The following is a 72,089-nucleotide window of genomic DNA, read 5'->3' on the forward strand; positions in this document are numbered from 1 at the left end:
AACACAGCGTATTGCAGCCGTTGAAGCCAGCAGACAAACTGGGTCAGAGATCGCAGATTCTATACCTGACCTAAAAAGCCTCTATGAACATAGAGCATATTAAAACGCGGATAAATCAACTCATCAGCTTACAGTTTGTATGTCTCCTCATTGTCCATTGTGCTTGGGCCTGTTGCGTGTCCTCAATCTGGCAACCCGCGTAAGCTTGGAGTCTAAGGAGGAGGGGGATGGAGAAACAACCCTCTCAAATATTTAGAATTTGGACTTTCAAACGCTAGCTGTCAATATTACATACTGCACCTTTAAGGCTCACATATCAGTCACTTTGAGTGTTGAAATTTACATCAGTGGCTTAGTTTTCTAGTGAAATGGCTAACATCATGACATCTTTTGTGGTCTGATAGATTGTGTTGCCATTGACAATAGTGAATATTAGTAAATATAGTGCAGAATGACCAATCAGAAGGTGAAGGTGAACTAATCCAGCCAAATGGTATAAATGGAAAAATCTCGTAATCACTTGTGTGAATTTATGTGAGAAAACTTTTTTTTTTCCTGCTGTTGGTTGGGACTGTCTCTTGACCAGATGTCTTGCACCTCGTCAGCGTTGTGTTGTGTAGTAGGTGCACTGCTATGACAAGACAACTGATGACAAGAAACTTTGTTGAGTAGTGTGAGCACTTACAGTCATGTAGCTTCGTCCTGTCAACCAACAGAAAGAGGCATGGTTTGAAAGTATGAGCCGTGCTTCATTGCTAAAGTACTGACAATCCAAATTTGTCTGAAAAATCGAGGAGAAATTTCTCTAATGTGACTACATTCTAAGAGATTAAAGAATGCAACAATGTGGAAAATCTAACCAGCGTAGCTTGTGTTCATGTATCTGTGTAGAATATTACTCTTTCTCCCACTTGTCTGTGTCTTTTAGATTCCCATCTTAGATTGTGAAGCCAGCAAACTAGGGAAGATTATCATGGTGACACCCACTGAGTTGGAATTGTAAGGGATGTGCCTATCCCACTTCATTGAAGTCCCTTCCTCAGCTGAGGAGAGAGATTAATCGCTTGTGTTGGATTTTGTGCATTAAATCACTCTCTTAGCCAGCAAAATCTCCACAATTCCCTATCTTATTATATCATTCCTCTAGTTCAAGTTCACTTCCAGATCTAAATCCTGCATGTGAGCCCTATAAAGTTGGAGGCCATATTCCAGAGTGGTTTCCACATCTTAAGAACGAAAAAAGAAAAAGAAAATTGGGACTCGACTCACGCATTCAAGCAGGAAGTATTAGTCAAAGTACCGTGTGTTGCCAACCCAGAGGGAGTGAGCCCCAGCACTCTTTCTTTGGACAGGCTCCCGTAGCCCCGAGCCAAACGCTTTTCCCTCCCTCCTCTCTTCCTCACATGCGGTGACATTGGGAGCCCACATTGTTGGCGGTGTCCCAGGTGTGAGGAGGAGACGCATTCCTGGGATGGCCATCGGCTCTGCCGGGGCAGGAACGCCCAACCGCCCCCCTCTCCCGCACTTTCCCGCCCCACTCAGACAAACAGTCTAAAAACTGTGACTTATGTAACGAAACACCAGCCAGCTGAGAGAGAGGAAGGAGGGTTCGTTGAAATTAAAAATGTCATAGAACTAGCCAATGATAAGGGAAACTTGAGGACACATCAGGAAGGAAGAGAAAAGAATGAAAAAAACAACAACAATGCTAAACACTTGCTACAAGACTCAAATTTCTCATATCCCAGCTCAATATGCAGAGATAACTAAGTAATAAATTGTAGGTTGATTTCCCTGATAAGTGTAAACACTGCATCTATGTGGTGTTTTAAGAACATTAATCTGTTCGGGAATCCTGACCAGCCTGATATTGCAGCATTGGCTCAAACCAATGGCTTGAGTTTGCGTTGTGTTTTTTTGTTTGTCTGACCAGTGGCAGACAGGGGGAAACTATCTGGAAACCTCTTTAGAAAAAGTCAATATTTTTGCAATTCCAATTGGTGATAGTGGTGCAGAAAACAGGCACTTCAGCTTTAAATAGTTATGTTACGCATGTTACATTTTATGTTAATGTTTATGGCATTATTAACAAGTAAAACCCACAAAGACACCCTGATGGTTTTATAGTACCAAAAGATTGTAATAGCTTAAAGCTACAATATGTACATTTTTTTCCCGCTAGGGGTTGCTAACCTCTCACAATAACAAAGGCGTATGTTGATGACGCATAAGTGAAATTATGGAACTTGCCGTCATGCCGAAGGATCTAATAATGTTTATGGATGAGTGAACACATTGATGTTTTTAACATGACTGTGGTATGAAGCAGGTCGCGACTGCTAATGAGAGACATAAATATCAGAGTCCCTCGGATATAAAGGAATAAGGACATTTCATTCTACCGAACTAACTTACCCACAAGTGCTGGATAATACTAACACAGTTTATAAGAGGAATGAAACTTGTGAGGTAACGCAGTGCTGTTTCACTTGGTCTACACTATCACACTAAACTGCATTTGAGTGTGTTGAAAGTTATAATGTTATTCTGTGTGTTAGTTTATCTGAATGAGACTAGCAGTAAGCAAGATCAACATTAGAATAACATACGGATCATATTCTAACATTTCATCATGTTGAGCTGTATAACATTGATTAGTTTTAAGTACATTTGCTCACCTCTACATTTGCACGTCTCTGTCAAGTCGAAGTTTGTCACGGACGTGGAGCTCTCGGCATCTCTGAAATGCAACGCTGATATTGATCTTGGTTTTAGTTCTCCCTTTGTCCCAAAGTCTGCTTGCCATGGTCCATAATATTTGAACGAAACAACAACAGCGTGAGTGTGCTGCTAGACATAATCGCCATGGTTACTATGACAGTATGAGCTGAAACCAGGGATAACGCGGATATTACGTCATTGACAGGCAACAAGTGGGACAGGGCGACAGGGACGAGCCATTATTTCAAATTGGAATTTCTCTGAAATTAAAAAACTTTGGGAACTTTTGGGATATTGTAAGTACACAACTGCAGGAAATATATCACACTGTGCAAGTGATTTGTGGATATTTTATTACAAAAATCTTACATATTGTAGCTTTAAATAGGCTGCTATAACAACATTATATAATTTAATGGCATATATCGTTAGGAATTATAAAACTTACAGGCACCAAGGGTTAGTTCACCCAAAAATGTTAATCTGTCTTTAATTACTCACCCTCATGTCGTTCCAAACCCAAAGACATTGTTCATTATTGTTTATCTTCGGACCACAAACAATCTTTTTAATGAAATCTGAGAGCTTTCTGTCCCTCCATTGACATTCTATGCAACTACCACTTTCGAGACACAGAAAGGTAGTAAAGACATCAGGTGACATTGCAGTTCTTCTTCATCATAAAAGTTTATTATCTGCATGTTTTTTAAAGCCATGTCAGTCTAAACTTCTGATCACACTCATCCGAAGCACGCGCACAGAAAGCTGGATGTCAGACAGCGCGTCTCATGAGTATTAAACTAAGTTCTCTTTCACGTCTTAGAGCGCTTAAACTGTCAAAAACACACCAAGTTCATATAAATACAGTCTGTTATGTCAATAAATGTAAATAGCAAGTAAATGAATCGCATATGTATATTAGATCTGTGTATTAAAGTGAAAGCAGCATAATATACAGTACCTACTGCTATATATGCTGTTAATATGAATCAAACAACAAAAGAAAAACAGAAAATCACTCATTGCTCTTGATTGAATAACTTTAGTAGCTTGAATAAGAATACATTTCTTACTTGAATGCTGCTGTTAAATGCTCTGGCGAGGCGATAAACATGGCAGACTGTACAGTTCACTCAGGGCGGGGTCTATGGTAATAGGGTAGAGTCCGTCAGCAGTCGTGGGCGGGGCCTGTGCAATGTGACATCATATATGCTAAAATCTGCAAATGGCTTATTCTGAGACACTGCTTATGACATGGGGATTAAAAAAAAGGACTGAGTGTACCATTATGGGGTGGTTGTGTACACACACTGCTGACACACATTTATGTTCAAACTTTTAATGTAAAAAAAACCTTTAATGGAACCATCAATGCCAATAAAGACCCTTCATTTGTAAGTGTATACGTGACTCAGGTACAAAAAGGTTCATTGTAAATCTGTGGGATTTGAGATATCTGTAGCACAAAATACACACCAAAGGGACTAGAGGTTTGTTCAAATGACTAATCCAAAGAATGAGCAATAGAAGTACTGATGCTTGCCCCAGCAAACACCAATTAGAAAAGTACAAAAGGGAATGTGACAGAGACACAAATAGAGATAGAGAACAGAAAGTGGGGTTAGGGACAATGCAGTCATACATCTAGCTGTAAATCATTTTAAGCACATTTATTTGATGCCCTAGTTTTGCTTCCCTATGACAGACCCCTTAGTGCAAAGCACGCTGGTTTCAGCACAGTGTAATCTCACTGACAGAGCTCTGATGTGAATGCTTGAGGCCCGGTTCAAACCCAACAGCAATTGCATGTTTACTTCCTTTAATTTGCTGTCAAAGATATTCTCTATCACTTCAGCGAGTGTGTGCGTAAGCGTCAGTATAGTGAGATAGAAACTAAACAGTTGAGAAGAGCCATTAAAGATGGAAGATCTGGTATGCAGATATACAGTAGTGTGATAGAAAGCTCCTAGCTGAGATCACAGGTTGTGTACAGTATATGTGTGGTCTACAGGTTTCAACTTTAGTCTTTAAACAAGCCATATTTTAACATAAGAATCTTTTTTTTTCAAGAATCTTAGTTGGAATCTTATACATATATATAATGCCGTATCAAAATTTAGCATGACATCACAATCAACACAAGTTTTCAGTCCTGGGTTATAGCCTGAAAGGTTTGTTCGTTGAAGAATTCGGCTTCAGGGCAAACCGTTCCAATTCCATATATCTTTCGACAGTGATGAGATAAAGAAGCTTTGAAATGGTCCCTTGCATAATTATTCAAATATTTCACCAGCCATATATCTTCATGTTGACAGAAACAGGGTCATGTCAAGAAGAAAGGTATTAAGCCTGATTTGAACTTCACTAACATCATGAAAGTAAGAACATCTCTTACATTATCAGCGATTTTAAAAATGTTTTTTCATATGCATATTTAAAATGTATACTGTCTTGTACACATTGCACTTTGACAAGTATTCTACATAAAAAAAATAAACAACCAAACGCTAAATTATTTAACACTCAGGCCTAGATGAAATTCACCCCAGATTTGGGGTGGCAATATGCAAATGGATTTAAAGTGTATACTACTAATCCACTAATCCAAGATGAATTTGAAAAATAATAATTCTTTTCAATCAGGTTTTCACAGTGCTTTAAATAGTAATAGTTACTTATAGTTGTCTCTCCATGTCAGAAAGGATGGAAGTATCTATCATTTCACCTGTAGACAGTGTGTAAAACTGAGCTGAGAGTCCTATACGCTCTAATTGGAAGCATTGTGAAACTTTTAACTAAAAGATTTACGTGAGGAGGAGGGGTATTGTAGGACTTTGTGAATGATGTTCCTTCTCTGTGAAATATTGCGGAGCTTTACTGTGGAGTTCTGCAGGTGCAGATTCCGTGTGGGCCTGCTAATAAGCTTAGATCAATTGTAGTGAGGGAGGATCAAGTCTAAGCTTCTTTACCACACGAAAAAAAGGAGTTTAACATTTAAGTAACTAAATCACAATTACAAATGAAGCTGCGAAGGTGGGTCACATTAGATTAGCCACCTTAGCCAATTAGCAGTATGCGTCAGCTACAAAGAAATGTCTGACGTGCTCCAGAGAAGCCAGATTGAAGGTGCATCAGTCAAAAGCTACAAAATTAGTCTTCAAAAAAATGATTCCACCTCTCTAACAAGATTCCAGAAAAGCCTTCTGAAGAATACTCCACACTAGGACATTGAATTCTTTAGGACATTTGCTTTTTCTTTACAGAGACAGTGGAGAGAATCAGAAAGAGAATGAGATTGAAACCTGCATCTCCCACATGAGCATGGCCTTAATGTGTCAGAGTCTATGCACTATAACCACTAGGCCACAGCTCTATCAGAACTTTAACTAGGGAAGATTCAGTCAGTTTTTCTCAGGGGAGGTAAAAAAATTCACACCAAAATAAAAATTCTTTTATTAATTTCTCACCCTCATGTCGTTCCAAACGTAAGACTTTCATTTATCTTTGGAGCACAAATGAAGATCTTTTTTTATCTGAATGAGCTTTCTATACCTCCATAGATAGCTATGACGCCACTTTGACGCTTCAAAAAGATCATAAAGAGATCGTAAAACTAATCCATATGAATTGAGCTGTTTAGTCCAAAATTTTCTGAGGAGACACGATCGCTTTATATGATGAACATATTTAATTAAAGGATAATTCCTGTATTTAGCACTTTGAGTCTCTTTTCTGGTTTGTTTTGGATGAACTAGAGTGGTGGACACAGAAATTTTGCCGATGGGTCCTGTCTCGACTTTTTGACTCGTTTAGAATCGCCTTTGACCGCTTCAGAGTGGCTGGCTACGGGCATGCACGAACATGTCCTTAAAACAACCCTTAACGTTCGTTTCAAAACTGTGCAACTCACCGAGTGGTTAGTGGTGTTCGTTGATGATTAAAAACAAGTAGCGTAGCGAAATACAGTTTCTGTCGTGTTTTATTTGGCATTTTGTAAAATCCCATTGATTTCTGTTGGAGGACTCATTGCTCGTTGATATTACTGTGCTAACGCTTCAGACTCAAATATCGAGCGGAAGTTTACACGCGGTTGTGAGGTATCTGAAGAAATAGTTCACTATAGCAAATAACACGGATTGAAATCATACATTGCGCCGATATATTTGTTTTTAATCATCAACGAACACCACTAACCACTCGGTGAATTGCACAGTTTTGAAAACGAACGTTAAGGGTTGTTTTAAGGACATGTACGTGCATGCCCGTAGCCAGCCACTCTGAAGCGGTCAAAGGCGATTCTAAACGAGTCAAAAAGTCGAGACAGGACCCATCGGCAGAATTTCTGTGTCCACCACTCTAGTTCATCCAAAACAAACCAGAAAAGAGACTCAAAGTGCTAAATACCGGAATTATCCTTTTATTCACATAAACATTCATCAACTCACACATCAGTTATGATAAACGGAAGCTCAAGCATGTTCGCTTGACGCGCGAGAACCAATGAGGTTCATTCTTGTGTTACGCAGCACGTTTGAGCTTCAGCAAGAACCAATGAGGTTCATTCTCGTGTGTTACACAGCACGTTTGAGCTTTTATCTCTCCATCATATAAAGCAATCAAGTCAAAGCGATCTCTTGATGAACATTTTGAAGCGTCAGTTGTGTAGTATGAAGGGACAGAAAGCTCTCAGATTTCATTAAAAAGATATTCATTTGTGTTCCAAAGATGAATGAAAGTCTTAAGTGTTTGGAATGACATGAGGGTGAGAAAATAATGAAAAAATAAAAAAAGAAATTGAGTGAGCTAACCACATTTCCGCCATTATTGGCCTGAAAAAAAGAAGAAAAAGATACAATTAATTTATCACCAATCTTTTTTAAATTTTGTGAAAACTTGCCCAAATAACTGTCAGTAAAACAATTTTGCAACACACACACACACACACACACACACACACACAAATATATAAAAATAAATAAATAAAAAAAAATTAGAAATGGGAGAAAAAAAAAATGTTGGAGATATTGACATTTATGAAATTAGCCCTTATCCTGAGAAAGCAGGTTTTTATTTTTTGTTTATTATTTTTTTTACATTGACTGTAAAGTTGGCTTTTTCTGAAAAAATAAATAAAAAATGTATATACAACTGCAATGAAAAATAAATAAAATAAAATTATATTGAAATGTTGGCTTAATGGACAGAATTTACACATAATTGTAATTTAAGTTTTTTTTCTAACTAGGTGTTTTAAATATACACACAAAACCACAGCGAGATAAAACTGACATTTGTGTAACGTTAATTAAAAGGTTAACAGTAAATCTTATATAGTCTAGCGTTTGTGACAACTAGCCCCGGTCACAGCATAGGGTCTTATGTTTTTGCCCCGCAGGCTCTTTCACAACAAAGACAAATTCACCATTAAATCTGTTAAACTGGCTCAAGCTCAGTGTTTTCATTCCATACTGTTGGAGTCACACCACATTCCTGTTACAACTTCATTGTGGTGCATAAAAATCTCCTTTCCAAAACCACAGACCCATGTGTTATGAATTAAACCTCTGTTTGTTCTCATTTACAACATTTCTCTCTCTTATCCCTACCTTCCTTTGCGTGTACCTCTCGCTCACGCTCTCTTTTCCACATTTTGTGTTGTAAAAGCAGCATTTAATCACGATGAAAGCATTCCACTACAAAGCATTGGAGGATTAGGTTGCCATTGACGACCAGCTGTCAATGGTCCACCGTTACGTCACCGTTGGGGGATTTTCCACCCGAAAAGGGGGTTACGGCTTTTATACGTGCAGATTGTTACCGCCCACCTGTGTCGCAGGACAGCCAATGATCGCAAAGCAGCGTCTGTAGGCGGGCGGTGATTGGCAGAGCGCGTCTGTGAGCCCCTCCCGCCTGTCAGATTCAATAGAATCTGATACGCGCGCTCTGGCTCGCGGCGTGGGCGGAATCCCCTCGGTCAATTTATCAGCGATTCACACACGAACTGTACACTGAATGTCACACTCACTCGTGTCCCGCCCACCGCACTTGCTCATAGACAAGAGAAACGCCTGCCAAGACCCATCATATTCAAAAGAAATACACCCCTCCTTAATTTTTTTTTTTTTTTTTGGCGCTTCAGTGTCTCTCATGGATAATGTGATGTTGGGGTGGAGATTATCTACTGACATGCATCCATGAATAGCTGCTCCCGACTGTTTTTCATGGGAACTCATCATGTGGGCAGTAAAGCCGTGTTAAATGCACTCACGGTCAGTGCAGGTCTCGCGCATGGCAGTGTGAGCGCGGGTAATTTTACGCACTCTGGTCACATCCCTCCGCCTGTCAAAGCAACAGGTTGCATTGCATTTCCGAAAATGAACACTGACAAAATACAGACAAATAAATGCAATTGTAAATAAATTCAAGTCCAAATGCATTGCAATTTCGTTTTTTCTTCTTCTTAAAAAACCTTTCAATCTTTTGAGATAGGGTATAAACAGCTTGAACATTATTCATTCAGGCTATTGTATAGTGAGGATTTTATCAAGTAATTTGCAATTTCAGTAGCCCAACGATTGACTAGATAGCACTTGATATCTCTAGTATATATTCAGTATTTCACTTAGTACTTATAAGAATTGCTTAGATATACCATTTTTCCTATCCCACGACGAATGACTATTGCATTGTTACTTCTGACAAATTATTATGTTTTTGCCACTGATATCTTTCACACAGATCTCCATAGAATTCAACTATTTACTTTCAACTTGTATTTGTTATTTGTTACAGATTTAATGCTATTGATTTATCCTTATTTATAGTTAATAGTTATTATCTATTCCAATGTCCCCATTTGTATTGTAAAAAAAAGTTCCCTGAAATTCTTAAGTACAATCAACTTGGTTGTTTAAGTCATTTCAACTTACATTACATTAAACTGACTTAAAACATTAGTTGAATATCGTATGACTTATAAAAAAGTTGAACATTGGTTAACTTATTTTGATGAGTTAAAGCAATGTAAAAATATATGTTGCATAAATAATTGATCATATTCATATCATATCATATTTTCACAGTGTATAGTGATAACTTAACCTGTTTATTTAATGTGTATTCCATTTGGGTCTAGCAACATTTTTGTGTGTAATTATATAGCCTATTGAATTAAAAATGCACGTAGTGTATATTTATAATATAGCCTAATTATAGTTGAAATAGATTAGCTACTTAGCTATAAAAAATAAAATTAAAAAAAGTAGTTCGTTTTAAAGAACAGGCTAAATGTTTTGCCATAAGAGATGGACGTGCAAGGAAATTCTGGAAATGTAAATATTTCTAAAGAGGCATGCATGTTGTTGTATGGTTGAAGATGCGCGTCCCCCGGATAAACCTGTTCTGGAGGGAGTGACTTGATTCAAGCGCCGTCCAATTATCTGATAGCAGCATTTATCCGCCGCTACAGCCCCGTCTAGTCATCCGAAAACAGGCGTGAACCGATGTGGAAGGAATGTTCGTCTGAATGTTTTATCTAACGAAAAGGAAAGAAAAAAGAAAACGTGTGGAGAAATTTATTATCGGGAAAAGACGCGGCTGAATTGTGCCGCTCCATTCACGCGACCCTATTTTTAGGGCGCTCTCGCCGTGTCTACTATCAGTAATAGTGACTGCGCTCGCGTGAGAGACCGCTTACAAATCTGCAGAGAGAGAGAAAAAGGGGACGGGAGAGCTCCAGACAAACGGAAACTGTGGCCAGACTCCAGAGGAAGTCAATTGATTTCGCCCTTCTTGATGAGATAGATTTACAAGCTTTGCCCAGCGTGTCTGTCAGACCGTCTGTCAAAGCAATCAACAGTTGGTGCGAGCGCGCGATTAAAGGGACTTTGCATGCACGAGACGCTTCAGTGATGGGTGTGTGATTTCAGCACCTCAGTCATATGGACACCCGCTTGCGTGTGACTGAATTGTTCAGTAATATGGAAGACAGACTGTTGCATATCGTGATGCATTGGATGCTTTTGCGTGTTTAGTACAATACAGCAGACTAGAGACACAAGAATGAGCAGTCTATTCACGGCTCCCGGTGCTTTTGCTTTTATTCACGTATTGCATTTGGTGTAAAAAGACTACAGACAGAGAGATCACACACAGTCCATCTTTACTGGATTTAAGGGTATATTGTTGTTTTCCCCTTGACCTTGCCTTTTGAGGCGCAAAAGAAGCATGTTAATGATGGAGAGCAGCGGGATAGACGCGCATCAGGTTGAACTGGACGCCGACTATGAGCCGCACTGCCGCCCGAGGTCGTGCACCTGGCCGCTGCCGTGTCCGGAGGAGGAGAGCCGAGCGCTGCCTGTGAAAGTGGAGCCGCGCAACGTGCCGGCGTGCCGGAGCGGAGGGGCGCCGACGGAGTTCAAGCATCCAGCCGGCGCCCCTGCCCCTATCGCGGCCGCCCCTGCGTGCATGTCCGGCGCCGCGCTGGATGTGGCCGGCCAGCTGCGCAAATCCAAGTCGTCGCGACGGAACGCGTGGGGCAACCAGTCATACGCGGATCTGATCACGCGTGCCATTGAGAGCACCCCCGAGAAAAGGCTCACCTTATCGCAAATCTATGACTGGATGGTGCGATTTGTGCCCTATTTCAAGGATAAAGGAGACAGCAATAGCTCAGCCGGCTGGAAGGTACAGTTCCCACCTGATCATATAAGTCATATGTAAGAATTGCATGTTCTGCGCTCGTTATGTAGTTATATCTCGCATTATACAAAAGGCTGCTCGCTTATGTCAGATATAGGTATGCATTTGACACGTTGTGGTGAAGGGGAAATCTCTGCTTCTTTTGTAATAATCATGCATTTTAAACGTTTTCAGAGCATCGAGTAGAATGGGGAGGGAGCAGACGGAGTAGAGTTCAATGAGTTCATTGCTCTTACAATATTTAAATACAAAATTCTTTCTGTTTATGACGAAACAATGGCGTTTATGACGCATTAAGTTTGATTGTGACGCCGTCATCGGGATGAGCTGGAGTGCGCGGGCCGAGCTCGTAAGGCAGGTCACCTGGGGGACACGCACGGGTCCGGTCAGCTTCCCCGCGCGTCGGCCACGCATGCACGCTAGCACGCCTGTCTGTCTGCTCTGAGATCTCCAGCACGCACCCTCCTCCTCCTCCTCTTCACCCCCTCCCTCTGCTGTCTCCTCTTCAGCCCTGACATCCATCCAAAAGACTATGGGAAATAAAATAGACGGTGTAAAATTGTAATTAAAACATTACATAATCGAAAAGGGTTATTTAGTGAAGCAAATGCAACCGCATAATTGCACCACATTGGTTGGCAAAAGAATAAACCACGCTGAATGTTTCAGCTGTTCATTTTTATTTATTTTTTATCATATGGTTGTGTCAAAGGTTTTAATTAGATCAGATTGGATATTTTGAACTATGCGCAGGCTCTCACTATGTACATGCTTCATGCAGGGATCTCTGTCTGTCTGTCTCTCTTTTCCCCTCAGCACCAACATCTAACTTTGAAAATGATAGTCAGACACAGCTGAATTTGAATTCTGTTTCTCCCTGTGGTTTGTGGCTTTCTGGCAAACATTTTAGATCACCGAGATCATATCACAAAACATCCAAAGGAAGACAATTCTTTCAAGCAATCATTGACTATTTATTGTAGATTTTGTCCTTTGAGAACAAAACCTTATAGATCACAGAATACAAAGCCAGAAGGACCTCATACTTTTTGTTCTAGGGAACAGGAATATTTTAGAATTAATATTACATATAAATATATATTAAATATTTAAAATAATACATCAAAATATTGACAAAAAAATCATTATTAATGGTTTAAGAGGATGGCGTGCTTTTGTTTGAGTTCATCTCATCTTAGAATGTTTTTGTTTTTCAAAGTGTGTGCAATAGTTGATACACACAGGCCTTTTATTACATCATCAAAACAACTACAGTCTTTAATATCTCTAAATGGGATATTTACCTCATGCTAGATCCTTGTTTTCTCATTGGATACAGTGGACAAAGAGATGGGCTAAACTAATCTTAAGCCTATAGTTTTTAAACTGAAATTAAATCTGGTTTAATTCCTTTACGTCTTGTTTGTGCTGCCCAGGGATGCACAGCTGAATGACGCTCATATGTTCCCATAAGGCGAGAGATTTGATTGGCCGGCAGGAGATCAAAATGGAGAAAAACAACTTGATTCAATCAAAATAAGGTTGTGGAAAACAGACCATGCTCACACATGTTGGCCCCATAACAGTTGGCGTCGGATTTTAATGCGCATTTAATTCTGACACATGCGGACCGTACGCTCACACAAACAATAAACACAAATAGGTATAAAACATGAAAACAGATATTCAGAATGTAAAGCACTCTCATATATATATATATATATGAAGAGTTCAGATGCAAAAGCCTCTAAGTGCCATCTGAAATTTTCTTCTAGAATGATCTTTTTTATCAAGCTTGTATATTTAAATTCAGTAATTTCACTTAAATAGCAATGAAAATGACCTATTCATTGTCATTTAAGTGAAATTACTGAACTTAAACATACGAGCTTGATAAAAATGATCATTCTATAAGAAGATTTCAGATGGCACTTAGAGGCTTTTGCATCTGAACTCTTCATATATAGATATAGATATAGATGATAGATGATAGATAGATAGATAGATAGATAGATAGATAGATAGATAGAAATAAAGATAGATAGATAGATAGATAGATAGATAGATAGATAGATAGATAGATAGATTATCAACCAGTGGCCAGTTGATGATGGAAAATAGAAAGGTCACATACAGTCAGTGCCATTGAAAGCATTAATAGCTATTGTGTAATCCTGCGTGTCTACACTGTGGCAGCCAGTTTCACGTCTCTGGCTCGGACATTGAGCCTCGCCGGTTTTGGCATCAATTAGCTGCTATTATTAGTTCTGGGTTTCCTGTGACGGGTTGGATTATGGCTGTTGTACGGCGGACAAGAGGGCAGAGAAGAACACGCATTGCTCATTCCAATGACCATTGCTTGTGGTTCATGGAGGGATGCCTTGTTGGAGTGTTTTGCTTTTATGTTCACATTCTTTTAAAGTGTGTCTATGTGTCTGTGGTACAACATGAGGTTTTCAGATGAGCCCGGTGATGCAAAGCATCTTGTGTAATAGTACGGTAAGAGTGTGTCACATCCTGTTACAGACTGTTGAGATGCAGAAAATCACTAATCAGATTTTCTCATCCTTCCAAGTATTTATTGCGTTTATCTGAGATTTAATGCGATGGGAGCTCGCCGTTAATGCATGTGTGTCTACAGCAGTTTATAGGTTTTTCCAGACACGGTTAATATTTTGAAGATGTTGTCTGTATCTCTGTCAATACCCAGAGTAAAATTGTATACCTCAGTAGTTGCTTTTTCAAAGGTCAGGAGACTTAACAGAGATATCAGTCATATTTCATTGAAGTATCACTTTGTCTGAGTTTTCCTATAAAATTCCCAGGGAACAATAAAACTAGACAAAAACACACAATTGTTGACATACAGTAAGAGTTAAAATGAATGTGGATAGTGGCTCAGATCATTCAGTATGGGGAGATATTGATGAGAAACTTAATAGATCAGTTTGAGCCATTATTTGAGTCTTTATTGAAAAGCAGGAGAAGCAGAAGAGTAAAAGTCAGTAAACATCTCAATTTGATCAATCTCAATCCTTTCTTGGAGAATCAATTGAAGATATTAAGGAAGTCTCATTTGTGATTTTTGTGTCATACAGGTATCTATCTTTCTATCTATCCATCCATCCCTCCATCCATCCATCTATGTGTGTGTGCGTGCGTGCGTGAAGGGACAGAAAAAAGGGAACAGAAGTTATATTTCTAAGTTAAAAGTAAAAAAAAAAAAACTTTGCTTTTATTTTAACTTTTTACTATAGCTCTATATCTTGTATTGAGCATTAAAGTGAGAGGAATAGGAATGTAAACTGTAGAAGAGGAAATGAGCACACACAGAAAAGAAAGGGCGAGAAAGAGACAGAGAGATGTGAGCAACAGTGACAGTAATTTTGTAATAGTTGAGTGGGCTCTGTGAGCACCCCAGCTGTGGCAGCTCTGGCCAGCCTGGCATTGATGCAGGGCAGATCTCAGTGCCAGGCTATTTGGCCAGAGCTGTGGTTTAGTTGGATGCCCTCAGTTCTGGAGAAACACTGTCATTGTTACTCCCACAAAAACTGTGTAGAAGAAGTGACTGTAACACAGTTTGCTAGACTAGCATCCAGAGAATGATTTGAGGAGTGTGGAATAGTAAAAACTCCACTTTTACTGTGTGAAAGCTGGATTTTCTTTAGAACTAGACTAATAATGACAAAAATGCATACAGTATAGTTGAAACATGACGTATTGAAATTAATTATAATAGCTATTAATAGAGGCTATTATTGGAGACAAGATCAGTGTTGTCAGGTCTGGAAAAAAAATCACAATGACTAGTCTTATCCTTAGAAGGCACACCTGATGCATATCACACACACACACACACACACACAATATAAAAGTATTGACTATAGCCATGATATGTAAAAGATAAATACTTCACATTTCCGTAATACTTCACAAAAGACATTATCGTAAATGATTAAGTTTGCACATTATTTTGCACCATTATTTGAACAGGCTGCCACTCAGGCTGCCACATATCTTTTTCCACTGCTTTGTTGTGGTTGTATGATTTCCATCAAATTCACACACTTCTGCACATTACAACCACGACTGTGGCTGGTTGTTGTCCATGTTTGTCAGTTGGTTCTTAAGTCAGTCAGTATAAGCTTAAAGTAGATCAGACTCTAGGCCAATAGTCAGAATAATCAAAAATCATTTTAGTCAGTGAAAAGATCCTGTTATCTGCAAGGACTTGACTGTACCTGGCAATATCATGTGTTGGCACGTGCATTGTGGTGGAAATTAAATTTGAAATATGACTTAGGATGTTCTAATAAGTATTGGTTGGGTGAGCCAAGAAAATAAAAACTTTTAGTTGCTCTGTTGGTTTATGTCATGTATTTGCTAGTGTACTCTTAAAAATGGCTAAATGAACTTTTAGCACGTCATACATCTTTCTCTTCAAAGAAAATGGACCTAACCGTCTATGGTGTATGCAAATCTTTGTCCAGTAACATGCTCTATAGGACAAGGATGTCTATTTCTTTAACTTTTGAATGCATGAATGTTTTGCCAATAATTATTACATATTCAGGTCTTTAGCGACCCAGATCTAACATGGATGAATCTCTACCTGTTGTGATAATATAAAACTCTCCTGATATTAGAGTAACAATTACAGGAGAATAAAATAAAGCATATTTCGTTACCTTTTGGAGCTTGGAAGGATCAGCTTGAGCAGATGTTTTATATCATCACTGTTCTCATCAGAGCTCATTTCCCAGTACATTCAGCATGTAGCTCATATTCGCAATCTCAAACATATTCTCAAAACTATCATTTTTAACATCTTCAAAATCAATATTTTGATCGCTGACAGCTTCTTCACCAGATCCACCATCAAGAGACATTTGCACTAATATTTGATTGCATCCAGTACTAGCTCTGCAGTAAATCTCTGATCCATTTCAAGTTTTGTTGATGATACTTCCTATTCTTTTGTTTTCTGCCTGCGGTAACTATGAGTGAAACGTCACTTCATCGTTGTGTATCAGACATTGCCACCTTGGGGAATAAAGGTAAATTGCACTTACTCAGTTATCAAATATTCAATTATTGTTGTGGAGAAAAAAAAAAAACCTTACACCTCGGGTCATTTTGTACCCCTACACAATTTTTAAAACAGGCTTTTCACTGTATCTATTTTGTAAATGCATGTTAGGGATCTTATTGTGAATTATTCATGAACTATAGGTTTCGTTTCGTTTTTTTGACCTCATAATGTTTAAACAAATTGAATCTGCCGACTTCTCTCTGATGTATGCAGGACTTCTCTAATAATTTAGTCTGCCTATACCAAGCTCACGTTTTTCTGCCTCGCCTTTTGAAAGCCATGCCCACATCTTTAAATCCAACCAATAACTGATGGAAGTCCCCGTCCTACATTTTTGTTGTTGTTGTTGTTTTCATTGTTGCAACTTTAATACCACCTCCCACTGACTTGCAATAGGGACAAGACCTCTGATATGTCATGTCGAAATCTCCTGTTTCAAAAGAGAATAAGTAACACAGATTGATGTATACTTCTGACTATATTATGTTTTGGAAAATTGGTGGTGAATTCGTATGAATTCATACAATCTCATTCGTACATTTTCGTATGATCTGCTTACGGGCCACTGACGGTTAGATTTAGGGGTGGACCTTTTGTCCTGCACCCCTCATTTTGTGAATAAAATTGTACGAATTGATATGAATTCACCACCAATTTATCAAAACTTAAAATAATTACGTTTTTGTTCCAATACGTCCACTCCACACAGAAAAACAACTTGCACTCATCAAGGCAATTCATGGGGCCTTTAAAGTGCTGTATTGGAATGTAACAATATTGGCAATTAACTTACCTAAACACAAAACATAACAATTAATATATGCGTAACACTTTTTTTTGTGTCCTTGTTACATGTACTTACCATAGTAATAACAGTAAATTATGCATAATTACATGCAACTAACCCTCAATCAAACCCCAATCCTACCCTAACCCTATGGTTCAGAACTTAAAAATCTGTAACAATGACACATTAAAATAAAGTGTAACTAAAAAACAACAACATATATATATACATATATTATTACATCTGTCATAATTGCATAAGAAGGAAATAATCGAACTGTTTGATGGTCCATAAATATTATATATGTGATGTCTTGTACTAAGAGATTATTCGTGCATTATTATATGCATGTTCTGGAATTGTTTATTTGCGTGTGTGAGAGACAGTCTGACGGGATTTCACGTCCAGGGGGGTGCAGCTCTCGTTAATAATTCAGATGAGGCTCGTTATCACGGCAGCACAGATCCTGCTCTGATTCCACCTTAATTAAAGCCATGAAGCTCTGCTCACACACACACACACACACATGCCCAGCCTCCACACGCTCACACACATCCTCGAGTGTCACGTGGCTGCTTGCGCCTTTTCCGTTGTAGTTTCTGTGCTTTCAGAAAAATGATACAGTAATGTTGCTGCAGACCTTATATTGTAATCAGATTCCCTTGCATGATTTTTCGCCTGGTGTTGCTGCCCATAGTGGTTTAGCATCAGAATCAAGTGAGACAGGCGCCTTCGTGACCTCTGACCCTGACCACAGTCTATTAGATAACTTCATAGAGCCTGTACACATTAAAGACAATTGACTCTGAAGCCTGGCATGTGCTGCTATTAGCAGGTGCTTACATATTTAATCAGATCTTCATAAGATTCCCCACCCCCCCACAGGAGCGCTGGGCAAACTGAGATTGATGAGCTGTAATGGGCGAGAGGAGAGCAGCCATGATTAATGCATGCGCAGAGGAAAGCCTGCCAGTGCGGCTCACTGGTGCACTCGAGATCCAGTCAGGCACTTTCAAGTGAATGAGTGACCATAGTCTCACAGAGCAAACTTTGACTATCGAGATAAAATATGGTCCACACCACAGCTTTTGTCTCTACATGTCATTTAGAGATGGATACATTTGAACCAATTATACCTCAGTTATGAACTTTAGATGAGGTAGACATTATTGACACAAAATGAGGCCATGGGATATCTGATCAAATTAAGAAATTTGCAGAAATTTGCAGAAATGTGGGTAGACCAACCTAACCTCACAGAAAAACTGAACTATTTTACAAGGTGGCAATTTCGCATGAATTTGAACGATGTGAATTGTACGAAAACGTAAAGCAGATTGTACGAAAACGCACAAATGAGAATAAATTTCTATGAATTAGCCACCAATTCGGCCATAACTTTTTTACAACAAAAATGAACCATCACTGAACTTTCTTAAGCTGGACTGTGACACTATTTTCTTCTAGATCTGCTGTACAGCCGAAACACACTTTGTTGCATTATTTTCCTGTTATCACGGTAAAGCTGCTTTGAAACCATCTGTATTGTAAAAAGCGCTATATAAATAAAGGTGACTTGACCAATTCGGCCAAATAAAATAGTTACGAATAGTTTGTAAAATAGTTACGAATTGCTATCCGAGTGTTTTGTGTAGACTTACTGGCCTTTTCCAAGTATAATATTTCTAGAAACCGTTTGGGTCCTCAATGTAAAGCCATGTTCACACCAAGACCAATGTTCTGTGCGAAAATTTTGCGCGATAAACAATTTAATTGAAATAACGTCTGTTAATGTGTCTGTTCAAGACTGACTCTGACGTTCACAAGCCGTCAATGCAATATAATCTCTTTTTTTACGGAGAGGTGTTCTAATATATTTCCATCCCACTGCAAAGAAAATTGGCCAACCAAAAATATTTGCACTTTGGGTCACATGTCCAGAGCCTCTGCTGTTACATAACACTACAACTTGGTGGCGGTAACAAACAAAGTATTTTGCTAAGGCAGTGAATAACAGAAGAAGAATTTGGAACCATAATGTCTTTGTACTTGTCTCTGTGACAAGTGGGTGTCAGAAAGGGTTGTTTTTTAGGCATATTTCTGCTTTTCTAAAAATGAGGGTGAATATGCATATTCTTTTACTTTGTCTGCCTTTTTTTTTTTACACATTGATCTGAACAGACAAATGCATTGCGAAAATTGGTGTGAACAGGCCTAAGGTCTATATACATTTTCTTCATCTGTGTTATCGCTTGCCAGGTGAAAACATAATTGCTTATAAAAATCTTTTTCTGAGCTAAATTACATGAAGTATCATTCATGTCTGGAACACAAACAGTGTGAGGAAAGTTTGTTAACCCTAAAGCTTAGCATCAGGGGTTTGTTCAAATGAACAATCATGCAATAGTTTGCTTAATCAAATGTTAGATCCTGCCAGACAAACCAAGAAGTTGGATCCGCTCTCTTTACCAGATCCTGTCAGAAGATATCCGTTTTGTCTGGTGTCCAAAAGCAGTTAACATAGAGAAGGGAAGAGCAGGAAGCAGGAGACAAAGTAAAAAAAAAAAAAAGAGCAGCGTTTATTGAATAATCTTAGTTATGTAGCCTATTTATCGATGTTCAGCTGGACTTCATTCTACAGAATTTCGCTGGTCTCATTCAGAATTGGAAAGTTTGTTTAGAGCAATTTGGTTTGAAATCAAGGCGTCTTTTCTCTTTATGTTTCTCGAAGGTATTTCTAGTCATGGAAAGAAAATGCAAACAGTTTCTCTCTCCGCAATATTCACTTTCTGGCTCGTATATTTTATGTGCATAACTAAATGGTAGATAAGCGTGTGCGTCTGTGTGCGGAGGAATATTTTTATGAAGCAGACAGTGTGTTTAGTTTGTCAGTTTGATGAAAATGGGTCAGGATGCAGGCCCAAGCATTTAATATGCTGCCCGTGTCACTGCTAACTCTCAGACACGGCACATAGCCTGGAATGAACCCTTGTAGCACCTCTCCCCGTGTCTCGCTCGCTGCTCGACAGTCTCATCTCTATCAGTGTCTCTCTGGATTTTTTGGTTTCTCTGTCTTTTACACGCTTTTAATGATCTTTTATAATTTCTCTTTCTTTCTGAAAAATGTATGTCTGAATTTTTAGTATTATTTGGAACCAGTCCTAAAGGATTCTAAAAGAATCGAACAATTGAAAATTCCAGTTGTCTTATTTTCAGAATATCAGTTTATCCACACTGGCTTTTGATGCTTTAGACACATTTCTCTGTGCGTGGGATACATAGATGACCTACAATTTTTTTTTTTTCAAACTGTGTAATATACAACAGAGCACAGTGTGTGGAATACTGTATCCCACAATGGTAAAATCCACTGTTCTTTCTCTTGTCTTTGTTGACTGTCAGACATCTTCAATGAAGATGTTTTTTTAATAAAATGATGACTAAATGTGGTAAATCGTGACGAACGTCTTTTGTAAACCATACAGATCGGTATACACAATAGTCACACAGTTCACCTTGGCTTTTACCCAAGATTATATCCTTCTGATAAGAAACAATTGTAAATGACTAAAAAAATTGAACAGTTCACCCAGTTTTAGAGGATGCTTTAGGATTAGTTTCAAATTAGGATAGAAGGAAGCTTGAGCATTTCACTTAAAGGGATAGTTTACCCAAAAATGAAAATTCTGACATCATTTCATACAGTCATTCAAACCCTGAATGACCTTCTTTCTTCTGCTGAACACAGATATTTTGAAGAATGAAACGGTTTTGGTGACCACAGACTTCCATTATATGAAAAAACAACATCAACTGACATTTCTAAAAATATCTTCTTTTATGTTTCATAGAAGAAAGAAAGTCATACAGTGTTCAAATGAAAGGAGCGTGAGTAAATGACAGAATTTTCATTTTTGGGTGAATTAAACCTTTAAGGATTTTTTTTTTTTTACTTCGGAATCGAGTGTTCATTTGAGGTTGTAATTTTCTCATTCTCTATGCTATAAGTGTGCAATAAGTTTGAATGAAATCTTTCTAGCACTGTAACATACACATTCACACACTTTTTTAATTGGTTAAGTTATCATCCCTATTGATTTATAGCTTCACCCCAAATTTTGACTGCATCAAATCCTGGATTCCATTAGGCATCTTTATTGTTTTTGATGGCTTGCCATCGGACTCCATCAGTGTGTTAATAGTGACATTAATCTGCGTATTAACTAGTGCCAAGGAAAGAAGGATGGAAGAGAAAACCATGAGGGAATTAAAACGAGGGAAAAGGCTGTTGGAAGAGGGGTGGTAGAATTGAAATGAGACAGACATATACTTGAAACAGTCCTTTTTACTGTTTGAAATGATTTAAATCTATGTCAAAACCAGACAGATTTAGGAGGCTCTTTTCTTGAGTGACGCCATTTGAGCTGTGAATACCATTTGAGAACCTCACAATATGACATTTTTTTTTGTACAAAAAGAAAGTATACTTATCAAATATTGCCATGAAACATAAACAATAGCATTTTTAGCTATAGATTCACACTCAGCTAAACGGCAATACAAATAATACTGTAGGCCTACAGTGTAGTCCAATTCACAAAAATATATATATTTTTTAATAAATGGTAGTGGTTTTGTTCTTATAAAAATTGTATTTTATAAAAAAAAAAAGAGAAGTCTCGTATGCTTACCAAGGCTGCATTTGTTTATCAAAAATACAGTAAACACAGTAATATTGTGAAACATTATTACAATTTAAAATAACAGTCTTCTATTCGAATATATTTTAAAATGTAATTTATTCCTGTGATGGTAAAGCTGAATTTTCAGCATCATTACACCAGTCTTCAGTGTCACATGATCCTTCAGAAATCATTCTAATCTGCTGATTTGGTGCTTTAGAAACATTTCTTATTATCAGTGTTGAAAACAGTTTTGCTGCTTGCAAATGCTAATAATAATTTTTTTTTTTTTTTAATTAAAGCATTTATTGAAATATATATTTTTTGTAGCAATGTTTTGTGATTCTTTACTGTTGCTTTTAATCAATTCAATGCGTCCCTGCTAAATAAAAGTATTAATATCTTATATAGAAATAAATATAGAAAATTCACATACTGTGCACAGTATACATATTGCATATTGCAGCAATACTAAGATGTTAGTATGCTATTCGAAATGTAGCCAGTGAGAGTTTAATGTTAACATTAAACAGAGTTAAACAGAGTTTAACACAGAGAAACATTAAACCCTTAAAAACTGTGATTGAGAGACACTCAAAGACATAAACTGGAATGGGTTTGAGAATTGGATGGATATGTGGAGAGACATCTGTGTGTTTGCAGCTGTAATTGCGTGACTGTGAACAGTGAGTTGGCCAGTCTGCGTTCTTCTCCTCTCAAGACAGATAATGAGAAGCCCAAAGCCTATGTTCAGAATGACACACTATTTCCACTCCTACTACAGTATATACCCGGATGACCTACTTCATTTACCGAAATGTGCAGTATATAAATATGCAGTACAATGTTTAGATTACTGTACGTGTGACCAATGTGTGTTCAGTGAGCCAGAAGTAATACAACAGCTGTGATTTAACTTAACTGATTTATTTTTTGATCATACAACAAAAGTGAATAATTTTTACACAAAGCTAATGCTTTATGACCCTATTGATTTTTAAATGTTTATGGCTGTATAGTGTGTACCGTTTCATAGAATATACATTTTAAATATTAAGTGTATACTATGTAGTAAGCAGTATGCTAGCGTTCCATTCCGAACACAGCCAGTCTCTCTCCTCCCGTCTCTGTTAATGATCTGCTCGGCCTGCAGAGCCGAATCTGAGCGATGCCCACCGACAGCGCCACTCAGGCGGAAAGACACACACACTCACACAAAGACATATAGAAGAGAGGAATAACGCAGTCAACATTTATCCAGAATATATGAATAAACCCACACTGACACGAAATCTCTCCATCACATGTGCAAGAGCAGACCTCACCACTTCAGCACATGTAGAGTTTAGACTCTCAGTGCATGCTAATGCTGCTAACACACTTGCATAATTGTGTCAGAAAACACACACAAAAATCCACAAATAGAGTACATAAATCAGTATAAGCAGTATAACACACTGATAACCGACATATGCTCATGCATAGTGTTGTTCCTGAGTGTTCTCACTGAAATAAGTGGAGGAGGTCAAAAGCGAGGTCATATTTTGTGTATTATTTCATATGGTCCACACCGCTTAGTATAACCTCACAGACTGTTTAAGAAGATGAGCGGTTTGTCATTATTATCATAAGGTTTTAGAACAGCTTTAGATTTAGAAAAGAACCGTCATGTACTCACCATCCTCATCATTTCAAACGCATATGATTGTTTTCTTCTGTAAAAGACAAGAGACGTTTATGTTCTTGCAATGAATTGAATGAGTACAAATCTCATTCGCGTTTTTGCACACCTTATTTTACAATGTCCTCGTTACACATATTGCATGTAGTTACTATAATAATAACTATAAATTATGCATAGTTACATGCAAGTAACCCTAAACCAAACCCTAATCCTGTCATTAACCCTATAATAAGTACATGTAGTTAATTAATATTACTCAGTACTTAAATGTATAATTACTCAAACAAGGACATCTTAAAATAAATGTAACCCAAAATTGTAATGCTCCACAAGGTTAGAATGTTTTTATTGAATAATGATAATGCAGTAGTGTGTTGAATATGAATTTGATGAAGCTTTGGAGCAATTGTGTTTTTACATAAAAAAATAAAGATACATTTGGATGAGTTCTTGAGTGTATATAGGTGTCATGTGTAATGTCATAGATTTTGAATTAAATATTTAAAATTTCATCATTATACTGTATGTATGGCAATTCTGAGAGAATATGGTTTACACACTGTTTGGTGACAATCAATATTTCCCCTATAGGTCTTTAGGAGACGTATATTAAGTGATATGCGAGTGTGTATGCATGTGAGGGTGTTGAATATTCTCAGTATGTGTGTGTGTATAGACTTCAGCTTTTTAATGAAGTTCTCCGTTAAGTCTCCCAAAGACTTCACATTCCTCATACCCCCCCATACACACCCCCGAGCACACACACAACCAAATGACCCCTCCCCCCCGTCGCAACACACACGCTCACGCACACAAACACTTAAAACACACATTCCAAGCATCCTCATTAGCAATTCATGAGCTGAGTCTCATTAGACACTAAGTTTTAGCGCGGGCCTCTGAAGTCGATGGCTAGAGCTGTTATTAATATTTCATATGTCTTCCCATTGAGGAGCTAAAAAAAAAAGAGAAGTTGCTTCGCTTCGGCTACAAAGTCGCTCAAGCTCTCCTCTTTTACCAATCTTCCTCTATTTTCCCTCCCTTTTCCCCTTCGTTAGACTGCTTTTATGGACTGCCTCTTTCTTCGCCGCTCCATATCTCCGCCCCTCTCTTCAGTGCACAGACCCTAACTCAAACTGACTTAATTGGGCTGTCTTTGTTCGAAGAAATGTGGACCTACCTTACGTTTTCCCATAGATTCAGACCAAAGAAAGAGACGAAACCCAGAGGAAAGAAATTAGATCACTAATGAGATCTCTTTGATATCTCAAAAGTAATCTCAGATGTGTCTCCTGTAGACTTTCAGAAGAGATCTCTAAAATGTCTCAAAATGTTCTCATATTTTCCAAGATACCAAAGTCTGCAATCGAAAGTCTCAATATGAACTCATTAAATTATGTGAGCTTCTATTCAAATTCATTGTATAGCTATATATATTTTTAGTTAATGTCAGGAAATATATATCATTTGTGTCTATTAGTCTATGAGACGATATCTGAGAAATCAAAGCTGAAGTGTGTTTTTGGATGTTGTATATAAGCATTGACTAACTTTAAGCAAGCCATCCATACAGGTGGATGATTTTCCTCAAAATAGGTCAGTGGAGCATTCAAAACATTGCTCTGTTTGTTTGAGAATCCTGACCAGGGCTGCATTTCCAAGCCAAAGCTGATCATAGAAACCATTGGTAGAGTGGTCGCTTGATGTTTTTGGGAGTGCAGCCTCGACACAGCAACACTGGCTCACCTATCGTGGACTGGGCAATCTGCTGTCCAACCAATGGCAGACAGGGTAATGTATTTGAAAACAATTGTTATTTTTGCATTCGCTAGAATGAATGAAGGTGGAATGATGGAAAGCTAATGGGAAGAAGTAATAAGCAGACACACAGCAGAGTGCTCTTCATGTAGAATTAGAGAGACAGCTAATATGGGAGAATCCCAAGTGAATCCTATGACCCCTATAAAGAGGTTGGGGGAACAGAGGGGATCAGGCATGGCAGACACGTTGTGCTCTGGAAATAATGCATGCATGAACAAGTCAATAATGGCCGTGTCTCGAAATGTGTGCATAAACAAATGAACGAATATGTGCGTGTTTGTCCATGTGGAAGGCCAGACTCCCGTTCTCGACAGACGCCACATTCCTTGTGAATGAGAAACAGACCCGGACAGAGGGATGAGAGTCAGAGAGATGTCTTTAACAGCCTGATTCGACCGTCTCTGAGTGAATTCCGAGAGCCCCCTCCTTCCGAAACCAACTTTATTCCCACTTTATCTGTGGGAGAATATGTGCCAATGCTCCTCTGTCTCTCATTTAAACAGAGCTGTTATGAGAGCCGTAATCGAACCAAAAAACCCCACAAAGGCAGACGAGCAAGGAAGTATGGAACCAATTGTGATCTAACAGCAGTCAAAAAAATTCAGATTCAGCTTTCTCTCCTCATTTGACCCTCTTCTCCAAAGCTTGATCAATATATCATCTCCTTTTCTCTTCGTCTTCCCACGTTTTCTGTCACTGTCTCGTTTCAGGATGTTGTCTCCACAGCAGCACCACTGCGTTTTACAGGGGTGTTGATTTGTTGCGATGTTGTTTCTTGCGTCTCCCCTGAATATGTTGTTTAATGAATCTTTTGCGCAGTGCAGCATAATTAATTTGTATTCTTTCAAGTCTTTTATCAGACACACCTGTTATGACACGTCGCTTATATCAGGTGACTTGATAAATGGGAGCTGTGATATGCCATAGCGTTTAATGAGGAAACACGGAATTCAGTTTCAGAAAGTTCCCAAAAGCCAGGCGAGTTTTATGTTAGTTTAACGAGCGAGGCCGGATCGCTTGACGACACAGTGCATGCTGGGAGGTGGCGTTCAGCACGCTGGAGTGTTCGCTTTGAACAATTAGAGGTAGTTTTGCGGCCATCTTGTGCAGTCGCCGGCGGACTAGCACAATAGGACGCGGTGCGGTAAGCCGCCGAGCCGTTTCATGGGAAAGAGCGCCTGAAAATGGCGCTCCGGAAGGCGTCCTCGCTCAGTCTCTTTACAAGCGCCCCTTTTATTTTCCCTCTTTCGAACTCTATCAATTTTCCCAGCACATTCTCTCCTCTGGTTTTGTGGTTTGTCTGCCACCCCTCCTCCATTGCTACCCTGCTTGCTGTGCTCTTTATAAAGTCTTTCTCTTTCAACATCATACCCATAACCCCTTTTACACCCCCAACACACCCTCACACGCACTCCGACTCTCCTACATTCAATTCCCTGTCTTCCTTTCTTTCTTTCTCTGCCTACTATGGTCAGGTCTCATGGGGAAAGACAGTTGGCAGGAAGCAGGCTTGCTGCCATAGCAACAGGATCACTCCCTCTCCCACAGGTCTCCTTAGCAACCGGTAGCTTGGCATTGTTGTAATGAGCGGACCCTATGTGCCAGGCTAACAGAGCACAAGTGTGTGTGTGTGTTTGTGTGTGTGTGTGTGTGTGTGTGTGTGTGTGTGCGTGTGCGCGCATGCATGTACGTAACCGAGCGCATATTTATGTGCTATGTCCCCAAGATGTTTTTGGGGAGTTAATACTGAGCACCAAATCTGTTTTGTGTATTTTTGTCCTTTGACACGAAATTGAGTATTAAAGGATACATCTTAAACGCATTAATGTAGCAGGTTTTAATTAACAATCATGTGACCAGGTGCTTCCCAATCTGTTTGGGGTTTGATTAAAGCGATCAGCTCATTCCACGCCCTGCAACCGAAATAATCGATGCGTGACTTAATTAATGATTTACTAATTAATTGTGCATGCTCTGCCTGGAACAGAGGATGACTTTGTCAGTCATAGTTGTTCATGCTTGTGTTTTTGCTTGCGGAGAAAGCGACAACACAAAAGACTTCAAAAAATGTGAATCAGTAGCCTACTTCCTACATTTACTCACTGTTATTTACCTTTTTAGTCGAGTCAAAAAACTAATTATTTAATTTTTGTTGTTATTCTAATGTAGTTCTTTTACTTATGCATCAAGGCCAACACTGTAAAAATCATCATTTTTATCTTATATTTTCAGTAAAAAAAACTTAAATACAATTAGGCTACTATAATCCAGATTATAATATTAATACATTTTTCTAACTTTTTTAATATTTTAAGTATAAAAAAATTTGGTTAGATTTGTGCTTAAAACAAAAAAGAAAAAACATTGCCAACGGGGTAAGCAAAGTAAGTCTTCAAATCTTACGCAATTTTTGCTTCTCATGTGAATTTATCTTGCTTTAAGGATGTTTTGATCATTTTAATGGAAAACAAGACACAAATACTAACTAATAAAATAACTATATGTAGTGTCTAAATGATTGAAAATGATTTTATGTTGTTTTTATCTCAGCAAAGCTTATACCACGACAAGAAGTGTGCATCTGTGCATAAGACCCAGGTGTAAGACGTTTCTTCTGAGTCTGTGCGATCTCCCACAGGTGTCTGTACTCTCCACCTGTTGTGTGAAAGCTTAGCTAGGGACCGTCATCATTTCAGGCTGACGCTGCTCTTAGCGCTGCCCCAGTCTGGGCTGTGTGCCACGCGACGACCGGGCAAACGTATGCCAGGGGGCGGCTGTGCTATGCCGTGCCCCTGCTACGCAATGGCGAAGAACTGGCTTTTGTGCCCCGAAGGTCTGGTCAGCTCTGGCATGCAGGGCGGATTTTCCGATACCCTGCACCGCTCTCAGATGCTCCTTAATCTGCCTGCTCTATTTTTAAACCTCCCTCCCCTCTTTTTGCTCTATCTGTCCATCCTTCACTTCCTCCTACTCTCCCTCCCTCCCTCAGGCTCTCCCCGTTCCCAGGGAACTTGGCCCGGCTCGCCCAGCAGCTCCAATTAGAGCTCGGTCCTAGGGGATGGAGCACACTAGCTGGCTGCTCCCACCTACAGGCCCCCAGGGGCCCCGGCTCATTTTCCGTGCCCAGTCTACCTCTCTCAGGTTAGGCTAAAGCTCCAGACGCAGTCCCTCCCTCCCACCCTGATCCCTCTGGTGAGCGGGCATTCCACAGGGAAGCAAGCGGTGAGAGAGGCCTTCTGTCGCGTTGGCTGTAATGATGACAGTGCTCTGTTTTTTAGGTAATTTAGGTAATTTGTTGATTTGAAGACAAAACATTAAATATTCAGCCAAAAAGTAAAATTCTGTTATTTACTGACACTTATGCTATCCGGTTTTCCATGGACCACCAACGGCGAATTTTCGAGGGATTGATACAAAGCTCTTTTCCATATCAGAACATTGTGTAGAAACCAGTGATCATATCGGAAAATCTCTACTGCAGCTTTCAAGTAGCATGCAACTGTCCACATATTTAAACTGGCTCATCAATATCAGTTTTGACATGCAAACAACCAGTGGGGTTTTAGGAATAAAGATATATATTTGAAATTAACACCTGCCAAATGCGGGTAAAAATCTACTGTGGCGGTTAACACTGTCAAATCACTAGCCAATTTGGCGGTTTACTTATTATGTTTACTTTCTTTGCTGGGGAAGTTCGTGAAAGCCAAATCTGCACAGATTTATTCATCATGTTATATTAAATACAGCGTATTGCACAAAATCTGCGCATATATGGCTTACTTGAACATACACGTCACTGCACAATAAATGACGGCACGCTTGTTCATTTTCACTGAAGCAATAGCGAAGATTAAAAAGCATTTGGTTAACAGAAAATACATTGTTATTTTCTAACATCCTATATTTTTTTATGTTCTTTGTACTGTTTTGATCTGTCCACCTAAAATACATTTTTGGTGATGAGGATGAAAGAGGAAAGGATGAGATGGCAAAATGACAGAATTTTGTTTGAATAAGAAAGAAATGTATTAAATCCAAATTTTATAATATATATAGAGTATATAATTTTTTTTTTTTTTTTTTGGCTAGTAGAAGTTCTGAATGGCCGGTAACTTAAAAATTTTGTAGCCATATTGGCCAGTGAGTGAAAAAGTTTATTTCAAACCCTGATCATATATATCAAAAGATTCTAAATGTTGCATGTCAGTCATATGGAGACCTTTAATGGTGTTTTCTAACAGCTGTTAATGGAACAACATGTGGGCACCGAAATAAAGATTCAAATTTTTGGGTGAACTAATAGAACAGCACAAGCACTCTCAAATTAAAACATAAAATACATTCTGTATTAACCAGAAATAATGTTGTTAGCATCATTTCCATATATTAGGACTGTTATTAGTCACATTACCCACACCTTTCCCTGCTCTTCACCATTTCCATTAATCGCCTGTGAGTTCTTTCTTTTCCCCCAAACAGCCGAGCACCGCCCGTGACATCACTCACAGGAAGTGCATCTTTAGCGTTGGCTAATTTCCATCGATTGCCTCCAGACAGGCTTAGCAGACGCGCCCTGTTCCCACACAGAACTCTCATTTTAAGTCTCCTCGCCTGCAGGAGTCCTCTCTCGCTCTCTCCCGCTCGCACAATGAATGCAGTCAGCGCTTTTATCTCCTACCCCACTTGTGCTTATTATCAAATAAATGCGAGGCAGAGAGATACCCATTGACAGTAGCATGCATAATGACTGCTGGCTGTGTGAAATGGATTAATAAATAATGGGTGAACGCGGCTGAAAACAGCTTTTCCAGTCCTGCGAGCGCACAAGAATGCTCGACAGAACAATCCCCCAACACACGAGCCGTGCGTTCCGAACCGCGTCGAATAGAACACTGGGCAGAATGTAAAACAGAACACTGTCTTGAATACTCGGAGGAGTCTGCTCAGTAAATTAGAACGCTTCTTAAAATGAGAAACAGATCGCTTGGCAAATGCTACATGGAATAGTTCGCTAAAACTTTGAGGAAGATAGCATCTTAAGCATTGTCTTTTCTTTTGACTGAAATGTAGGCACTACCATACCGGTGGCCTTTTGTTCTGCTCAGAAATTGAGTGAAATCTTAGGCACTTAGTGATTTATGGGACCTTGAAAAATGAACTGTGATCCTTCTAAATCTCATTCATTGCCCATAGTGAAGTTGATCCTAGGGCCCTAATCCAAGGCATACATCAATGAATAGTGAACTGAAACACAGTATCATAGCATAATTTGATGAAAGCTCTTTTTTGGATCCACTTTGAATGGATCATACCGTGGGTATTCATCAGTGAGTGCTTTTGGGAGATTATCTGACTAGGGATCTTACTTTTTCAGATTTGTTTATATGACATCTTTGTTCACCCTCTTTTAAAACTTTTTATTTTTGGCTTTAACACTTATATTACTCTTGTATTTACTTAAATTTTTCTCTCTGGATACAAACACAATTTCTCTCAGATTTTTTCCAAGGCTTTGTGTGTAAATCTAACCACTAACAAACCACTGTGTTAATGTAAGTGTTGAAACCATCTCTTTCTCGCTGTATGATATTTTGTTTTTGGTGTGTCAGGGCAATTGTTAAGGCTAAACTTTCCATGTAAAAGCAGCATTTTTTTTTATGACTTGTCGTGGGCAGATGTGCCTAACACGAAAACAAGAGGGCAGAGGCGACCAATGGCGCCAGGCGGTCAAATGTGTAATGATCTCGGCTCATAAACCTCAATTTAACAAAAAACATTAAAAAAAAAAAAGATTCTTAAATTGCGAACAATGTCAAATAGTTGCCCCTTTCTAAAAATAGGGTACAAAGTAATTCTTGAAACTATAAAAAATTGAGTCAGTTGTTTTATTATTTTCTGTTATAAATATTCCAGAATGAGTTACACAGTTACAAGTAACAAGTTATTTTAAGCCCAATGTTGGTTTGTTGTTATTAATGAACCAAAGTTTACCCTATCTGTGTGTAACCGGTGGCTCGTGACACCCAGTGTGATGTGCAGCCGGCGACACCAGTTATGAAACTTTAACTCTGCGTTGTGTAGCTTTGTGGTTGTTGGAAATCAGACACGGGAGACAGCAGGCAGCAGTTTCGCTGGATATTGTAATCCCGATAATTAACACAAATAAAAGTAGCCTCTTTTAATGAATTGCCTTTGTTCTCTCTCTTGAATGCAGTTAACAATGCAAAAGGGCAAAATAGGATCATGAAACTTAAATTGAGTAGCCTACAGAAAAATTACAATAAACAAGAAAATACAACAGAAAAAACATACCTGATAATTAACACAAATAAAAGCAGCCTCTTTGAGTAAATTGCCCTTGTTCTCACTATACAAATATATATATATATTATGTATACATCACCATGTGCTTTCGCTTCCACATATTTAGGCCAAAGACAAAAATCTAACTCAAAAAGGGTAAAATGACAAAAACAGGTAGTAAAATAACATTATACACATGAATTGGACTGACAATATGGACATAAAAGCAATAATTACAATAAAGATTAAATAATATTATCAGAAACCTACCTCTTCAATGCAGTTAACAAAGAAAAAGGGAAGAGGAGGAGACAGAACAGGAAATTATGTTGGTTCGTGACATCATAACAATTTAAGGGGAAATTACACATTTCAATCAGGCAGGTATATCTAAAATAAAGTTTTTGTGTGAATTCTAAAAAAAAAACAATACATGTATTTAACAGTATAGTTTTTATACATGTTACATGTGGAATGAGCCAGTTCTTCAAGGAAGCATGAGTACCCTAAATTATGTAATGAAACTTTCAATTTGATCTCAATGCCAATTATTACACCCTTTATCACTCTTTCTCTGCACACCTCCTGCCCAGCCAACATATGATCCCTTCAATCCCTGTTACTTTGTTGCGTTCCAGGGGTTATAGTCAGCTAAGGGGCCGCCAGATTTAACCAGGATTAGCCCTAGATTTCTCTGGATTATGCAGGCTGGAGTGGGATTAAACCTGATTGCCAGATGTTTCCGGTTTGCCGGGCATATTTGAAAGTGTCTGTATATCATGTTATGTTTGAATGTATAGTGAGTTTGTGTTTGAACATTTCCACCACTAAGTTCTATTTGGAAGCTCAGCCTTCATGTGTGTATATGACTAGTTAATAATGCTTGTGATTAAAATCGTGGAGGTCACTGTCGGCCACTAGTAGACATTACTTGACTGTATCAGGTGGCAGTGAGCTTCCCTGTCTGCATTTGTAGTTGTTACAATTTGTTGCATTGCCAACATGCTTGTTGCTCACTTTATATTGCTAATTATCATTTACAATGAATGACTTCCAAGCTTTATTGTCACTACAAGTCTCTGTAAACCAAGTGACTTGTGACAATAAGTGTGAACCAGAATACACCAATGATGTTGAGGCATCACTAACCAGCTTACACTGTTATACCTCACGTTTCGTAGAGGGGTCGTCATTTCTGCAGCATACCACTGGGACATTTTGTAAGCTTTGGTAAGAAAGTATCATCTAAGTTAATTGTTGCAGATGTGACAGTGTGCAGAATAGTTGCAGAGAGTGTGTTTGTGTGTCTCAGAGAGAAAAAGCAGACGGCTACTTGGCTGGCCAGCAAATGACTCAGAGGCAGAAGAGCTTGAAGGTGTCCAGGTCAAATTCCCAACCACAGACCTGCTATTTATAACGCTCACCACAGGCCACACCACCACAGTAATTGTGACTTCATGAATAATCTGCTTTCATCAAACACCCGATGCTCTACCTCTTCCCCAATTTTAATGGAGCCACTAAGGGCAAAGAGTGGATCGTTTCACAGACTAAACGACAACGCTTGGCCTTTCAAGCCTGAGAGTTGTCATGTTTAAAAAATGCAAGCTTTCTACAACAAGCTCATGTGTAGACGGCTGTTTGGTGAGCTGATCTGTGGAGTGGCGGGGTGCTGGTAGCTACTGTGAAGTCATGCAGCTTATAGTTGACTTGCTAATCACTGTTCCTCTGAGACAGCTCAAGCGACGGTGTGACTGCTTATGATTGAAGCTCTCTTGCGAGTTGGGCGAGTCGTCTGACTGTCAGAGATGAAAGGCTGTTTGCAGTTTACCTGCAGCATCAAACGGCATCTGCCTCTCTCTTCCCCCCGCTTCTCGCACATAGCTCCTCTCTTCCCGTTTCCACAGTAGTCATGGTTACCCCTGCAACAGAGCGTGCTTTGCCGGAGCTGTCAGGGGCGTCGCGCTCAGATCACCTCGCACAGGTCGTTTCGGCACGCAGTTCCCACTCGTGACACCGTGCTTCAATTTGGCTTTGATTAAGTCGGCCCAGGAAGCATCTGGCTCTTTCACCAGCACGGGGGCTCGTGTAATTTGGCAGAATAACCGATGGAGAATAAAGCCCCTTCCTGGGGGGTGAGGGGACGTAAATACATCTTGCTTATCCAATTTCTCACCGCTCTGAAAGGGAGCGGCGCAAAAAGCAGCAAATCTGCCACTGGTGTTGGGAGAAGAATTAGCCCCTCAGGTGTGAGGTGACACTGAAACAGCACGCTCTCCAAGATTAGACTGCTTTACAGTCGATATCCAGCTGTAGTGTAAATTTTGCCAAGGTAATTGGCTCTTTTCAGCGACTGATATCTGACCACTCATGTGAGCGGTAATGGTTCTCAGAATCACTACGGAAAACAAGAGGCTGCTTTCCGTAAGGGGTGCGATGGGGGATTATGGAGTATAGATGGGCTGATAGACGCACTTGAAGCGTAATTGTATTGTGGATGACTGAGGGACAGGAAGTAGATTTATTTTGTCTTATTTGAATTGTTTTTTTTCAGTCAGAGCAGGTGAATGAAATTAGTGGTGTGATTTGTTGCGGGATGGAGAGCGAGTGAAAAGAGAGTGATAAACAGATGCGGGACACAGGGAAAGAGATGAATGAGTGTGAGAACGAGGGAATTTGAGTGAAGTAGGGTGTGAAAAGGCTATGTTGCTTTAAGAGGGATATATGGTGTCTGTTTGTAAGGAGTGAAGCTCGCACTACGAGTTGTGTGTACACATGTCAACACATTACATGGATTGCTGGTAATGTTGAGAATTTGATGGACAGATTATGGTTTTCCTGCTGAAGAAAGAGAAACTGAGAACTGAGTTCTTTGAATGATGCTTTCCTGACCCATTGTCAGGGATGGAAGATTATCCTGGGACCCATTCATTAGCCTATTCATTGCACCTGGGGAAAGGGGGTCAACCATAAATATTGTCCCAGGTCCCATACATTTTAGGCATGACCATGGTGTGAGCACAAGGGTGCTGTGACAAGAGCATGCAACATGGAGAAGCAGAACAGGGATTTGGCCCTGTTGCTTTTTTCAGGGATAGGTAGGAACATGCTGTTCCAGTCTTTTCTGAGTATTGATGCTTTACTGTCTCAGAGTTGTTGGCCTCATTCTTTTTGTATGTCTTTCTTACCTTATGATGTCCTGTAAGCCTAGTGCATCATTCTCTCCAGCTAATCAAAAAATAGCTATTTTCAAAGGAATCCATTCCAACCTCAGTAGAAACATAATCAATAAAAACGTTTGATTGCAACAGAATTTTATAACACGTAAACATTATTTAATAAATATCTTTGAATTCTGCTATTCATGTGAAAAGGTAGTGGATAACATGGAGTGCAATCTTTACTCTGAAATAATGAAGCTATAAGGTATGGGAGACCTTGCTATGTTGTGAATATATGAATTGCATGAATAGACATGATGCACAGCGGAATGTTTTGAGAAAAGCATTTGCTGTGACTTTTTATAAATGTGACTGACTTTGTTTACAATATTGCACAGCCTTGAGCGTCTTATTGGTTTATTAAACTGCATAATAAAATTAAATCCACATAATTTCATTAAAATTGTATTTATTAAATCCAGAAGACATAGTCATGTGAAATAACAGAGATTAATAAAGGGCTTCTGTAAGTTCTGTGCAGTAATATACACAACAGCTATGTGAACAAGTGTTTCATCATAGTTGCTATATTGCACTGCTGGAACAATGTATTGACCAATTCACATCCGAGACAGTAACTATCATTTACATTATTGACTCCATTGTTGTTGTACACCAAATAAAAAGATGCATTTCTCTGCTGCATCTGTATCACTAAAGTCTTTCTCTCTCTCTGGTTTTTGTTTCCTTTGTCTGGTGCTTCTCCAGGATCGCTAGTGTGCCAAAATCACGCCTCGTTCTCGCTTTCTCGTCTCACTCTCTGGCTTTCCCTCATATTTCCCCAAGACTGCAATCGATAGAGGCGTCTGTGATCAGGTTGCCACGTGTGATTCATTTGGGTAACCTTGACTACGGTTTGATGTGCGTGTGGACTTGGCTTGGCTAGCTGCAGCGTGAGTCAGAGAAAGCGTGTGCCGTGCAGGAGCTGGTCTGCTTACAGTATTGATTTGCCTGAGCAGCCAAGAGGGGTTTCACCTCTTCCTGCAATGAGTTTTTATAGGAACTTGTATAATTCTTGTGAGAATACCTGTTGATTTGAACAATGCTTTTGAATACACCTTAAAAAAAAAAAAAAAAAAACGTACTGTATATAGCCTACCATTAAAAATTTCTTAGAATAATATTTTTAATACACCATAGTTCAGGGGTCTTCAGCAGTGGGGGTGTCCAATTACTGTTTAATTTGTGCAAAAAGTGTAAATATATGCATTAAACAATGATTCTGTACATTGTCAATGATTACTTTGGCTCTGTAATGTATGTATCATAATAAATAGGGATGCACCGCTACCACTTTTTCCAGAACTAGGTAGATACCGATACTTACATTTTTGGTACTCATCGATACCAATACTGATACCTGTATTTTCACTGCATTTGTGATTTTTAAATATATTAAGTAGAGAATCCGGCATTATATGAATTATATTTGTTGATTTAATTTGTTTAGCAAAAATATATTTCCTTCAGTTATTTTCATGCTTAATTGCAAGTTAAAATGTATTGTACAAGCCTTTGTTACTTTCACTGTTCATTCTATTGCTCTATCATATTTTATCTGATAGCACAGCACATATTTAATAGCACAGTGCATATTTAGAGCTGCTTTTTACTGGCCTGATTGGGTAAGTGGTTCAAATGTTTAGATACCAGTGATACATCACAATTCTCTATTACAATTTTGATACTACAGAAAAAAACTAATTAATGTAGAATTGTTCATTTAAAACATTATTAAAGACAAGTAAACAGTCAATGACAAAACAAGAACAAATCATCCAATTACAATTAGCACAAATAAAATAAATTGAAAAAAGGTACAAATGAAATAAACAGTGCTTTTCAGGTTTTCAGGCATAGGTTTAACAGCAGTTTTCAGGTACAGATTTTTTTTTAGAAGTAATCAAATGTAAAATAACACAGCATAGTCTTCACTGTATAAATGAAATATGGACAAATCTTTATTAAAGTTACAAAAGTAATTTAGTCAAGAGCAGTGAGTGATTTATTTGTCCTTTGTTGTTTGATTAACATTAAAAACACAGCAGCAGGTTTATTAATCTGGTGTCCCTTTATGCATGCATGGATCCGAATGCATGGATCCAATATACTGTTACATATGCGTTTTATATTTGTGTTTACATTCACATTCAAAGGGATGTATGCTCGGCAAGCATGCGTGTCTGTGCCGTTGCACGCTCAATCCACTCAGTGTTTTGTATATCAGCTCGTGCACAGCAGCTATATAGGAGTAAATATTTCATTTGTTTAACATTCTATTAATTCAATACATTTAATTCATAGACATCCTTCTCTGATATATCCATTCTGTTCACTGTTTGCTTCTGCACTGTACTGTATATGCTGCATGGTATCGGGGCATTTGAATGAGTATGAGTACTAGTACACGAGCGCAGTATCGGGGTGTATTCCTATTATAAAGTATGTAAATATATGGTGCAGTATGTTATTATAGGTCAGGCCTAAAATGTAACACTACATTTAATTAGTTTATACAATACATAGTTTTAATATATGTTTAATATAACAGAGGCTCCCTGCTCAGTCTCTCTTATCTACCAGGGGGCATTAGCCTAAAAAAAGGGTGTTTAAATATCGTAATTTTCTACATAAGTTTAAGACACACAATACTACCAATCCTCAATTCAAAATCACTAATGCCTCAATCTTATTTCTTCCTGTTTTATATCTACAGAACTCCATCAGACACAACCTCTCCCTACATACTCGCTTCATCCGTGTTCAAAATGAGGGAACAGGAAAAAGTTCCTGGTGGATGCTTAACCCAGAGGGTGGAAAAATGGGTAAAGGACCCCGCAGACGAGCTGTTTCCATGGACAACGGAACTAAGTACCTGAAGAGCCGAGGCCGAGTCAGCAAGAAGAGAGTGGGAGCTGTGGGAATGGGCAGAGAGCTTGGAGGACCTGGAATACAAGGATCGCCGGAACATGGAAGCCCAGCGGGTAAGGGAGTAATGGGAGTTGGGGGTGAAGAGTTTGATGCCTGGACAGACCTCCACTCCAGAACAAGTTCCTCTGCTTCAACATTAAGTGGATGCTTGTCTCCTATTCTGGCTGAGACAGAACCTGATGAACCAGAGGAAGGAGGACTATCCTGCTCTGCCTCCCCACGACTATACCCTAGCCCCACCAGCACAAGATCTCCAGCCCTGGGAACAGGTGGACATTGTCCATCTGTCGAGCTCCCGCACCTAGCTGATCTAACTGGAGCCATCAGCTTGGAAGAGGGCTACTCTCAGCCTCTACCGCTTAAGCGCAATGGCTATCACTTTGGCCCTGGACCCAAAGGAGAGACCTCCTACTGTGGAACAGTCTATGGCCAACCATCCATGGGCATGCTTAGGCATCATACGCCTATGCAGACGATTCAGGAAAACAAGCCTACCAGCTTCCAGCGTGCCCTTAGGGCATACTCAGAGAACAATGCCCTTGAAAGTCTACTTGCTGGAGGGCCACAATACTGTGGTAAGGACATGGTTGTGGGGCAAGGAGGAGCGTCCCATTCACTTATGTCACAATCTAACAGCGCTGTGCACTCTCACGGCCACAATCAGAGCCACAATCACAGCCAGAATCACAATCATAATCCAGAGCATGGCCACAATCGCAATTCCAGTCAAAGCCTACACAATGGCCATGGAGTAACTCACGAGCAAAACCCAAGCCATCATCATAATCCCAATCAAGCTCATAATAAGCATCACCCAGGTCTTGACTACAATCACCACAAACACCACCGTGGCCATGACTATGTTCAGTCTCATGACCACAAACTCAATGCTAGTCCCAATCCCAACCACATGCACAATCACCTGCAACACAGCAACTCCAGACAACCAGACCTTTCTCCCAGGGTGAACAATGACATGTTGCAACCCTACAACCACAAATCACCCAGCCTTTATGGGTCACGAGCTCACCTCCCTTCCACTGCCCTGCCTCCTAACCCTGCCAGTGTCTTGGATGTACCCCAAGACCCCTGTCGCTTGGCTTCAGCCCCCCATCCTCGCCATCAGTCCTACCCAGGTTCCCACCTCCATCAGGGCATGACAGAACCCTGGCAGGGGTATTACCACCACACTTCACAGAATCCTAATTACCATGGCAACCACCAAGCTAACCATCACCAAGATCCTCACAACCGGTTGCAGTCTGAGCTGGAAATGGATGTGCACCAGAGCAGTCTGGATTGCGATGTTGAATCCATCCTCCTGAATGACTTCATGGACTCAACAGAAGGAATGGACTTTAACTTTGATGGGTCGCTATCACAGGGCGTTGGCATGGGAATGGGTTTGGGAATGGGGATGGGAATGGGGGTTTTTGCAGGACCTCAACAATCACACAACAGCCAGAGTTGGGTGCCTGGGTGAACTGTGGGGGCATTGAGAACCTACATATAGGCAAACATTCAACCATACAGCCTTCTGAAGGGCAGCAGGTCAAGTTGGGAACTCGAATGAACAAATTGACCAAGATTCCCTTTTGGTGATGTCAGATTCTGGAATTATCCCCTACCCATCCTCTTAAAATTAAGCCCCCCCACTCCATTTACCCTGCTGTGGAATAATGTCATAGCACCCTAACAGTCCTTTCTGTGGTTCATGTCCTTCGGTTTGTGCTCAATTCATCACTTTGAAGCACTTTACATCGCCATCCATTCCAATGCTGTAACGACCACCCCGCGACCTGGGAGGAATCACATTGTCCGCTGGCCTGGGTTTAATGTATGCAAACGACTTTGTTATCCTTCCTGAACAAAAAAGTAAATAAATAATTAAGCGTTGGTGTTGTTTTACTAAACATGAGTACAGGATTGAGCAGTTGCTATAGCTGTCTGAGTGTCTGTGCTGTCATTTGTGCATTTGTCAATGTGTGCGGGTGTATGAGCGTCTGAGTGTGGAGCAGCTTTTCATTGGTAAATGTACGCACCTCCTCCCAAGGAGGTCTATTGGATGTCCCTTTATTGTGGGCCAGGACAGTCATCCATCAGACACACTCTATTGATATTCAGCATATCCTTTTTAATCTCCAAAGTAATGCACCAGCTATGCATCATTGTTGCAAATAGAATGTGATGCTTGGAGTGCGCAGGGCTGTTTTTCCCCCGGACACACAACGGCTTAATGTGTTTTGGCGAAAGTGATGATTAAAGTCACTCTGAAGTAAGTGGGGGGCCGGGGGAGGGGGTATTAGAAAGAGGTAGGGAGGGCAGAGATAGAGAGATAAAGGGGGAAAAGGAGAAATGCAAATATTATCACTATGCCCCCTTCCTCTCCATTCTGTGAATTTATAAAGCTTTCCCTGTAATGAAATAAGGAACGATCCAACACTACCGCACATCCTGTGCAGAGCTCTTTCCTGGTTTACCTCGGCCTAGCTACTTACTACAGCCTTTCACTGTCTTCAGCCAATGCATTGGCTTTATTTTGGCTACAATAGCATTCTTCATTATCTGTCTGCAGTGTTACGCTAGGTAATCAATGATGATTGATCAAAATTGAATCTTTGTCAACCCTCATTAACTGTGTTAATTTAATACAGAGCTGAAATTTGGAAATTTATCCTTAATGAATTAAAGCTTGCCTAACTTGACTAAGTAACTATTTGATGGTAGCGCTACCTCAAGGTTGCAGAAAGAATCTGGTTTGAGGTCATAACTTTACAGAATGACAATTCCACCATCTTCCAGAGCTTTTGTGTCCTACACTAGTGAACTGCATGCTGATTAATTCAGTCAGCAAAGCAAAAAATGGGTGCTATCTTCTCTTTGCAGACTTCCTCTATCATATTGCCCTTATCCAGTGATCTCCAGACTCAAGTAATTAAGTGCAAGTGTGTATTTTCTCATTCTGAATGTAATGTAACACCAAGGATTCATAGGGAAAGACTCTAATTATACCATGGCTTGGTAAGGTTGAAGGAAACATATATGGCACATTTATGCATACATTGAAGATCCAAGTTCCAATATCCTATTATGGCCACTAGATAGGGGTGGACAAAGTAATGGAAACACCACATGGAATAGGACCAGTATGAATATAGCTACAAAGGAGAGTCTATTAATTTGATTGCCAATTACAAAACATGTCAGGTATAAAAGAGGCCTGACAGTTTGCACTTTGATATGAGACGTTTCGAAGCAACGTGAGACAACTAACAGGCTTTCAAAGCTGAATAGTCCGTACGTAAATTGCTGATGCATCCATGTCAAAAATTGCTAAATTATTTTGTTTTGTCAAGGGAGTCAGGATCAAAAATAATGATAGCATATGCCAAACATAGTAAAACTGCATTCGCAAAGACAAACAGAGGTCACAAGTCAGAGCTCTCTGAGGATAGAAAACGTACAAAGTACAGCATCACAAATTGAAGGCTATATGAAACAGCACCTCTCTGACAAAGTCTCCACAATAGGCATTTTCTCGAATTAGACTGTAAGCACTGTTCACACTGCAGTGTTTCATAATTACAGGATTATAATTGCTCCATGCACACTACTAAACAAATTCAAGAGTGGTTTCATGGCTGCTAGGATAAAGTCCCTCTCCATGGCCAATCACCAAATCGGAACATTCTTGAATTTATAAAGTTCTGGAGCACAAAGAGTAGATTCCACCTCCTTCATTATTAAATAATTGGAGAAGTCTTTTCCTTTAGAACTCCAACAAGTACTGAATTTGTGGAAGAACTCTTATTATGTCTTCAATATTTATATTGTGTTTAGTGTTTCAGGTTATTTTGTCCACTCTTTGTCTCTTTATTTGCTTTTGTCTACCATTATTGATGTTGCGTACTGCCAGGTGCTTTCTCCACAGATACATGACTTGGATGCAGCTTTTTGTTCTGCTTAAATTTTGATGAGGAAAAACATACATGGAGAGAGAAATAGAGAGGGCGGTTAAAAAAGATAAAGGAAGCTGACAGAGAGTGAGTTGAAAAGGACGGCACTAGGTTGCTTGAAAGAAAAAGATAGAGATGGTGTGTGTATGCATGAGAGAGAGAGCCTGTCAGAGTAGCTTCTCTCAGCAGAGCTGTTTGAATCAGGCCAAATGTCAAGTGGCTCTCTACAGTGTTTCTCACACAGCCCGATCAGATAGCCATCCGTCTTTCTCACTGTCTCTCTTTTCTGCCAAGGACAATGAGCCCTGTCTTTATCCGCTTTCATTCCCATCTTTATGTTCTTTTCGAGGTGGCCAGGAATCTGTTGTTATCCAACTGTGATTTTGATTGCTGGCCCACGTCTGCTTCAGTGCTCAGCTTCATATGTGTGTGAGAGTGTGTATGTGTGTGTGTGGAGCACAGTGACGTACCTGATATGATATGAAAATGAATTGAAATTGTGCCCTGGTATTTACAATGCCTGGCTATTCATAATATAATATGCACAGTTTATATTTATTGGATATAAAGTTGGGCTTGTGGATGACGGTATGGAGCTCCTGTATCTCATTTATCTATATTACAAGATCATGATTCTATTACAGTTCATTTCTGTTTCATGCTGTACAAAAATCTGTATTGAGAAAATTGTATAATATTTTTTGACAAGCAAATATCAGTTTTATTTCTTTTTTTAAATGATGTATCTGCTCATCTTGTGGCCTGTAAAATAAAACAAAAGAGAACTTGGAAAAACTTGAACGCCTTTTTCTGCCTGAATGTGTAAAGAATCATGAGTAAGAAAAGAAAAATCACAAATGAGAAATCTTTAATGTCTCAGTTGTTTATTTTAGACAATAATGCACTTAAAGTCTGTGAACCAGAAGTTGTGAACGACTTTACAATATTGTGACATTTTCGAGTGAAACTGAATGAGAATAAATAGAGGGCGGAGCTTGATTTTAGCTTACCTCCTCATCATAATCTGGTTCACAGCAGACTGACAATTGGAGAGGAGTGGTTAAGGGTGTTCTGCCCAAGTGGTACAACTTACGTCATCAGAGAAGGAACGCCATTCCAAGCAATTTTTTTGATTTTGACTAAGGATTACAAAGACAAAAGAAACTTCACCATGGGTAATGTGCTAACAAAGTAAATAGGGTCAATTTTGATTTCATGCGGACATCAAATGGAGATTTTTTCCTCTCAAGTTTTAGAAGAGATCTGAACAAAGTCTCAAACTGTGCTTAGATTTGCCAAGTCTTCGAAAGTCTTCGATTTCAATTTGAACTATAGGGTTTTGCACCTACATTAATTTATGTCTCTCTAATTATTATCTTTATTATCCAATTATCTCTATTTTATCCCTGTACGCTTACTGTATGTCAACAAATTTCTCATTGATAATTATTTTATTATTATTATTATTTAGGCGAAAAAAGTCATTTTAGAGAGACATCTGAGGCAAAGTAGATATTCGAGAAAACATAACTGAGAATTCAATTAAGTCTCCTGAACTATAAGAGCAATAACATTTTTCCTCTGGGATGCAGTGGAGGTCAGTGAGAATTATGCTCATTCTGTGTGTTTCCATGTGTGTCATGGGAATTGAATACAGTTACAACACAAAATGTAGTTCATATTCAGAATCAGCTAAATCAGTAGCTGCATTCCTGCCGTTACTGCCCACATAGGCAGCTGCCTTTTAAGGTGACATTACCGATTTGAAATGCTTTACACAGGCAGCAACTCCATACAAAAATGGCTCCTCACACAAATCGCATTGATTTCAGTAGTTTGACATTAGCATGTTGCTAAGCTAACAGCACAATTCTGTAATTACCATAAAAATGCATAAAACACAAATATTGTGGAGAAAAATACACTTAATTACATTTAATTACACATAATTGTTTGTATTGATACTTTTCAGTACAGAATAAAATATACATTTATTTAGAATTTACATTGGTCATTTACTCTGCCCTCATGAAATTTAGTTTTCGGGATTCCCTTTCCACAAAGGATACATGTAATGTTGCCTTAGAATTTGGCTAAAATGACATAGTCCTAATTATACTGCCTACCTTTTGGAACAGCCTTCATATTGGAAGCACATTTATGATGTAGGCAGTTCACTAGGTTTTGTATGCCATAATGTAAAAGTGCATTAATTAGTATGTGTGTGTGTGTGTGTGTGTGTGTGTGTGTGTGTGTGTGTGTGTGTGTGTGATAAGGCTCGTTAACACCCCTGATGCTATTCCACAGCTGTCCTTGTCCCTATGGAAGCATTCTCACTGAGGGAATGCCGGCATCTGCAGTGCCATACTGTTCCACATCTTTCTCTGAGATTCACACACACACATACACACACACACATTGCTGCTCGTCTAATTGACTCCGCTCATCTCTGGCTCTGCCTCGCCTCCACAGGCGACCGTGCGTGAGCGAGAAACGGACAGCTGAGTCGTGAGAGAAAAGAGAGAAAAGAGAGAGGGAAACGGTTCTGGAAACACATGCTCTCTCTGAACATGACTCCTCCCCTCTGCCATTGGGAAAATGATAACCATAAAACAGATTATTTTAATTTAACTTTAAAGGAATAGTTTACCCATGAAAATTCTGTCATAATGATAATTAGATCATTAACCTCTTGTTGTTTCAAACCATACACTATGCACTCATGCACTCTGTAGGCCTACTCTACAATCTAGAATCTAGTGTATAAATGTTGTAAGGTTATTTTGTCATTTAACATCAGCCCCTCCCTCTCTGGTATGTAAGAAAAGCTGTGACATTTGAGTGCATGATATGTCCAACATTCCACACTTTGTTTTTCGGTTAATTAAGTGCATCATCTAGGTATTTATTATGGTGGCCGAGAGAGCTCAACGCGCTGCAACTGAAGAAAATACATGCAAATAGAGAAACACCCGCAAATTAAGAAAAGATCTTCATCAGTTTCACAACACATGTGTGCTCCAAATACTCACAACACAACCAAATACTGAAACGCGCTGCAAATAGCACAGACCACAACGGAAATGTTTCCAGGGGACCCCAAATAGCAAAGAAACTGGCTGGGACATGCTTATAGCTCAGTCTACTTTATTTTATTATATTTTATTATTAATATTAATTTTTTTTGCTAAACATACAGAGATGACATGTTTATGACATACAACTTTGTATACAATATACAAAATGTATTAGCAATATGTTCAATGCCATCAGAATACTAATGAGAAAAGAACAATGAGCTGAAAACTAAACTAAAATAAATAAATAAAAAAGAGAGAGAAAAACAGAGAGAAAGATATGAATCTGTACATCAGTTACATTGTACAAATGTTGTCATGTTATGTTTAAATAAGTTTCATAAGAAATGTTAGGTAATGCAGGGTCCAAATATGAGACGGCAAGTAGTTGAGACACTCACACACAGATATATAACGCAAATTTTAAAAACTTTTTTGCAACAGTTATGCTAAAAGCAATAGTAAGATATTTCTGGTAATTACAGCTATTCAGCTGATGGACACGTGCTGCGTTGTCATGGGAACATCCCAGGTAAAAATAATGAGGAAATTACGTCGTCTTTCGTTGCTCCCTTCATCAAGTGCGTTCCAAACGGCTACATAATGGCACACTAGTGCCCTGCTCACTCCAAAGTTCCCACTTCAAGGGCTCTGCCCTTTGAAGGGAGTAGGACATAGGGTTTTCACGAGCAATAAGCATGTCCCAGCCGGGTCCGTCACTTATTGGGGTCCCCTGGAAACATTTCCGTTGTGGTCTGTGCTATTTGGAGCGTGTTTCTGTATTTGGTTGTGTTGTGAACTTTTGCAGCAAGTTTCTGTATTTGGTTGTGTTGTGAGTATTTGGAGCACACATGTGTTGTGAAACTGATGAAAATGTTTTCTTAATTTGCGTGTTTTTCTATTTGCATCTGTTTTCTTAAGTTGCCGCGCGTTGAGCTCTCTCGGCCACCGTCTGTCAAGCTTCAAAAAGGACTATAAAACCACTATCAAAAAGCTTTAGTAGTCCAGATGACTTGTCCCAAAATCATGCCATAACTTTGTGTGAAAAACAACTGGAATTTACATTTTCTTTCAAATGATCTTCCCCTCTACTGAAGCTCTGAATGTGTGTACATTTTTAGATGCAAAACTAGGTTTGATGTCATTTAAATTTGAGAATTGCTGCAGAAGGGGATGACAAACTTTCTCTTTTTTCTCACATAAAGGCCTCTGAACACTCAAAATATTATTCAAGATCAGAATAAGCTACTTTTATGATGATTAATGAATTAATAAGTTTTTTTTTTGTTTTTTTTTTAGTTTGAAAGGCTAAAGTGAGTATGAGCTATTGTATGAAGAATAACTGTGTGAAGATACTTCAAATATTCTCCTTTTGTGTTCCAAGGAAGAAAAAAAAAAATCACACAGCATACGATTTTGAAACAAGATGAAGGTGAGTAAATAGCGAACTTATCCTTTAAAACCACTACCCTACATTGGAGACTGGATGGATGATTCTGTACATCATTCCAAATATCAGGTCAATTTAATGTCTGGATATGTGCATGAAACCAAAAATTAGCTATGTGCCCAATCTTACATGCGAGGCACTATTACAGGCCTCTGTCTCCACGTATCAAGAGCACCCATTAACGTCAGACAATAGAAGCTTCCGGATTCACGGGTCCTTTTCATCCCTGAGAGCAGGATTTGTCAAAGCAGCATGTGTTATTGAACCTGGGTTTCTCACCATGCTCAATGCAAATGAGAACAGCCTGATTTATTCCCAGTGTTTGATGGATTTATTCTGACAGAGGAAGTGACAGCTCTGTGACAGCCAAGCCCCCCCAACCCTTTTCTATTTCAATTCTTATTCTATAATGCATTCTATTCTGAAATTCTTTCTCAGCTCTCGGGGCTTTTTCTCAGCATTGTGTTGTAGAAAGGGCTGCATTATTCATGATCATATATTCATTGTCATTTCATATACCACCTCTGATTTGCATTCAACTCCATCCTCATACTTACTGATAACTGCGGATACTTTGTAAATTCTGTGAGGAATAGGCTGATATGTATTTTCAATGACTTTATGTTCATGATGTACAGACCATGACGTTATATGGACTTGTTGAAATAGTGTTAAATATGGCATGGCACATAAGCCTAGAAATATATTTGACCGTTGTTTTAATTCTGAAGCGGCGTTCAGACCGGCAGTGTTTTGTAGAGGCAAAGCAACCAGAAGTCATTCATTTTTAATGAGAGTTGGTGATTTGGAGCAACTAGCAACAAAGTCCAGCAGTTTAACTTTATGTAAATGAGTAATGTAGGTAGCATGAAGTACAATGACGCACTTACACTGGCAGAGCCACAACAAAGCGACCGAAAATCATTATTTTCCATTGGAAGTTGGTGATTTGACATTACAAATGACAAAGATCACTGTTGACGCAACTTTGGGCTCCAGTTCATACATATGTGAATGCGGGAGACTGGAAACGCAAGCTCATACAGAACATTTTGCATGTATGAAAGTTGTGAATTCATATATGAGATGTCATGTGACTAAAACAAGATCTAAACATCACAGATTAGCCTCTTGGCTGAAACCAAAGAACTTGCCGGACAGGAGAGTAGATGTAGGGGAGAGCGGGGTAAGTTGTCACACGGGTAAGTTGTCACACTGTCCATAACTCCAACACTAGAGGCTCTATCTCAAAAATCAAATAGCCACTTTATGTGACTTCTTCTTCTATAGTCAACTTCCTGTTCACATGTGGTCAAGATCACTGTAATCTGAGGTTATCACAATTTTCTTATTTTTCTGCTTAAAAAGTAAAAAAAATCACTTTACATTTTATGCAATACAACTTTGTTAGGTATGAATGTTTAAAATTATTATTTTGCACAAAATAGAGGAGACAGTAACGTGTCTTTTGGTACTTTAGCTAAAGTGATATGTTGAGCTAAACTTGAGATTTAGCCAACATTAGCTCACATGTCAATATGGGGCAAGTTGTCTCAATGACTTTGGGGCAAGTCGTCACATGTGACAACTTGCCCCTGTACAAATAAACACAGCCCCAGCACCAACCCTGTCCTGCCTAGCAGGCCCAGTTGCTTCTGCTATCACCAGCTCACCCTTACCCAGCAATGATATTGCTGACAGTGGGCTACCAACTCGAGTGGACATCCGGCCATATCCAAAAGATGGCCCCCGAAAACCAGCCAGCAAAGGAAGAAAACTACGCAAATCAGCAATACTTACTGACACACCAGTGAAGCAGCAACTAGAAATAGAAAAGAATAAGTCTCAATCTAGCAAAAAGCTGTTTCAAAAGAAAGAGAAGCAGAAATCTGGACCTATGAAAAACAAGGCAGCTACATTTACATTTAGTCATTTAGCAGACACTTTTGTCCAAAGCGACTTACAAATTAGGACTAATTTAAGCGAGTCATTGTGAAGAGGCAAAAAAAAAAAAAACACAAGAAGTGCTCAAAATACGAAGTTCAGGCATTGTTCAGAGTAGCATATGCGTAAAATGTGTAAAATGCAACAATTGGGCCCATGATGCTTGCACCTCAGGCCAGGCAATTTATGTGTGTCAGAATTGTGACTCTGGAGATGAGTCCGATTAGTCAGATACAGGGCATCTGTTTTGTTCAGAGGTTAAGTTAAGCAGGTTATCTGCAGCATTCCATTCAGTTATCAGGATCTATGTGCAAGCCATAGAACGATTGAGTTTATAGTTCAAAGTAAAGTGGTTTTGCCACTTAATTGAAATGTGCATTATTTGGATTGAAATAATTGTTTTTCCAGGTTCTCCAGGCACGGATGTTTATATTTCCAGGTCTGTTTTGAGTTTAAAAGTTAAAATCAATATTCACAATTAAGTAGTTGTGTTCTTATTTTTAGATAATCTAGTGTGACAACTTACCCGCCCTAGTGTGACAACTTACCCGCCGATGGGGCAAATTGTCACAAGTGCACACTCGCTATTCAACAGTCTACAACTCCGTAATGAGATAAGATATGAAGATGTTATGAATACAACATATGTGCCCAAGACTTCCTTCTTTCATTTGGTATGAGATTTATACCATTTTGATGTATGGTGCTCAGTAAATGTTAGACAGTGTGAAAAGTGTGACAACATACCCCGCTCTCCCTACAGTATACTTCCACATTTTGAATGAATTGTTATTTGTGATTATTATTTATTAAAAATCCTGATCATTCCAGTGTCCAAAGAAGTTTTGCATTCTCGAAGACAAGAGTTGACCCGTGGTTTGAAAGGATAGTTCACCCAAAAATCATTTACTCACCCTCATACAGTGTCAAACCCTTCATTTTCAGAATTTTAATATTCTGTCATCATTTTTTGTCCATTCACTGAAAGTCCACAAAAACAAAATCAACAAAAGACATCACCGTAATCAATGTGAACGGAGTTGTTTAATCCAAATCTTCTGAAGAGACACAAACACAATATATGATGAACTGATTTAATTTAGGCTTTTATCTATCAACGCATGTACATAAATTAGAGCACAAACAATAGGGTAAACAGAATCTCATGCTGACGCTCAAGAAAAAAATGTGGAATCTCAAACATGCAAGAACAACCTCATTGGTTTGTTACCAAATCTGTGGAATTGTGTTTGCTTGATCACTGATTTATAAACAATGTAGAATTTCAAAGAGTCTGGCTAATGGTTATATCAGCTTTTTAATAAAATAGACCAGATGAGTAGCTGAGAGCGGTAATGCTCAACTATACTCTTAAACAGCAAATACACCTATCCTCAGGCCTGCAGAGGACATCAATGCTGAACTCCTGCTCTTCCTGTAGGCCGCTGGACTGTCTGCTATTATAATGATGGTGATGGGTTGAAGGTGATAATAACTGTTGTCTGCGTGAATTCTCCTGGGTCGTACTATGATGGATAACATCGGAGGTGTTTCGTAACATGCCGGACGTGGGTGGAGGTCATCCTTGCTGCACTGATATTGCTATGTGGGATAAAAAAAAAAATCATAATATATTCATGCGGTTGCCTTAACTAGTCCAGAACGAAAACTTTTTCTTTTTTTTTTGTATCAGTTTGGCGATTCAGAATAGCTGCCGTGAGGGGTGTGTGGTCCCCCGCTGGCTGGGGTCCCGGCTGTTTGAAGCACGTCGGCCGCAGCGCTGGTTTTGATCAGCGCTGGATCTGCGAGATCAGAAAGTGGATCAGGAGCTCCCAGGGGACAGTCATTTACACGTGCCTCCTACTGAGGGGAGAACACGCAATTATACATTGGTTAAGATGCTAATGCTCAACGGTGCCCCTCCCAACACACACACACACACACACACACTCATTCACAAAGGCCTTTTTTTTTGAGCCCACACTTTAAAAGAATCTCATGGCTTCAACTTTATGCATTGAACTTAACATAATAGAGTCACTAACCAATCTTGTCTTTGCAAAGTTACTGTGAAACAGTGGGTTAATGTATGTATTTATTTATATATTTATTTAAAAGATGGACATAAAATAGTGTTTGGCATTTTTGCTATGTTCCTGGGTCCTTTGCACTTCTATAATATCAACAACAATAATAAGAACTGGCCAATTATTAAAATAATATTCCAGGTGTATTTTTTTTCGTTTCTCTAAATATTTCAAATGATATAATTGTAAGGGTTTAAATGATATACAGTTTATAGGGTTTAACTTCTTTCCATTCTGTTTGTCTTTGTAATACCCTTTTAACTAACTCAAGGCAGTTCCTAAAGTCACCATCCTCCAACAATTTACATCATTTTTGGAGGAAAAACAACAGTCCATATTAGTAATAATAAGCCATGGATTTGATGAATTCTGCGATGTTGTCTTCTCATTGTGTAAATAACCAAGCTGTAATTATAGGTCATTTCTGAATAATATTTCTGAAAGTGTTATACCATTATATAAAACATTTGCCTTAGAAAACAATCTTGTTTTTAAATGATACAGATTTTGATGTTCATATTTTGTCTCCTATTGATGAAGAATAGACCAATTACCCACCTGATGCATTTACTTTGCTCTTTATTTGGTTGTACTTCTAACTTTTTGAGAAAATATAGACATGAAGTTCATCCACCCTTAAAGCCCCAACTGCCCCAATTTACAGCAACAAATATTGTAACAGAATAATTCATATTTAATAATTTATTATGTGTTTTAAAAAAAACGAGCTTCTGCTTTTAAACCTCTGGTACAATTTATTTTTTAATGGTAATGGACAGAATACCAGTAGTGCTGCCCATAGAATTCATATACCCTTTCTAATATCATAAAGTTTGGAAGTGCCAGGACATTTTTTTCTATAACTACGATTGAATCATATACACCTAGGATGGCTTCAGGGTGAGTAAATCATGGGCGAATTTTCATTTTTGGGTGAATTATCCCTTTAAGTAAAATCAGATCATTTAGATGACACCAAACAAAGCACATGTTTTAGTGTTTAGCTCCATATTTTCAGTGTTTTACCGGTGCCCCTGGATATACTGTATAACTCAGCCTCCAACAGACAGACACACATCCACTCTCAGCAGCTAATAATGAGCTGTAATGGATGCCGGAACCACTGAAGCTCACTGGATCACTGGTCATGTTCAAGACTCATTTACTGAGATGACACAGCAGCCATAGGCTGAGCTGAGGAATGAGTCAGATGATCTGTCAATCACAGATCATGTGACTACTGACTGACTGCCCATTAGTGTCCATCACTGTGTCTGCATGCGCTCATCACATCAGAAATTGTGTGTCTTACACTGTGTATATGTGTGAATGTGTGAGCCTGCTTGAATTGATAGTGTTATTAATGATTTACATTTTAACACTCCCATCAATCACAGCGTGTGAAGCCATGTGTGAAAGTGCAAGTCACACCCTCCTTTTTTTCAGGCATGTCTGTCGGTGTACTTGAGAGAATTTCCTTGCAGGCCTCTTTTCATAACCATTGTTTATTAGGCTACCTTGCAGATAATTATATGTGGGTAATTCTTAGGAATCATTTTGCCTGCTAATTATTCATTTTTTTTGTATTAATAATAATAATTACTAATAAAAACATTATTGGCACTGTTATTAATAAAACAGCATCAGTGCTGTAAATCGAGGGTACCATGATTGTTTTTTTTAATAAATACTTTTTGTTAAACTGGTTGAAACTCTCTTCACATCCTAATAGCAATCAATAATAGAAGTGGTCTACATATTAAAACATATACATACTGTATATTTTCTGTGGAAGTCTCAGGACCGAATGCAAAGATACGATGTCCTACCTGCCAGACAATATGTTTTTCCATACCTTCGCGCACCCCGCTCGCGCAGATATCACACATCATCAGAGCATTCCGTAAGTACAGAGTTGTAGACAGACAGTCACTGAGCGCCACAAACAAACAGAAGCCGCCTTTTACATTTCCTCCTGAACCAAAACCTTGAGCTTTTGCTGCATTCACGCAATGTCATAACCGTAATTCCAAGATGGCAACCTGTGACATTCAACCCATAGCTTATATACAGTATATATACAAGCTCACACACACCTTGCAGTATCTGCAAAATAGTAATTATTGTAACAAAATAAGAGGGATTGTGTAAAATGCATGTTATTTTTGATTTAGTACTGTCCTGAGTAAGATATTTCACATACAAGATTTTTTACATATAGTCCACAAAACCCCCAAAATTGCTGAATTTATAAAAATGACCCCGTTAAAAAATGTATATATTTGATTCTTAATACTGTGTGTCGTTACCTGGATTTTTTTTTTTTTTTTTTTTTTGATGGTTGTTCATGAGTCCCTTGTTTCTGCTGAAAAGTTAAACTGCCTAATGTTCTTCAGAAAAAAAATCCTCCAGATCCTGCAAAATCTTTGGTTTTCCAGCATGTTCTGCATTTTTGAACCCTTTCCAGCAGTGACTGTATGATTTTGAGATCCATCTCTCACACTGAGGACAAATGAGGGACTCATGCGCAGCTATTACAGAAGTTTCAAACATTCACTGATGCTCCAGAAAGGAAACATGCTGCATTAAGAGTCTGGGGTGAAAAATGTGTAAATGTTTTTTTGTTTAAAGATCATATTTTTTTCATTTAGTACTGCCCTTTCGGAAGCGATAGAAGATACTTATATGTTTCCCGGAAGACAAATTAAGCAAAGCTGAATTTTCAGCATTCTTATGAGCTGGTCTGCAGCTTTTTTATTATTATTATCAATGCAGCTGAATACTTTTATTGATTTTTTTTTTGTTGATTTTCTTTCTTTAAAATAAAATCTTATTAACCACACACTTTTAAATTGTATATATAATATGTATTGAGCTTAGCAAAATAAATAAATAAACAAATAAATAAACAAACAAACGAACAAATAAATACATGTAACTGTAAAGAATTACTAACACTGAGAAACTCTGAACCATGTGATTAAAAACACGTGTTGTCTTGATGTCATGTCTTCAAATATAAAGAGTTTAAACCATTACTATTTTATGGTGGGAAATGTTACAGCATAACAGTGTTAAACTGTACAGGACAAGAACAAATTCCGTATTATTTCAGAAACTGTATGAATTTTATTTTAGGAAGAAAAGATAACAGACAGTGAAAAAATAATAAAATACACAATAAAATAATAACTGGTAATACAGTATTCTACAGTAAAAAAAAAAAAAAAAAAACATGATAACTCCCGACTGAAATCATTGTAAGTTTTTGAGGTTTTGTAAGGTTTTGGATAATTCCTTCCGATGGATTTGGTAACACTTGAGTTATTACTAGTGTGTCACCATGACCTTTTCTTTAGAATACTGATCCAAATAATTACTAATTCCTTTAGAAGGATGTAGTAACACTTGAGTCAAAACTTCTCAAAACGCTCCAAAGCTTACAATGACTCCAGTCATTAGAGAGTTATCATGCTATTCACTTTAGAATACTGTTTCAAATAATCTTCACTTTAGAATGAATTATACATTATGCATTCTTTAAATTAATAATGAACCTGTATATAGTAGGTTTTGGTAGTTCTCTGTGTTGCACTTTATTTTACAGTACGTGCAATACGTGTATTCACACCAAAGACAGCACTGGGTAATATCAGGTAACTACTGTACATGGGTTAAGGTTAGGTTTAGGGGTAGTACCTAGTTATTACCCAGTTATTGCAATTACTATAATAAGTACATTATACTTAAGTATACTATACTGAGGTATGAAAAAAAGCTAATGATTAGCTAATAGTGAACTACCAAACAACTGAGCACTATTACTTACTAATTCATTAATCAAAGTTTCGTGTTAGTTAATATTACTAGAATGTTAATAGTGCGTTACACATTTTTTTCCGGTGTAGTTATTCATTCACGACGGAACAGTATTCTAAAGTGTTACCAAATGTATGATGATGAAAGGGGAGATGCAAAAAGGCTGATGATTCATTAAACAATAAGCTGTATAATACGGTTCAATTTGTTAATAATTTGGACATTTGGATTTTAGAATACTTTTACTGCAGATTAATTTTTTATATCTTGTTAATTTCAAAGTTATTGTATTATGTATCAAGTTAATTTCATTAGTTACTATATTACAAACAAACATGAATTAACAATGGACAGTATATTTATAAATTAACATTAATGTAGATTAATAAATGTCGTAAGTTGTTCATTGTTAGCTCATGATACCTTATGTGTTAACTAATGTTAATGAATTGAACTTTGTAAAATGCTACTAACAAAATTAATAAATGTGTTTTTTTTTTTACGTGTTGAATTCGACACTAGCTCGGATAGCACTGTTGTGTCTTAACTGCATCAAATTTGCAACTTTCTAATGTTTTGTTGTGGAGTAAAAGAGGTTTTCATAAAAAGCAATCGATCATACCATAATCAGCTGTTCACCATGTCTTTTTTTATTTTCCTTTCCCCCAGTTCTCAGCATTATCATATCACTGCCAGGTTTCATTCATGGTCCAACTCACCGAGAAAGAGAGATGGAAGGAAGGAAGGAAGAGAGAGAGAGAGAGAGAGAGAGAGAGAGAGAGAGAGAGACGTCTAAAAAGGTGTCATAGACATCTCATTACATTTTCATGTGCCACTAACTGCCCCGTATCCAGCGGCAGGTCACGTGAGAAGAGGCGCAGTATCATCCATGATTTAGGGAACTGTTTTGCTAGAGGCAGACGCCTGTGCTCACGCTCCTGAACGTTAATTAATTTCCCACTCGTCACTTCACACTTCCTTCCCTGCAGCCATCTTCCTCTGCTCTGTTCCAGGTAGCATCTTGTGTGCCTGGGATTAATTCCGAATGCTTTTATATTGACAGGTCAGATCCAACAAAAGTCTGGAGGCTCTTAATTGCCTTGTTAGGGCTTCAGAAAGCTAGTCTAAAGATGAGGAAGTAATCCCTGGCCAGTCCATATGTTTGATGGTGCAAGACGATTTAGAGTGACTTTTCTTTATTCTTGAAAAACTGCATACATACGTGTACAGATTTTAATGTTACACAATGATGCAGAAGAAAATGTGACTTTTCTTTCACAGTTCAGGAGTTATGTTTCATTTAAGGGGTTAAGGGAATAGTTGAGTCGAAATGAAAATGTATTGAATGAAAAATCGTTTACTAACCCTTCCGATGCTGTTTGATTTCCTTTCTTTCATAGAATACAAAAAGAATGCTGACTCTGCTCTGACACAAATTATACTGATGCTGTGATTTACAAAAAACCAACAACGATAAAAGGAATCTATGTGACTTGTATGCTATATAAACGTATTCAGAAGTCATACAGTAATGTGTGAAGAACAGATCCAAATGTAATTGTAGTTCTAGTTTAGGATTTCTTTTTTAATGTTTCAATGTTTATATGTGAATAAAAGCCTAAATTCAATCTGTTCATCATACAAAGCGGTCAAGTCTCTTCAGAAAATTTGGAATAAACTAAACCACTCAATTTATATGGATTAGTTTTACGATCTCTTTATGAACTTTTTGAAGAGTCAAAGTAGTTGTGTGGACTGTCAATGGAGGTACAAAAATATCTCAGATCTCATTAAAAATATCCTTATTTGTGTTCCGAAGATGAACAAAAGTCTTACGGGTTTTGAAAGACATGAGGGAGAGTAAATGAGGACAGAATCATTTTTTCTTTTTTTAGAAAAATCTAAATGTAATTTTATTTAGTTTTAGTTTGAATATGTTAGCCTTAAGGTTATATATAAGTTAGTGTGCTTCAAAACAACGACAAAATTCGCATTTAGAAATATATAAGCGTTCAAAACTTACAGTCTCTCACTTCCGCCAATATGGATCACGGATTAAAAAAAAAGAATAGATGACGGAAATTTCTGTTAATGGATGGGAAAGATTTAACATGGATTTGGGACAATTATAATGCAGGATTTTGAAATGGGCACTTCTCATCCAGCCATCCAGTGTGCGAAGTTAGGTATGGTTGGGTTCATATCTGGTCTTTATATGGAACACTTAAATATACATAGAAATTATTATTATTTATTATTATTTATATTATTACTAATTCCTAATTATTATATATTTTTTGATGTTTGTTTGGAAAATAAGGTAAACAATGGTTGACAACAAGTAAGACAATTATTATTATATGTATTAGTTATTCATTTTCACTTTTTTTCAAAGCGACATATGAGAGAGTTGTAAAATGAAAATGGAGAATATTTGATCAAATATTTGAATATTTACAGGTTGGCAAATCTAAGGACAGTTTGAGAGATTGCTGAGATTTTGTCTGAAACGACATGTATGGGATTACTGGGGTCTTTTTCTCAGGAGAAACCTCTGAGAAATAAAAACAGAAGTCAACATGAAATCTGAAAAATGGTGCACATCTTTATCTTGCCATTCTTTCATCAAAATGTAATAACTTGTACCACCTCCGAAACAACATTCCTGTTTGGCTTACTAACTCCCACTTTCACAATCCAAACCTTTCTGACTAGAAAACTCAAATCACAAGCTACATTTATCTCATTATTGACTATTTTATTATTAAGTAAATGCCATCTCTTTCTAAGAGAAACATTTGAGCTAATAAAGAGATAATTTGTATTTTTTCTCCTCTATGAGGAGGTGCTTATACGTATACTATTCATGATGCATTGGAAATTAAAAGCTGCCTTTCTTGTGCAAGATATCACGGAGACATGAACAGACATGCACATGCGGTGCCCTGCGGGAGGTTTGAGGAGACAGTAGAATCAGACCCCCCACTAGCTGGAGGGGTTGAGAGAGAGAGAGAGAGAGAGAGAGGGGGGGTGGGGGGGGGGGGTATAGTGGAGGTGTATCCACACCTCCACTCATCTGCCACGCTACATCAGTTACTTAGGCTTTGAGTCTACAAGGTCCCAGGACCACATCCCCACAACGTCAGCAAATTCAACTTATGGATGGACCCTACACACACATTAGAGGGCTAACACGACATACTTAAAGGGATAGTTCACCCAGAAATGAAAATTCTGTCATAATTTACTCACCCTCAAGCTGTTCTAAACCTGTTTCTGTTAAACCGTTTCTGGTCCCCATTGACCTCCATAGTATATTTTATTCATAATATGGAAGTCAGTAGGGACCAGCAACTGTTTGGTTACCCGCATTTTTCAAAATATCTCATTTCGTGTTAAACAGAACAAAGAAACTCATACAGGTTTAGAACAGCTTGAGGGTGAGTAAATGATGACAGAAATGTCATTTTTGGGTGAACTATCCCTTTAAGGTAGTGTATAGCCTACATAGGGATTTACATATCTGTTACTTTAAAGAACAAAGTAAATTGTGACAAAGTTGATTGACAGACAAAATTGACCTAAGAGTATGACAAAACCTTTTACAACCCCCCAAATATAATTCTTAAGTAAATGATTCATAAGTAAATAAAAAAATAAATATGTAAAGTATGTTTATTTTTTTATGTTATATGCATTATGTAATATGCAACTAGGTTATTCATAAGTTGATTTTTAATTGAAGTACAAATGTCTCTATGTAGTGTACAGCACAACAGTTTTCGGTCGGTACGATTTTTTCATGTTTTTTAAAGAAGTATTTTATGCTCACCAAAACTGCATTGGTTTGATCAAAAATAGAAATAGTATATATATATATATATATATATATATATATATATATATATATATATATATATATATATATATTATTATTATTATTTTTTTTTATATTATTACAATTTAGAATAACTGTTTTCTATTTGAATATAGCCTATGTAAAAATTCTTTTTTTCCTGTGATGGCAAAGCTGAATTTTCAGCATCATTACTCCAGTCTTCAGTGTCACATGATCCTTCAGAAATCCTTCTAATATGCTGATTCGCTGCTCGAGAAACATTTCTTATTATTACCAATGTCAGAAACAGCTGTGCTGTTTAATATTTTTATGCAAACAGTTATCCATTTTTTTCTGGCTTCTTTGATGAAAACGTGTTGAGTATTTAACAAATATTGCATCTATTTCGCTTTATAAAGTACGCAAATAGCATGCGATCGTCACTACGGGAAGAAGAAAGTTTCCAACGTCACGTCTCCATTTTCAAATCCTCACGAGTGGCAAATCTCCCAAACCGGTTACATTTAGCTGCAGAAGTCGAACACACCTTAAGCATCTGAACAAAGCAACATTTTCTCAATTTTTTGAGTTAGGGGCGGGACCATCTACGAACTGGCAAAGGTGAGTGAGAGGGAGTGTTTAGGAAACTTGTTTAAAAATAGTCGTTATTATTTAGTGTTGCAAAAATACTCCAATTGACCTTTCATTCCTCTTAGTAGTAAAGTTAGAGCTAGTTTGTAATTGTTATTAGCTATAAATAATAGTAGTAATAATAATAATAATAATATTCAAAGTCAAAAACATTAAAAGTCTTTATCCTCAGTTTAATAATTAGCTTGGGTAGCCTAAATGTGTGTTTGTGTTCTAGAAAAAGTCACATTCAGTGGTCTCGGTTCGGTTGCCATCATGCATATGAAGAAAAATAATTTGTGATTTGCTTGCTTGTGTGTGTGTGTGTTAATGAGGATTTGTGGTGTATTGTGTGGTGAAATTTACATGTTTGTGTGTGTTAGTGGGTGGGCGAGGAGGTGTGTAAGAGTGTGTGAAGAGAGCTGAGGTTTCAGGCCTCCTCTGAATTCACACACAGCATACAAATACATTCAATTAAAGGCAGTCTATGAATGCTGAATCTGAATGGAAGCTGACTTTTAATTATCCTGTCGTTTATCTGTATGCGTGTGTGTGTGTGTGATCTGTCTGTGTGTGGGACAGTGTGTGTTTTGTCTTTGTTGTGTGTACTCTCTTCTGGTGCTGTGATCGCCTCTGATGAGCCCTGGGCTGAATAATTGATTGGCGGCTCTGAAAGTTTGATGCTTTTGCCTGCAGGCGGGATTAACCTGCAGTCTGTCTGTCACACACACATAGTAGACGCCGACCCGGTGCTCATCTACAGAAGCTATATCTACACCCTGTGGCCCTCATTGAGAATGCACCTGCTGTTCACAAACTGATGTTTTATCATTTATTTAAACATTTTCATCCAGAGTCTCGACTGAATATCTTTTTTCGTTGCTTTAGTTCAGTCAAATTCATTTGACATTACTTAAGTTCGGCAACATACAGTGCAGTGGTCTCAAAATTATTTAGACACTTAAGTGACAACTTAAAATGAATTTCATTGAATTGGACACAAAACACCACAGCAAGTGTCATCTGTGGTCAAATGCCATTAGAGCTAACTTCACTTTTTGCAATGACTTTTAATCAGCTGGTGTTTTGGTGATTTTTAGGTGTTCTAACAGAGCAACCACAAGTTTAGAGAATCACATTAACTATGCCATTGATAAAATAAAATAAACACTTTAGCGTACTTTTACTTTAAAGGGATAGTTCACCCAAAAATTACAATTGTGTCATAATTTACTCGCCCTCAAGTTGTTCCAAACCTGTATGAGTTTCTTTCTTCTGTTTAACACAAAAGATGATATTTTGAAGAATGTTGGTAGCCAGACAGTTGACGGCACCCACTGACTTCCATAGTAGGGGAAAAAAATACTGTAAAAGTCAATGGCTGGTTACCAACATTCTACAAAATAAATGTTGTGTTCAACATAAGAAAGAAACTCATACGGTTTTGGAAAAAAAATGAGGGTGAGTAAATGTCAGCATTTTAATTTTTGGGTGAACTATCCCTTTAATACAGAAATAATATACTTTAAAAGAATAGACTTAAAGGCACAATATGTATTTTTTTTGCTTTAAAAATATAAAAAATCACTATATCTATGTTATATATTTTTTAAAGTTGTGTATTTACATTATCCCGACAGTTCCAATTAACTTCTAAATCCAGAGAAATTAATATTTTAATTCGAAGACACGGACCGTGTCTTTATTTCCGTTTTGTCGCCGTCAATGCCGTCATATCCGTGTTGTCTCTGGTTTCCGCTCGTGCTGCCATGGCAACCAGAGCTATGACCCAGAGCCCTCTGATAGTAACCAAACTGACGCGGACAACTGTGTAGTTCGCAATGTCTATCTGCACGCTGTTGTTGTTTCGTTCAAACATTATGGACCATGGCAAGCAGACTTTGGATAAAAAAGGACAACTAAACCGAGAATCAATATCAGCGCGGTGTTTTCGAGATGCCGAGAGCTCCCATAGACAGTATATAAACGAGAGCTCCACGTCCGAGACTTCGACCGCTCCTACATGTACTTTATTAAACAGGTGAGCACATTTACATAAAACTAAACAATATTATATAGTTCAACAATGATAAAATGTTAGAATATGATCTGTATGTTATTCTAATGTTGATCTAGCTTACTGCTAGTCTCATACAGACAAACTAACGTTAACACATACATTTCAACACATTCAAATGCAGTTTAGAGTGATAGTGTAATGTTAGACCAAGTGAAACAGCGCTGCATTACCTCACAAGTTTAATTTGTCTAGTAAACTGACCTGTGAGTAGTAATTCTGCGTGTAGTTCGGTAGAATGAAATGTCCATATTCCTTTTATATCCGTGGGACTCGCATCGCGTTTGGAGCTGATAGCAGTCTCTTATCAATCCCGAACTGCTTCATATCACAGTCATGATAAAAGCATCGATGTATTCAGTCATCCATAAACATTATTAGATCGGCCGGCTTGACGTTGACGACAACATCCATAATTCTTAGCATGTGTTGCGTCATCAAACTACGCCTTTGTTATTGTAAATAGGTTAGCGACCCCTAGTGGCGAAAAATTCCATATTGTGCCTTTAAGACGCACGTTTTTTTCATCCAATTAAGTAGGACTTTAGTACTATTATAGTTTTTCAACATGGCGGAACGACATGGAAGCCTCCTTGGACTTACCCGTCCAATGCAAATAAAAATAATAAATTCTTTGCTTACGAGGATAAGTCAGATCATTGGCAGAGGTAATTTTACACCAATGAGGACATCTTTTTTTAGTCTGTCTGGTTCACTGCAGTTTTAAGGAGAAAAGACTCAACAATGGTGTTGAATTATGAATTTGTCTATGGTTTGTCTTAAAGCATATTAAAAACGCCACATAGACACATCTTTTAGTACATCTTTATATGTAATCTCATAATTACATTGAATATGGTTGAAATGTACTGCCGAATGTCCTGACAAGCATTTATGGTAAATTAAAACATATTGGAATGTCATCTCTATTGATACTAATATATTTGTCATTACCAGTGTTGGGGAGTATCTAGTTACGTGTGTCATGGAGCAGAAGATTGCAAACATAGGGAAAATCTGAATGGAGTTTATTGAATGACACACAGGTGATTAGCAAGTGAGTCTCTTGATTGCAGATCGTTATGGAGATACTGGCATGTGAATGAAAGTCTTATCTTGTTGCAGGTAGTGAAGAGAAGTGGCTGGTGGGCTGAAGACTGGCAGACAATGACACACAGAAGACTGAAGATGATGACGACGAGACAGTTTGATGCACAGGTAAGTTTTACACAGGTTGAGTTTATGTTTGGGCCCTACTTACGCTACAAACCATCATTATGGAGTAGCACAAATTACACAAAATTTTAATATGCTTTGAGGTTCCTTGAACAATTAACATGCAACATGCCTATAGTCAAAGTTTAGTGGTAGGCTAATATTAAATATTCATTATAATACAATATAATGCAGGATGTGCTCTCTCAGTTGAGAGAAGGTCAAAACTCCAATAAGGTCGGGGGATATTAAGGGCCGTATATACTTCATTTTCCGTGCTCCACTCCGTCTTTCAAAAAAGGTATACTTCTTCAATACAAGTGTACATTCAATACAATGAAGCACACTTCTTTTTCACAAGGGGGAAAATTAACCACTAAAGTTTCACAACCAAAATAATTACGAATAATAATATTTCAAACCAATTCTTTTCATGAAGTGTTTTGTTGGAAAATTGTGTTTGTGATTTTTTTTTTTTTTTACTTTAATTTTTTTTATATATATATATAAAATATAAAATATTTTATATTTTAAATATATTTAATATTTTAAATATATATATTTATATATTTATATATAGGAAAGGGTACTGGTAATTTTCTTCCACTACATTATTCGTTAATTTTACATTTACAGTATACATTTCTTTTAAAAAACTATTTCCTTCAATGCAATCCTTCATATTAACACGGCCCCTATTTTTATGGAGTTTTCTTCATCTTAAAAGTCAAAACTCCAAGTTATTGTCTCTTTATAGCTGAAGCCATTTGTGTGCAGCTAGCTAATTAAAAATAAAAAAAAATGGTAAAGCTGGGATATTATAAAATATTTTAACAAATACACTCGCCACAAAATTATGGTTCTTATTTTGTAGTGTACATAACTAGGCTACTTTATCAAAAGTGTATTGACTGAATTGTTTAAAATGATTTGTTTGTATCTTGACAAGAGCTCTGACTGATGTGAACATTTTATTCCACATGCATACATAGTTATTGTAAACTGTCCTTGAAATATGTCTGACTTTAATTCTGCTTGCTAGTTCTCTTTCTTGTTTTTTGTTTCCTTTTCTTCTTGCCATTTATTCCGTCCCCCATCCTGACCTCATTCTGCCCATCGACCTTTCTGCTGCTTTAACTGCCCTCACTGTAACATTTGCCAATGTGTTTTGAAAAGTCTCTCTCTCCTTCTGTGTATTTGTCACTTCACTGATGTACGTCTGCTGATTTATTCATGATATGACACTTAATATTATTCACAATGAGAGGAGTCTGCATTCCAGAGTATCCTCTGGGCTGTGTTTGTGTGTGTTTGTGTGTGTACGTACTTGTTTAATTTACATTGTGAGGAAATGTTCCCATAAGGATAGTAAAACCTGAAATCACCTACATTGTGGGGACCATCCAGCGGTCCCCACAAGGGAAATGGCTTAATAAACATACTAAATGATGCTTATTTGAAAATGTAAAAATGCAAAAAGATTTCTGTGATAGTTAGGTTTTTGGGGTAAGGTTAGGAGATAAAATCATTACGCGCTTGCATATACCTGGCATCAGGCTGTTGGTTTGTATTGGAAAATAGGTGAAATTTAAAACTATCTGAAGTAAATGCACAGAACACTATTAAAGTCCCCACAAATTGCACATTTAAAAGGTTTTTTTTTCTTAAAAAAAAACCTTCATGCCTTAAAGGCAGGATCTTTCTAAAAAACTTTTTCCCAAATTTGTTTAAACTGTCTTTATATACCAATACATAATTAAAATGTAAGTACTCTGAAAAAGAGAGTATAAAAAACGAGTGTCTCTAGTCCTCTCAGGGCTGCAATAAACACAGCTACTTATTCCATTCACTCCCACCCCCTCCCTTCTGGGCTCCTTCCAAAGCCACGCCCCCAAAACACATGAACGCGTGATGCCGACCGCTCAGCTGGAGGACGCGTTTGCCAGCGCCAAGCGGAGAGGAGCGCAGTGCATGTAGTAACATCATGTCAGAATCACATGTAATAAAATACCTAACTTTATCATTATGAATATAAACAACTAACATGGATGTTAGTACTCACTATCAAGCTAGCATATCGCTACTGTTAAAGTTTAAAATATATTTAGTTTGATTCGGTAACGAGCTAGTAACATAAGGCAAAAGCTAAAAACAGGTTGCATTGATACACGTTTTCCCATTAAGATTCATAACATATACGGTGTTTTGCATGTAAGAGCTTCCACGATGAAAGCACTGTTGGCTCTGATGAGGACTAACGTTACACTCCGGTGACAAGTAGCCTACCTTTCTACCTTACTAGTTCCTTTTTTTTGCCTTGTTTGCCTTCGCTGACTGTATATGCAGCCAGGTACTGGGGAATTTTGACTGCTCTTTCTCTGCCATAATTGTGATTCTTCCTAGCTTCCGTGCCTCTCTCCGTGCCTCTTCCCCTCCTCGAGTCAAACGGGTGCGCGCATGTGGGAAGCTCCTGTAGCAGCAGGGGTGGTAGCCATGGTAGCGAGGGAGAGTGACAGTCACCCAGCCAATCATTTCATTCGTTCCGAATGGAAATAAGTAGCTGTGTTTATTGCAGCCCTGAGAGGACTAGAGACACTCAATTTTTATACTCTGTTTCAGAGTACTTACATTTTAATTATGTATATAAAGACAGTTTAAATAAATTTGGGAAAAAGTTTTTTTTAGAAAAATCCTGCCTACCCTGCCTTTAAAGGTAAACTGTGTAAGAATTTCTCCCATCTAGCAGTGAAATTGTATTTTGCGTTCAAACGAATAGTGCTCTCTAGCATCCCGCTTTTTCAAATGCATGTTGCAACTACGGTAGCCGTTATGTACCAAGAAGCTATGACAACATGTCTTCCAATAGCACTTCATCGAGTTTAACTATACATGTTCTACTGTTATGCTGCCTATGTAATGAATTACACAACCAAGCAATGAAAAAAAGCTTGTAATTTAGACCGTAACAATGAATTGCCTTTTTGAGACGAAAGCAGGTAACTTCAGCGTCCCTTTCAAAGTCTTTCTCCTTCATTAGCTCTTTCCACCTTGGAAAAGCTATCCCGATATTTACCCTCGTTTTCTGAATTCGGTGGTCACGTTTCCTTTTAAATGAATTTTTTTGCTTTTTTGGCGACGAGGATTCCTTCTCCTGTGGCTCGGCAGAAGTATGATCCTGCATTATGAAGTACCGTGCAGTGCAGCCTTTCATATTGGCCGGGCAATGACAAGCGCCTCTCACCGTTTCAGCTGGTTTCAGTCACGTGATGCTGGCTCTGAGCGAAAACGCGTTGTGGAAACGCGTTGAGGTAGGCTAGTGCTTTTTGTCCCTCTCTGCTATTATAGTTTTTCAACATGGCGGAACGACATGGAAGCCTCCTTGGACTTACCCGTCCAATGTAAATAAAGATAATAAATTCTTTGCTTACGAGGATAAGTCAGATCATTGGCAGAGGTAATTTTACACCAATAGGTACATCTTTTTTTAGTCTGTCTGGTTCACTGCAGTTTTAAGGAGAAAAGACTCAACAATGGTGTTGAATTATGAATTTGTATATGGTTTGTCTTAAAGCATAATAAAAACGCCACATAGACATAAAAACAACATTAAAAGCTTGATTTTCACCACAGGGAGACTTTATGACATTGATTATGAATCAATTTTAGATTGAGGTGACTATTTCTGGAGAAAAGTCACTATTTTTAGCACTTTACAATAATTAAGGATGTCACAGTAGTTAACATGAAAAAAATAATGTTCAGTAATGAAGATTAATAAATGCTAATAATATAGATGCTAATAAAAAGTAATGTTGATGTAAAATTAAAAGGATACATTACAACAAAAGACCAATGAACATTATCCACTTTTTCTTTGACATTTTTCTCCAGCTTTACTCCTGGTTTTCCACTCATTGGTGAGGAAAAACCCCACACTGAGAGACTTGAGCAAGAAATCCACTGACACGCTGACTTAAATTATTTACCAAAATTGAAATTTAATTTAATTTTTTCAATAAATTTGAAGCAAGGTTATATTGTCATTTACTCAAACTAAAATAAAACAAAACAAAAGCATTTTCCTACTTGAAATAAAATAAATGTTCATTGAAATACAATAAAATATTTTTTATTTCGGCTCGTTGCCTAGCAACATTTCTCATTTTTGCTTAGTTAAAGTTGAAGTACTAAAACTAAAAAAAGAAAGAAAAAAAAGAAAGAAATTAAAACACATAGATTATTTTTATTCTTGACTCACAAAATCTCACATCTACGCATTGACTAGTAGATTTGTAGCATTTGAGGAGAAGGAGTTACAGAATGTGTACCAAGCACATGTGAACAAGTATAAAATGTGAGGAAATGTAATGAATTGTGTCAATGAATCAGTCATGACCGTTAGCATGTTTAAAGGGAGCACTGACACTGTGATATGAACACACACACATCAAAGTCTGGCTGAATTTAAACACCTCGCTTTCATTTCACATGGGCATGAGTGTGTTTGTATGTGGGTTTGTGTGTGATAGTAAGAGAACCTGTGTGGGTGGATGGGTGCTTTTCTGAAGTGTTTTATGTTTAATTGAGCGGGCACTAAATGCAGCATTGATGTGCATGTGACAGCAAGTGTTAGTTTACATGTGCATATGGATGTAGCGATACTGTTTGTGTGGGAGAAACAGTTTTAAAGAGTCAGTTTTAACTCTTAACAGAATTAGCGTGACCCCCATGTATCCATTTTGAGGTCAAGCTAAGACAATACACCGACCAATCGGAGTCCTCCTCCAAACGTGTCTTTCTTCATTTATGTTTCTTGTTTTAGACTTGCATCATTACTACAATTAGACGATACTGCTTTTAGTATATTAAAAACAGAACTGACATGCTGTACAAACAGCCTTCTTATTAAAACAAAATGTGTTGCTGAGAACCTGAACACAAAAGTACAAAGCCCCACATATGCCATGGAAGAAAAATAGACATTGTTATAGATATAAAAGATATTGTTGACACAAATAAAAAATTCACTCACAACTTATTAATTCTTGACCATTTTTATTAATTATTTCCCCGTTTTAGTTAAGATAATCTTTTCTTCCCTATTATGACGCATTTCTGTATGAAACAGCTTCTCGGATGAGAATAAAAATGTAGGGCAGGACATGAATTTGTCCATCAGGAATTGATTAGATTGTTGTCATTTTCTGTTATTGCCCAGCCATTTCGCCAGTGCACACGTCATCAGAGAAGAGATTGTTAATGTTAACCCTTAAATGCATGAATGTTTCGCCAATCATTATTACATATTACATTTTTGCTGATGATACTTCTTTTTCTGTTGTTTTCTGCCTGCGGTAACTATGAGTGAAATGTCACTTCATCATTGTGTATCAGACATTGCCACCTTGGGGAATAAAGGTGAATTTCACTTATTCAGTCTTCAAAGATTAAATTATTGTTGTGCAATAAAAATATATAATCGTGATAAATACAATCGTAAAAAGATAATCGTGCCTATGATCTTCATTCATGGCCATAACATCTTGTTCTATTTCCTCGCATTCCATGTGGATGTTTTGAAAAAATTTCATGCTGCTTTTTGCAAACAATGATATGGCCTGTCACACTCCAAAAATTAAAAAAATCACCACATAAGCATTATTAAAAAAAAAAAAGTCAATGATGTATGTGTTATATTCCAAGTCTTCTGAAGCCATACGATAGCTGTATGGGAGGAAACAGACCAAAATTTAAGTAATTATTCAATGAAAATCCCTTTGCTAAACGATGACACCATTTTCATTTTTGGGTGAACTTGGTGTGAAAATGTTCTCCTGCTATCTGAGTTAGAATTGCATGTTGACCTTGCAAAACTGTATTTGAACTCGTCTGCTACACTTACTGTCAGCAGGATTAACAGTCAGATTCAATAGAATATTTAGAGAATTTTTGGGTGCAAAATAAGAAAGATCATCCGTTATTGACTGAGACAACTGTCATGCCCTCATCATCAATCATGCCACTAAACTGGCATGTGGTAACTATTTATTCTCTACAATGTAGCCTCTAAAGTCAAATTTCCACAATCAAAACAATGGAATGGGACAAAACAGATGGACCAAAAGGACGAGAAAACAAGACACCCTGCCCAGAAGGATACTAGAAGACCGTATAGGGGCAGAGGAAGCTAAAGCCAGAGACTTTGTGTGTGTGTATGTGTGTGTACTGTATATCAGAAATAGTTTGAGAAGGACTGAGAGTGTGTGAGTGAGTTGGTGTGAGGAGACGCGAGGCTTCGCCCTCTGTGTGTGTTTTGATGTTGATGTTGAGCATGCACAGAGAAAGAGTGAGAGAAACGCTTGCCTTTTAATGTTATGCAACTTTGAAGACTGTGCGTTTGAAGTTATGCATGAGTTGGACTCATTTCCAGCCCTTCCTGATTTTTTCCCCCCCTTTTTTGTTTTGTTTCTCATTCCTTCGATTTCTTTCGGGGGCCTTTTACTGAGCCTTATAAGTACAGCGTTTGAAGTGTAGCCGTTTTTTCAAGGATATCTGCCTATGTGCCTGTTCTCGTAATGGTCTGATTCCTGTTCATAACTTAATTGTGTCTCTATAACTATTTTTTTTTTCTTCTTTCACACATCCAGCATTTTATAGCTCTCTTTTTCTTGCTTTTACCAATGCCAGCGGTTTATAAATTAATATGTTTACAATCTTTAAAGCTGGTGTGTCTAAATTTTTTTGTTAATATTAAAATATGTCCCCCTATTTCAGCTTAATTTACAGAGACAACTATATCTAAAACTTTGGTGGATTGTTCCTCTGTGGCTCTTTCAAAACATTGGTGTGTTTGTTTGACCAGCCCTAGATCTGCTCAACATTGACTTAATGGCTCTGAATTAGCTGTGAGACTGTCTGCTTGTCCAGCCAATGGAAGATGTTCATTCAAGAAACCTGTTTGAAAACGGCAATCAGTGGTAAAGCCAAGCAAATTAGCAGCAATTCGGGTGCAGCAGTTGCTTGAATGGTGGGTTCATTATTATTCTTAATGAAAAACACAACAACAAAACAGTACAATAACAAATTCGCATAAATAGGCACTTTTACATTTTGCTTAACAAAATGATTTCTGTCAGGACCACTATCATCAAATACGATTGGCAATTGCATACATTTATGATTGGTGGTATGGTTCTGTTCTGGGCAAGAACTCCCTGCGCATCCATGCAGCCTAGCATGGATAAGAGCAGGGAGAGCAGCAAAAAATAGGGTAAACAGAACATAACTTGCATGAATGTATTGCAGATATCATTAATTCAAGATTTTAAAGTACAACATAATTCGAGAATTAATTCTAATTCAAGGGGAGTCAGAATGCCATACTGACTGACTGACGAGAGGAGGAACTGGGGATGGAGGAGGGTAATTAGCTCCTGAGAAACGGGATAGCTGCTGATAATACTGAAGGAGCTTATACAGTGAGGAAAATAAGTATTTGAACACCCTGCTATTTTGCAAGTTCTCCCACTTAGAAATCATGGAGGGGTCTGAAATTGTCATCGTAGGTGCATGTCCACTGTGAGAGACATAATCCAAAAAAAAAATCCAGAAATCACAATGTATGATTTTTTAACTATTTATTTGTATGATACAGCTTCAAATAAGTATTTGAACACCTGAGAAAATCAATGTTAATATTTGGTACAGTAGCCTTTGTGTGCAATTACAGAGGTCAAACGTTTCCTGTAGTTTTTCACCAGGTTTGCACAAACTGCAGGAGGGATTTTGGCCCACTCCTCCACACAGATCTTCTCTAGATCAGTCAGGTTTCTGGGCTGTCGCTGAGAAACACAGAGTTTGAGCTCCCTCCAAAGATTCTCTATTGGGTTTAGGTCTGGAGACTGGCTAGGCCACGCCAGAACCTTGATATGCTTCTTACAGAGCCACTCCTTGGTTATCCTGGCTGTGTGCTTCGGGTCATTGTCATGTTGGAAGACCCAGCCTCGACCCATCTTCAATGCTCTAACTGAGGGAAGGAGGTTGTTCCCCAAAATCTCGCAATACATGGCCCCGGTCATCCTCTCCTTAATACAGTGCAGTCGCCCTGTCGCATGTGCAGAAAAACACCCCCAAAGCATGATGCTACCACCCCCATGCTTCACAGTAGGGATGGTGTTCTTGGGATGGTACTCATCATTCTTCTTCCTCCAAACACGTTTAGTGGAATTATGACCAAAAAGTTCTATTTTGGTCTCATCTGACCACATGACTTTCTCCCATGACTCCTCTGGATCATCCAAATGGTCATTGGCAAACTTAAAACGGGCCTTGACATGTGCTGGTTTAAGCAGGGGAACCTTCCGTGCCATGCATGATTTCAAACCATGACGTCTTAGTGTATTACCAACAGTAACCTTGGAAACGGTGGTCCCAGCTCTTTTCAGGTCATTGACCAGCTCCTCCCGTGTAGTTCTGGTTTCTTAGGATCATTGAGACCCCACGAGGTGAGATCTTGCATGGAGCCCCAGTTCGAGGGAGATTGACAGTCATGTTTAGCTCCTTCCATTTTCTAATGATTGCTCCAACAGTGGACCTTTTTTCACCAAGCTGCTTGGCAATTTCCCCGTAGCCCTTTCCAGCCTTGTGGAGGTGTACAATTTTGTCTCTAGTGTCTTTGGACAGCTCTTTGGTCTTGGCCATGTTAGTAGTTGGATTCTTACTGATTGTATGGGGTGGACAGGTGTCTTTATGCAGCTAACGACCTCAAACAGGTGCATCTAATTTAGGATAATAAATGGAGTGGAGGTGGACATTTTAAAGGCAGACTAACAGGTATTTGAGGGTCAGAATTCTAGCTGATAGACAGGTGTTCAAATACTTATTTTCCTCACTGTATATGTATACAGTGATAGACGTCGTTTTCTATAGGTAGACGTTTTCTATAGGTAGACGTGGATCAGCTGAGTGTCAGCTGATGCGAGCTTGACTAACGTGACCTGCCAGAACTGACGCTACGCTTCATTTTTATTGCTAGGAAAAAATGAAAAAGTGGGTTTTGGGGGGAGGGGTGGTGGGCAAGTGATGTAACCGGTGTTGCGGCGCCGACAATCACAGCAAGCCTAATGCGATACATACAGTAATTTCACAAACAGCAAGAAAGTGATTAAGCGCTACCCCATCCTCTCTCTCAAAATGCACACATGGCTTCACATCACCACATCGTCTGTACAAGCGACCTGCATGCTGCAACACAAGACTTTCACTCTCGGTTTGGGACAGAATTTTCACTTGCCTAATCGGGCCAGAGTTGCATCATTACTTAAGGCGAGACACTACAGGTGAATAGGGTAAAATTTAAAAATAATAGATATCACCATGAGACTTCCTCAGTTGATTACTTACACAAGTATATAAAAAAAATGTATTACAAGTTTTAGAAATGTGTATGTTTAATTATGCAAATTAGGCATCATCTCATTAAATATGCACGATTTTGCATATATTTTCGGTAGATAGATCTGAACATATGATAAAGCCAGGTGTAAAATTATTTTTTCATTTTGTTTACACACAAGATGAAAATAAAAACTCAGAGGGATTTCAGGATATATGCTTTCATTACCTAGGAAATCAAAATATACTGTCCATAGCCATAAAAAAATGATTTTTGCCATATTTTTTTTATTAAAATGTCACATAAATCAGGCCAGGAATGATTTATTAACAAATCCCTCTGAAAATATCTTCAGAATACTGCTAAGTGTATAATTGGAAAGTTTGGTGTACACAGGTGCTACATAGGCTGAGATGTTTGTACTGGAGAATGACAAAAAAACGCAAAAAACTCATTTTGAGAAAACGGCAGTTAAAGATTTAAATAGCTCTAAATGAGAAATCGTCGTTAACTTTAAATCCCCCTTTGGACATTCACGATTGGTTACTGATAGAAAGGAAATGCCCATATTTGGGTTGCATAGCGTTGTGCAGGAGATTCAGAGCTTTACAGCGATACCGGTCATGACAGACTTCAGTAAACAGGCAGAGCTCGGCA

General features: G+C 38.2%; 1 protein-coding gene across 2 annotated transcripts; it reads left to right on the top strand.

The window, feature by feature from the left end:
* Nucleotides 1-10,201: 10,201 nt before the first annotated feature.
* foxo6b (forkhead box O6 b) lies at nucleotides 10,202-42,698 on the top strand. Of its 2 annotated transcripts, none has more exons than XM_084423639.1 (2): nucleotides 10,202-11,406; nucleotides 37,731-42,698. In XM_084423639.1, exons 1-2 carry the CDS (start codon nucleotides 10,948-10,950, stop codon nucleotides 39,426-39,428), a joined length of 2,157 nt encoding a protein of 718 aa, XP_084279765.1. In that variant the 5' UTR covers nucleotides 10,202-10,947; the 3' UTR covers nucleotides 39,429-42,698. The 2 variants fall into 2 exon arrangements, with proteins under 2 accessions (XP_084279765.1, XP_084279766.1); XM_084423640.1 differs by lacking the exon at nucleotides 10,202-11,406 and adding an exon at nucleotides 13,721-13,920 and having other exon boundaries at nucleotides 37,731-42,691.
* Nucleotides 42,699-72,089: the final 29,391 nt, after the last annotated feature.

The sequence above is a fragment of the Rutilus rutilus genome (assembly GCF_951802725.1).
Source record: "Rutilus rutilus genome assembly, chromosome: 11".
NCBI lineage: Eukaryota > Metazoa > Chordata > Actinopteri > Cypriniformes > Leuciscidae > Rutilus > Rutilus rutilus.

Bases quoted from the DNA above. Each gene is read 5' to 3' on its own strand.
- foxo6b (XM_084423639.1), top strand. From the start codon at position 10,948: ATGTTAATGATGGAGAGCAGCGGGATAGACGCGCATCAGGTTGAACTG. The intron at 11,407-37,730 runs GTACAGTTCCCA...TTATATCTACAG, and splicing joins ATAGCTCAGCCGGCTGGAAG to AACTCCATCAGACACAACCT.